This window comes from Pinus tabuliformis, chromosome 5_1 (genome assembly GCF_031772625.1).
Source record: "Pinus tabuliformis cultivar Carrire ecotype Pingquan chromosome 5_1, CPIR1, whole genome shotgun sequence".
NCBI lineage: Eukaryota > Viridiplantae > Streptophyta > Pinopsida > Pinales > Pinaceae > Pinus > Pinus tabuliformis.
In genome coordinates, this window is record NC_142305.1 from 959,594,445 (window position 1) to 959,666,533 (window position 72,089).

At 37.9% G+C, this 72,089-nt stretch overlaps 1 pseudogene; it reads left to right on the forward strand.

Annotated features, from left to right (window-relative positions):
• Window positions 1-32,831: 32,831 nt before the first annotated feature.
• On the forward strand, window positions 32,832-33,358 carry LOC149167948 (uncharacterized; annotated as a pseudogene).
• Window positions 33,359-72,089: the final 38,731 nt, after the last annotated feature.

The following is a 72,089-nucleotide window of genomic DNA, read 5'->3' on the forward strand; positions in this document are numbered from 1 at the left end:
ACAATGAACTCAAAACGTATGACACATCTATCATCCAACATACTATTCCAATGATAAACAATGAAAAACCTATCCAACAAAAGTTGAGAAAGATCCATCCCAATCTAGAAAACCAGATCAAATCTGAACTCAATAAGTTATTGAAAGCCAAAATAATTTTTCCCGTTCGACATTCCAAATGGGTTTCCAATATGGTCCTTGTTAGAAAGAAAAAAGGAGACATTAGAATATGCATTGACTTTCGAAATCTTAACAAAGCCTGCCAAAAGGACAATTTTCCTTCGCCTCCCATGGAACAAATACTGCAGGTGATCGCGGGCTCAGAATTGATGTTCTTGTTGGATGGATTCTCAGGATACAATCAAGTGTTGGTACATCCCGATGATCAATTAAAAACCACATTCAGAACTAAATGGGCACATACACATATCAAAAGATGCCATTTGGTCAGATTAATGCTGGTGCCACATTTCAGAGAGCCATGGACATCGCATTCAAAGGGTTAGTTAATAAATCAATGGTAATCTATTTGGATGATATAACTGTATATTCCAAGAAATGAAACAATCATCTTAGAGATTTAAAACAAATATTCCAATGTTGTCAAAGGTATGGAATTTCACTTAACCCGAAAAAATCTTTTTTCGCATTAAGTGAAGGAAAACTTCTTGGATTCATAGTGTCAAAATCTGGAATTCATATTGATCCTGACAGAATCAAGGAGATTTCTGCAGTAACCCTACCTAACAAAAAGAAATCCATGCAATCTTTTCTTGGCCAGATTAATTTTGTAAAGAGATTTGTTCCAGTTTTTTCAAGAATTGTGTCTCCTTTACAAGCAATGATTAAAAGGAACTCAAACTTTAAATGGGGCCAAGATGAACATGAGGCATTCAATCTGATCAAACAAGTAATCATTAATGCTCCATCTTTAGCAACTCCAAATTTTTCTGATCCTTTTATTTTATATACATTTGCCTCTGATAGATCATAAGCTGCGATACTCACTCAAATAAATCAAGAAAAGGCAGAAGCCCCAATTGATATTTTCAGTTCCAATTTACAAGGGGCTGAGTTGAATTATTCAGATGTGGAGAAACAAGCTTATGCTATTTTCAAAGCAATTAAATATTTCAGACCTTTTCTACTCAAAACACATACAAAAATCATAGTACCGTTTCCAGCGATAATAAATCTTCTAGTACAGAAGGATGTGTGAGAGAAAAGAGCCAATTGGGTTACTGCCTTACAGGAATATGATGTAGAAATCAAACCAGAAAGTATTGTAAAAGGTCAAGGCTTTTGTAAAATGCTGGCCAGAGCATCGCTGATGTTCAAAAGTCCATCTGCAAAGATACAAATGTATGAGGTAAGCCTAAACGATGTTGAGTCATTATACGCTGATATCATTTATTATCTAAAGAATGGATACGCTCCTTCAAACCTCGATCATACCAAGAAAAGAGCTTTAAGGTTGAAAGCAAACAATATCAGCTCGTGAATGATGTTTGTCATGCAGAAAGAGTCAATTTTGTAGACAAAACCGACCTCCCTAGAAGCTAAGGCTTTCTAGTGACAAACAAGACAATCAAGCACTATCTTTCCCTAAATATGCATTTAAAATACAAGCAACCAGGTGTTTAAAGCATACCTTTAGTCCAACGCTATTTGTAGCAGCCAAGCCTCTCCGATCCAGATGAGCTCCTCCTTCTCCTTGAAGCCTGCATTCACTAACAAGCAAACGATTACATAGCACCTGAATAACTCATATAATAAAACATATTCATCATAAATACCAAGGAGTATATGAAACAAATTATATATAACAACTTGTTGAGAAAAATGAACTTAATTGTATTAATTAGAAACAAAGAAACCTTACAACCAATGCCTTGGTGTTGTGCAGGTCCCTCCCAGGGTCCAGCAAGAGTTCTCCTCTACTTTGATCAGCTCACCCACTTCCAAATGAAGCTAAGAAAGGATGGGAATCTCTCCTCTCAAGTTCTATAAGGGAGTCCTAATTTCAGCAACATCTACCCTTAGGAATGTTCAGCTTTCAACTTCTCCTCCCTCTGGCCCAATGCCTGTATTTATAATGCTTTGGAGGAAGTTAATCAGGCCCACCATCAATGGGATAAGCCCCTCTTTCAATGGGATAGCTCCCCTCTTGATGGGATAAGTTCCTCTTTCTTTGGGATGCATGAACCATCTGGAGGCGCTCAATCCACGTCAAACCATCTTCTAGAATGCTCTAGATTCGACCACACGTAACTTTTTTGAAGTAAAACTTGCGCCTACAGGAGTACGCACCCCCCCCTTTACAGATAGAGCGTACAAGTACGCAGGTATTATATAATTGAGGTGCGTACATGCAGGTAAGGGTAAGAGAAACTGCGTAACCAGAGTTATATTGATTTTTGAGGACTTTCTCTCTTTCTTGGAGTTTGACATGAGGAGCAGAGGTATAAGACTTGCCAATGAGGATAGTATAACAGTTGATGGAGCCATACCGACTACGAATAGTCATGGTGACAGATTTTAGTGTAACAGATTGCCCCCTAAAGTGTGAAGCCTGTAGTAGATTAGGGTTTCATATCATCTAGGAAGGGTGAAGCACTTTATCATTTCAAGGATTATCTTGTGGAGAGCCTAGTTGGAACCTACAAATATTAAACACAAAATACATATATGAGATCATATCATCACTGAGGTAGGCATTCCCATACTCAGATCAAAAACTTTAACTAACAAACTAACTACTGCTCTGATATAGGAATGATTTCGCAATACATCATAATCATAGACTCATGTAGACACAGTATGGACGTAGCCATCTGTTTATGATTAGTCTACTATATAATGAATACAAAACTCCTCGCAGCCTGGATGGAGGAAACTAGATCCAGGGTCTTCATTTCTACTTCCCGATATAGTACGATTCTATCCATGCGAATAAATGAGTTGATGTCGAACATAGTAGAAACCACTTGATTACCAGTCGATGATGTAAAATGTTAACAAGTGTGAGAGAGACCACCAGTGATTTCAATGGTTCTCAAAGTACCCAGTACAATCCATGAGATGTGAATGAATGTGTCGATGTCGAACATATCACGGAATCCTTTGATCGAAAGTCAATGATGTAAACTGTCGTCGAAGGCGAGAAACCTGCCATTGATGCATGCAGATTTCAAGGTACTGACGATTTCTATGTCATCTTTCTAGATAATGTGCTGATGTCGATAGAAAGCGACCCGTTGCAGGCAAGCCCACAACACGAAATCATAGATCAAGTTGAAGAAATGTAGCTGTAAGGACTGACTCAGGGATGGTCAAGATGGATGACAGATATTTTGTAGATGAATGGTTTATTTGCAGTGACCTCTTGAACACATAACGACACAACAGATGGCTTGGTGACAATTGACCCAAAGTTAATACCCAGAAACCGGCCGAAGACTTTCAATGTGGTTTGATCAACTGTTAGGCAAAGGATTTCCCAACCCAGGTGAATGAAAAGTGTCGTGTTCAAGAGTGGTGATAAGGTTTTTCCGAGACAAAGGATAACAAATAGGCTCATTTTTCTCTCTTTTCCCCCACCATTTATGGCAAGTACCTCTTTATTTTTTACAAGCTTGAGGAGGATAACATTTGCTTGATTATAAGCTCATCCTTCGGATGAGTCCAACTTAGTTTAGATTCGAACCCTAAGAAGGAGTGGTCCGTTCCTGTTTGTAATCGAACAGGTCCTTTACTGTGAAATTTTAACGAGTCCAGTATAGGAGAAACTCGGCGTTTTTCAATTTTAGAGAGTCTGAAAAACTTAAGAAGACTCGAGGGTTGACCTTTTTCGTAAATTTGTGTCTCCCAAGCCCGAAAAAGTATAAAATAATACTTGAGAGAACCGCTTGATCTTTTACGACCAAGGAGTACTTTTCGTTATTAGTGTCACTGATCCAAAAAAGTAAAAAAGCGATCAACGACACGTCGTTTTATAACCAATATCGAATTTGAAACGACAAAAATCCGGCAATCTTTTCGTATTTTTACGGTTGGAAAAGAGCTGTAAGTAGACCGTCTTTTAATTCCGTTTTAACGAGTGTAAAAGAAACGCTCGACAATCTTTTCATATTTTAGGAGTCAGAAAAGGGCTTAAAGATGACTCTAAGGTTTCACTTTTTCGTAAGTTTTAACGAGTTCGAAAAAATGATAAAAATGTACTCATGGTTTTCAATTTTTCGTAAGTTTTAATGAGTTCGAAAAAAATGATAAAAATGTACTCATGTGGCCGACTTTCAATTTAATTTACGAGCAGGAAAAGATGGAAAGAACTCGGCATTTTCATTTGTTTTACGAGAATGAAAGATAGCAAAATAATCTCGGGATTTTCATAAGTTTAACGAGTCTTGAAAATAGCTGAAATTGACTCGAGATAGGTTTCATTTTTACAAAAGCTTGAAACAGAGAAAAACTATGATTCGAAGTAGTTTCATTTTTACACAAGCTTGAAACAGAGAGAAAACTGTGCTTGATGCCCCCTAAGTGTAACTGCTAGAGCGCATGCCCCCCAGCTTCATTTCATTCAACTAAGTACAAGCTGGATGGAATGAAGGTTCATGTACGAGATCATTTGAAAGACTCGACCTAAAACTGTAAGACAATTATGCAAAACATTGAAATAACTAACCTAAATATACAACTTAACATTTATGAGATCTAGTTAAACTCTCGACTCAATTAGGGGAGGATTTGTTTCATTTTTTAACGAGCTTGACACAGGAAAAGAACTATGCTCGGATTCGGTTTCATTTTTACACAAGCTTGAAACGAAAAACCATGCTTGTTATAAGTTCACATGCCCCCAGCATAATGACGCAAAACGAGGTACATGCCCCCCAAGCTTCATTGCATTCAATGAGGTGGATGGAATGAAGCTTTACTTTCAAGATCTTGGAAAGACTTGTGGGAGTTGTTTCATTTTTTAGTGAGGTTGACACAGGAAAAGAACTATCCTCAAAACCCTTGTTTCATTTTTTAAACGAGCTTGACATAAGATAAGGAACTATGCTCATAACTACTCTCTACAATCTACCTAACAAGGAACTATACTCTAAAAACCTTGATTCATTTTTTAACAAGCTTGACACAAGACAAGGAACTATGCTCTAAAATCCTTGATTCATTTTTTAACGAGCTTGACACAAGACAAGGAACTATGCTCATGACTACTCTCTACAATCTACCTACTTAACCTACCCTTGTTTCATTTTTTAACGAGCTTGAGACAGGAAAAGAACTATCCTCATACTCACTGATTCATTTTTTAACGAGGTAAACACAGTAAAAGGAACTTTCCTCGTTACATCTAGTTTCATTTTTTAATGAGGTTGAGACGGGAACAAACTATCCTCACACACACTGATTCATTTTTTAACGAGGTTGACACAGTAAAAGGAACTTTCCTCACACAGTAAAAGGAACTTTCCCCAGTGGAGTCGCCATTTTGTCATGCGGAAAGAGTCAATTTTGCGGACAAAACCTACCTCCCTAGAAGCTAAGGCTTTCTAGTGACAAACAAGACAATCAAGCACTATCTTTCCCTAAATATGCATTTAAAATACAAGCAACCAGGTGTTTAAAGCATACCTTTAGTCCAACGCTGTTTGTAGCAGCCAAGCCTCTCCGATCCAAATGAGCTCCTCCTTCTCCTTGAAGCCTGCATTCACTAACAAGCAAATGATTACATAGCACCTGAATAACTCATATAATAAAACATATTCATCATAAAGACCAAGGAGTATATGAAACAAATTATATATAACAACTTGTTGAGAAAAATGAACTTAATTGTATTAATTGGAAACAAAGAAACTGTTATGAAACCAGCTCAAGAAAAGATAGAAAAGATAGATCCACGCCTTATAATTCAGCCTCTTCGAGGGGGCAACCTCCTTTACATTACATAAATGAACAATTCTTGGATGATACAAATGACAAAACCTCCTTTCTATATATAGGAGTCTAAGGAGTCACAATATAATCCAGCCAACCTAACAATAATAATATAAATCCACAAAAATAACAATAGAGGGATTCTATGGGGCATAGTAATAACAATATGGGGGCAATAGGGGCACAACAATATTAATAAGGGGTATAACTACAATAGTAATGGGGTAATCACTAGTATTATAGGGACCCAACATGCCCCTCTCCTTCAAAAAAGCGTTGTCCTCAACGTTTGAGTAGTTCTGGATACTTCTGCATAAAATTCTCATCCTCCCATGTGGAATCTTCAGCGGATAAGTTCTTCCACTTGATAAGATACTCTGAAATTGATCGATTTTGTAGCTGTCGAGTTCTTGTTTCTGTGACTGCTTCCGGTTCCAATATAATTTTTCCTTCCTCGTCAAGTTCTGGCAATATTGTTTGAACTGGGAGCTTGTCGCATATAACCTTCTTTAAACATGAAACATGGAAAACTGGGTGCAATTGAGAAGCTGCAGGAAGCTCCAATTTGTATGCCATAGTACCAATCTTTTGCAACACCTTGTATGGACCATAATACTTTGGTGATAATTTATTATCCTTCTTAGCTTGCTTGAGGGGCATTTTCTTATATGGTTGTAGCCGTAGGAATACCCAATCACCTACATCAAAACTTCTTTCACTGCGATGTTGATCTGCCTGTTGTTTCATTCTATTATGTGCCAACACGAGGTTATCCTTTAAGAGTTGGAGGACTTGTTGTTGATTTTCGATGTGATGTTCCACTGCCTGAACCTTAGAATTTTCTCTTAAATATGATGTGATGGATGGTGGTTGATACCCATAAAGTGCCATAAATGGGGTCATTTTTGTTGCTGTATGGAAGGAAGTGTTATACCACCATTCAGCCAAAGGCAACCATTTGACCCATTGTGTCTGTTTATCAGATACAAAGCAACGAAGATATCCTTCCAAACATTTGTTTACTATCTCAGTTTGCCCATCAGATTGAGGATGATAAGATGAGCTATGAGCTAACTGAGTACCAAGACGAGAAAATAATTCTGTCCAAAAATTTCCAGTGAAAATGGGATCTCTGTCACTTACAATAATCTTTGGGTTTCCATGTAGCTTTTGAATTGTTTCCATAAATGCAGTAGAAACTGTACTGGCTTTAAATGGATGTGATAATGCACAAAAGTGTGCATACTTGGTAAGTCTGTCAACTACCACCATGATGACACTCTTTCCCTCAGACTTTGGTAAACCTGTGATAAAATCCATTGAAACCTCCTCCCAACGTTGGCTTGGAATGGATAAAGGTTGTAATAGACTTGGTGCCTTAATTGTTTCAACTTTATTTTGTTGGCAAACCAAACATTCCGCCACAAACTTTTGAATATCTGATTTAAGGCCATCCCAAAAAAATTCCTTCTTAACCCTGTGGTAAGTTTTTAAAAATCCTGAGTGCCCTCCTAAGGGAGAAGTGTGCAATTCTATAAGAATCTTTTGTTTTAGCTGGGAATTCTTACAGAGGTATAAGCGATCTTTGTACCATAACGAATCATTTTTCCAGCTAAATGTATCAGAAGTACTGGAATCTTGTTGTAACTTTCGAATAAGTGCCCATACTTCTTTGTCATTCTTCCATTCCTCCCTTGCTTCATTTATCCAATCTGGTTGGATAATAGAAATGGCACACAACAATGCTTCCACATCCTCATCCTTTCTTGAGAGTGCATCTACCACCACATTTTGCTTCCCTTTTTTGTAGATGATTTCAAAGTCATAACCCAACATCTTTGTGACCCACTTTTGTTGCTCTTCAGAAGATAATCTTTGTTCTAAAAAGTATTTAAGGCTATCATGATCCGTTTTTACCTTGAAGTGTCTTCCCATTAGGTAGGGTCGCCATTTCTTAAGTGCATGGAGTATTGCCAACATTTCCTTCTCATAAATAGCTTTGTGTAAAAACTTTCCCTTGATTGGACAACTTTCAAAAGCAATGGGTCTTTCATCTTGCATTAAAACAACACCAATTCCATTTCCTGAAGCATCACATTCCACAATAAAGGTTTTTTTGAAGTCTGATGTAGCTAAGACCGGTGCTTGGCACATTGCCTCTTTAATATGTTCGAATGCCTTTGTTGCTTCTAGGGTCCATGAAAATGCATCTTTCTTCAATAATGTTGTTAGAGGTGCTGCTATTCTCCCATAATTCTTAACAAACTTGCGATAATACCCTGTCAACCCGAGAAATCCTCGCAGATGCTTTATGGATATGGGAATTTTCCATTCCTTAATGGCTTTAATTTTGCTAGGGTCTACCTTAACTCCTTCATGAGATACAATATGACCCAAATATTCCACCTCTTGTACTCCAAAGAAACATTTGGATCTTTTTGCATATAACTATTTCTCCTCCAATAGTTGTAACACCCTGTCAACATGTTCAACATGATCCTTCCAAGACTTGCTGTAGATTAGTATATCATCAAAAAATACTAACACAAATTTTCGAAGGAATGGTTTGAAAATTGAATTGATCAAACCTTGAAATGTTGAAGGTGCATTGGTAAGGCCAAAAGGCATGACCAAAAATTCAAAATGACCCTCATGAGTTCTAAATGATGTTTTCGGAATGTCTTCAATCTTCATTCTGATTTGATGATATCCCGAACGAAGATCCAACTTGGTGAAGTAAATAGATCCATGCAATTCATCCAGTAATTCATCAATGACAGGAATGGGAAACTTATCTTTAATAGTGAGCTTGTTGAGCTCCCTATAATCCGGACACATGCGCCATGATCCATCCTTCTTGTGCACCAATATGACTGGAGCAGAGAAAGAACTTTGACTTGGTTGAATTATACCAGCCTCTAGCATTTCTGCCACCATACGTTCAATTTCACTCTTTTGGGCATAGGGATATCTGTACGGCCTGATGTTTGGAGGAACACTTCCTGGAATAAGATGAATAGCATGATCATGATCACGAATAGGTGGGAGGCATTTGGGATTCTCAAATACCTTGGAATGATTGTCCAAGACTTTTTGGAGTTCTGGAGAAATAGATGATTCCACTGTGGACACATCTAGCGAACGTAATTGTGCAATTACACCTCTTTGTTCCTTTTTTAGAAGCTTTGTCATACCGTTAGAGCTGATTATCTTTCCCTGTTTCCCTGCAATACCCCTTAATTCAACTTCCTTTCCTTCCACAGAAAATTTCTTGAAAAGTTCTTGAAAATTAAAAGATATTGTACCCAAGTATTGTAGCCATTGGACTCCTAGTACAACATCATCACCTCCCATTGGAATGGAAAGCATTGGGCTAGTCAATACATATTCTCCCATGGATAGCTTGATATTATGGCACTTTCCCGAGCAATTTATTATTCCTCCATTTGCAACCATCACTTGACACTCTGGTGCTGGATATAAGAAGCAATTCAATTCTCTTGCTACCTTACAATGAATAAAATTGTGGGTACTTCCTGAATCAATCAACACTATTACCTTTTTCTTCTTGATTTGTCCTTCTATCTTGATGGTTTGAGGAGTGGTGATTCCCGCCAATGCATTACAAGATATGGTCGGATTCAGTTCTTCTTTATCTAGGCTTTGTTCCTGGAGTATATCCTCTTCTTTTGACCTTTCTTGCTCCTTTTCTTCTTCCTCTTCACAATCTATGTAGAATAATTTCTTCTCAGCACACTTATGACCTTTAGTGTATTTGCTATCACAACTGTAACAAAGCCCTTTTGCTCTTTTTTCTTCCAATTGTTGTGGTTTCAACCTTATAGGTTGTGGAAGACTAGCGGAAACAACACTTCCGTCTTTATAGTTGTGAGTGGTATGCTTCCTGGTTGCCATAATTTTGCTTTCCATTTTTCTTGCTAACCTGAATGCCTTCTCTAATGAATCAGGTTCCCAAAGGCGAACATCATGTTGGATATTATCCTTTAAAGACCCTATGAACACATCAATCCTATGCTCCTCTGGAATATCTTTTACCCTTATGTTCAATTTTTGGAACTCCTCAATGTGCTCCATTATTGAACCCTTTTGTTTGAGACTTATCAATTGGCTAAAAAAAGTGTTGCTTTTTGTATCCTCATAATGTGCTATCAATTCTTCCGTAAAAATTGCCCAAGTGATAAATTGTTTACGAGAGCAAAGCCATTGATACCATACAAACTGATTTGGTTCCAAATATAAAGTTGCCATACGTACCTTTTGTGTGTTTTTCACATTATTGAGATCGAAGAATTGCTCCATCTGTAATATCCATGTGGCGGGATCCCTGCCATCAAACTTCCTCATATCGATTTTTGGAATATGGTGAGTCTTTGATCCAACATTAGAGTCTATGGAATCATGATTAACATTTCTTTTGTTCTCATCATGAATTTCCTTTAGTACCCTTTCACCCTTAGGGACTATTTCTTGTAGCAACTTATTCATATTTATCTTCAATTCGTCCATGTCTGTCTTCAAATCTATCTTCAAATCATCCATCTTAGCTTCCACGTCAATCATCTTAGCTTCTATGCCTTTCTTTAAACAGCCCATCTTAGCTTCTACACCTTTATTTAAACCATCCATCTTAGCTTCTACATCTTTCTTTAAACCATCCATCTTAGATTCTGTTCCTTTTTGTGCAAGGGACAGTTGTTGCACTTGGTCTTGTAATTTTGATATATCATGTTGCATTTCTTCCTCTTCTTCATGAGTCATGCTAGAGCTTTCAGGTTCCTTACTAGGTGTTTGCATTTTCTTTCCTCGGGGCATTAGTTACCGATAATAATTCTCTACTATGCCCTTTGAATTCCTTCAAAATAAATTTTCAAACCAAGCTTAAGCAAAAATTTAAGAAAATCTACACACCTTTTTTCACTTTGTAGGAGCTCGATATTGCCTCTGATGTATTTCTGTACTTTCCAATCATCTAATTCTGAATTTGTGAGCTGTAGTAGCTCTCTGTGTCCTCTTTCCAATGCCACAAGTCTGACCCAAATTGGATTCTCCAAGGAAGAGTTATGTGAAATCTCCCACAGTGACTTGCTTATAGACTAGTTCAGTAGAGCGAACTTGTACGTCGTGCCACGAGTCACTGTTTCGACCTTTGGATCTAAAACACACATACAAGAAACTACGGTCCATCCTCTTTCTGTACCTTTTTACGAAATTTCAATCCGATCCTCAGAGAGAAAGTTATGACGATTTTCCCCAGGTCACCTGTTTTGAATGTAATTCAAGAGTCTGCAAAAAGACAAACTTCCTCAGATCATATCTCCGAAAATATCGCGCGAAAAGATCTGAAATTCGGACCCAAGGTTCAGCGCCAATTCTTCTCAAATGGGTTTTTTTGCGACTTCTGAAACATCACAGAAAAAAATTCATAGCGAAAATGCCACGATGACCTGTTTGGAGCAGCGAAACCCTAGAATCCAAAGCTCTGATACCAAATGTTATGAAACCAGCTCAAGAAAAGATAGAAAAGATAGATCCACGCCTTATAATTCAGCCTCTTCGAGGGGGAAACCTCCTTTACATTACATAAATGAACAATTCTTGGATGATACAAATGACAAAACCTCCTTTCTATATATAGGAGTCTAAGGAGTCACAATATAATCCAGCCGACCTAACAATAATAATATAAAGCCACAAAAATAACAATAGAGGGATTCTATGGGGCATAGTAATAACAATATGGGGGAAATAGGGGCACAACAATATTAATAAGGGGTATAACTACAATAGTAATGGGGTAATCACTAGTATTATAGGGACCCAACAGAAACCTTACAACCAATGCCTTGGTGTTGTGCAGGTCCCTCCTAGGGTCCAGCAAGAGTTCTCCTCTACTTTGATCAGCTCACCAACTTCCAAATGAAGCTAAGAAAGGATGGGAATCTCTCCTCTCAAGCTCTATAAGGGAGTCCTAATTTCAGCAGCATCTACCCTTAGGAATGTTTAGCTTTCAACTTCTCCTCCCTCTGGCCCAATGCCTGTATTTATAATGCTTTGGAGGAAGTTAATCAGATCCACGATCAATGGGATAAGCCCCTCTTCCAATGGGATAGCTCCCCTCTTGATGGGATAAGTTCCTCTTTCTTTGGGATGCATGAACCATCTGGAGGCGCTCAATCCACATCAAACCATATTCTAGAATGCTCTAGATTCGACCACAAGTAACTTTTTTGAAGTAAAACTTGCACCTTTTGACCTTTACAGGAGTACGCACCCCCCCCCCCCTTTACAGACAGAGCGTACAAGTATGCAAGTATTATATACTTGAGGTGCGTACAGGCAGGTAAGGGTAAGAGAAACTGCGTAACCAGAGTTATATTGATTTTTAAGGACTTTCTCTCTTTCTTGGAGTTTGACATGAGGAGCAGAGGTATAAGACTTGCCAAGGAGGACAGTATGACAATTGATGGAGCCATACCGACTACGAATAGTCATGGTGACAAATTTTAGTGTAACAATGTTCTTTTTATAATAAATTATGATTTTGTTCTCCTTAGATGTCTTGAGAAATCTGAAGCTAAAAAAGTCTTGCAGGAACTCCACGATGGGCGAGCGGGCGGACACTACGCTAGAGATGCTACTGCTCATAAAATCTTACGCGCAGGTTATTGCTGGCCCACATTATTCAAAGACTCACATAACTATGTGAGGAAATGTTAAGTCTGTCAAACCGCTGTTGGGAGACAAAAGGAACCATCCTTGCCACTGCAACCAGCTCACATTGAACAACCTTTCGATCAGTGGGGATTGGACATAATAGGTGAGATCGTTCCTCACTCTTCTAAGCAGCATAGATATATCCTTATAGAAACAGATTACTTTACTAAATGGCTAATGCTGAAAATATCATCGAGTTCATAGATCAGTTCATAATCACCAGGTTTGGGTTGCCTTCTACTTTAATGTTTGATAATGCATCATATTTTTCTGGTAATGCAATGACCGAATTTGCACTCAAAAGAGGTTTCAAACTCAAATACTCTGCCAATTATTACCCACAAGGGAATGGGTTAGCTGAATCTACAAATAAGAATTTAATCAGAATCATTAAGCGAACCATTTACCAAAATCATAAAAACTGGCATAAGTCTTTAATATACGCTTTATGGGCAGATCGAATAATGCAGAAAGCCTCCATTGGTACTTCTCCCTTTAATTTAGTTTATGGGAAAGAAGTGGTTCTTCCAACTCATTTGGCAATTCCCTCTTTAGCCTTGGTTCAATATATTTATGAAGCACCAACTTCTTCCTTACAACTAAGGCAACAAGAAATAATCAAGTTAGAAGAACAATGAGAACAGGCCAAGATAACTCACGCTCATCATCAAGCCTTAGTAAAAGCCTCTTTTGATTCTAACATGATATCCAAAAAAGATTTTCAGATGGGAGATCTAGTTTTAAAATGGGACAAGGCTCATGAAGAAAAAGGGAAACATACAAAATTTCAACGAATGTGGCTTGGCCCTTTTCAAATCATAGAAGTCATAGGTCTGTCTACATTTATGTTACAGGATTTAACAGGAAAAAGAGATTCTTTACATGTTAACAGTCAGATTCTAAAAAAAATATTTTCCACAGGAGATCATTCTTCTATTTTGTAGAATAATTGTTTTAGTTTCATAATAAAACCAATTGTAAATGGTTACATTTGAGATCCATGAAAAAGACACAAGTTCTCTTTTAGACTTTGTTTTTTTTCACTTGTATAAATAGAATTCTTTTTAGAAAATTGATCATTACTATTGAAAGATATAGTTAAAAGCTCTAGGCCTAGAAATGATACTAGTTTCGACTTTATAAATTTTGATAAAAAACGACTTTTAGTGGGAAATTGTTTTGCATCAATCCAATGAAAGGTATTAATAATAAAATGAATATTCTCTGTAGAAAAGCTCTTTCCAAAAAACTATATTATTGTCATCCAGATCCATCTTATGGAAAAAATGACTTCCTCCCCACTTAGGAAACTTCAATGTTCAGGGAATGATCCAATGATACACTTAAAGAGTAAGAGGTCTCATCACGAGCCGACTTATCATAATCATAGATATTATAGCTTGCTAACTTTGCCAATACTGCATACCACAACAGGGCAATGACTCAAGATTATTGCAATCAAAAGACAAGGGGTCTCATCATAAGCCAGCTTGTTCAACAAAGCTATAAATCAGTGAATGACTGTGTCATAAATTGGCTACCAAACCAAGACATTGTTCTTTAAGTGTAAAAAAGAAAATGAAAGCAATAAGTGTGGATATGGATTTCTCTTTGAAATTTGTAAATTTCTCTAAGTAGGATACAAGATCATTGCTGGGTAACAGGTAACCCTGTCGAGGCTATAAACGCCTGCTGGTAGCAGAGGCTCTACCTATGACAAATGATCATATTCAAAACTGATTTACAGAGAAGGCTTTGTTTTTGTCTTTATAAACTAAGTAATAACTGATGTAGATACAAGGACTAGCTTGAGGAAGTAAATAATCAAAATTGAAAAAAGAAGAAACAAAATATCATTAATAGGTGAAAGCATAATGTACTTTGTCTTTCTATAATAAAGTTTAATTTCCTGGAAAATTTTCTGTTTTGGAAGTTTAGAAAATTCAAAAGAAAAACAGAGATAACTGGTTCTTCCAAGTGAATCGCAAATTATTGTGGCTAGCAACAACCCCCCTTCTTATTTAGTGCTATTACTAATACTAAATAAGTGGGGACCCTTAGTCAAAATTTAAAAAAATCAATTAGTGCTTGTATTTCCTTTTTTAATAAAACTTACCGTCAAAAAACTTAGGAGAAAACCCTTAAAAAATCAAAAAGCCTAAGTTTTATGATAAAATAAGATTATTCCTTAGGAAATATCGCATTGCAAAAAGATCATGGACACCCCCTTTGCAAGCCAAATTCTAAGATTACGAGATTGCTATAAGGGACTACGGACATATATTGCATCACATGTGTCAAAACACCGCTTATGTTGAAAGACTTTAAACTGCCGATATGCGACGGTGCATATCGCAAATTGCAGGAAACAGATTAACGAAAATTGTCATATGCCACCCTCCCGCGATATTGCGATATTGTAATATTGCGGTAGAGCAATTATGCGATATTGCGATAAAAGCAGCAAAGCGATAGAACGATTATGCGATAATGCGATATGATGGATTTGCGATATAGCAAGCAAACGATATGGTGATTCTACGATGTTGCAATCGCAAAATCGCTTCATCGCAAATCTTGCGGGCTCGCGGTTCGAAAAAGTAGTTTCCATAAACCACGACCTGGTTATGCGCTTTAATGCCAATTAATGAGTTAGTTGCCAGTAATTAATGGAATAACGTTTCGTGCTTATCAAAAAATCATTTCACGTAAGGTGGTGTATTTTATATGTCTTCGGCATTTAAAGCTTTCCCGTCACCTTTCCTTATCATTATTCTCACTTCACTTGTAAATTGCAGGAACGAAGAACAGAGAACGATACAAAGCAGTACGCAGGATACTATGGGAAAGAAAGGCAAAGCCCCGAGCTCTGAAGAGAAGGAAATGGCGCCCTTGTATACAGACACCGCTTGCAACCGAGACGCTGGTATTGCTACCCGGGAAGGCATGTACAATCTACTTGAGGAAGAGAATTCGAGAGTAATGGAGGCCGAGGCTATTGCGGGCTCACATAGTTCCTCCGAGGCATCCCTTACAGAGCTAGCTTGTTCGTTCTTACACCGAATAGCAGCGAGGCCCAAAATTCTTCCATACACAGACATGGTTAAATGGATACTTGACAATGCTGATATCAGAAATAGACAGTTTAAGACTCAAGGTCAAGAACTAACGGAATCATTATTTTTACAAATTTTTAGCTTTATATCCGCTAAAAGAAAAAGTGCAAAAGGTGAAAAACGCACCAAGGAAGCTCGGATCAAGAAACAAAGGCAGTTTCCTAGCGCTAATCGTGCATTGCTGAGCAAAACTTCTTGAAAAGGAAAGCTCATAATTGCTTAGTTACCTGTAAGCCCAAAAATTTGTAAGAAAGCAAAGATAGAGGTAAGAAGTAAAACTTGAATCCTAAACCAGTGATATTTGTCAGAAATATCTTCAAAATAGTATCTACCAAAGACACAGCAACTACAGGCAGACTAGAAACAGAAGGCTCAAGAAAAGGCAGAATCAATCCAAAGGTTAACCAAGTTGAATTGGGATTGTTACTGGATGTACTTGGTAAAGCCACACAGCCAGTGGATGACCCTCAAGTGTATCATCAATTCTGCTGAGAAGATGGTGCTAGCTCTTGCCGATTCTGTTTTATCAGCATAGCTAAAATCGGAATTCGGTCAGCCAACTTTTCTCAAACAGATGCTGAACGCATGCAATTTCAAGGATCGGATACACAGTTAGTTAGTAATTTTAATTTTTTAGTTTTAATTTTGTTTTATTTTCGCCTAAGATGAGGACGGTCATTTAAACCGCATCATACATTTTTGTAATAAGTTATTTTTAGATTTAGTTAGTAGTATTTAAACCCTTCTCATGCATTTAGAGAAGGGTCTTGAAATTTGTCAAAAACTTATCCCCAGAACATGCACTTTTGTACCCTCTGAGGAGGTTTTTGATGAATGAATGGAACATGATTTATTGATATCTGCATTTAATATCTACTACTGATGTTGCACTTTTATACTCTTAGTGGATGTTGGATTAAGAAGAGATAAATCATTATCGCTTGAAGCTCATGAGTAGGACTAGTTATAAATGGTACTTCTATCTCTTAACTATTTCTGCCTTTGTGTTAAAAGTGATATTCAAGTTCAGTTGTTTATATATTGATGTGTGAATGCTTGAGTTATCATTTGGCACTTTTGTACGGTGATAGCTATTTATTTATGCTTAATGTATGAATAGCTTATCATGCAATATGCCTTTCGCAACTGTTTCATCTAACATTTTATACGAAGTGGTTCATCTTTATTGGATTCTTTTCTCATAGCAATTGAATGATCTTTATTACCAATTGTTATTTGAAATCATTTTAGATCACATAACAGAAAGATTACACCCCGGGTTAGTGTAGAATTAGATGTTTCTGTTTATTAGAATAAAATTTGCATGTTATTAGATTAGAATTAGAGCATCTCACTTAGGAACTTTTAGAAGGGAAATATCAATTCTTCACACACATACACATAAATTGGGAAATTGGTCCCATATCCCCAGTTAGACCCACTATACCAAACAGAAAAGGAGCTGCTAACCAAGGTCCGGACTGGGTGGGTATCCCCCTTGTTGTAGACCCGATTTTCGGGGCTTCAACAAGAACCCAGCCAATCCATTAGCAAAACAATATTGTGCCAAACCCAAAGTCTCCCTTTCTCTGAAATTTCTTTGTCCACGCCTTATCACAACCATAGTATTGCCTCCTGCAAGTCCTATTGTAAACTTCTCCTAAAACACTTCATCCTTGGGATACTTGGAATCACTGACACTCCTTGGCGCACACTCTTATTTGTTCATTTCCAAGCATTTTGACCTAGTTCTCCCTTGTGTTCCTCTGACTCTCCCTAACACTCCTCACCATCCATTGACACTGTCTACCATGTGTTAGCACACATTTTAATTCCTTGGCATGCCCTGACAATCCTTACCTATCATGCCCTCACAATTACCCTTACTTTTTTTGGACTTGGTCGGAACCCAACCAAGTCCTGCCCCAACTATAACAACTTAACCAAGTTATAGTTAATATAACTAGACAATGTTGTGTTTACCTAAGAAATACATATAACACATCTTAGGCTACTAATGTCCAATCTCAACTCATCCCACTTAACAAGTTACCAATCCAAGGCGCACATCCAACCATGGCCACAAAACAACAAAGAAACATAATTTACATCTTGACATGCCATAGCACATGGCACGTCTAACAATCCCTTAGCCCTATGTGGCATGTGTTAGCATCCCCTACATTTCTTGGCATGCTTTGCACTCCCTAGCACACCCTAGCACTCTCTAACATGCCCTGGCACTCTAGCATGCCTTGGCACTACCTAGCATATAACCTCATCACTCCCTCCTTAGAACACTTGGAAATCGTTGACACTCCCTATCACACACTCTTATCTCTTCATTTCCATTCATTTTGAACTAGTTTTCCCTTGTGTTTTTGTGGAACTCCCTAACATTCACTGGCACGCATTGACAAACCCTGGCACATGGCACATCTTGGTATGTTGCCTTGGCACTCTAGCATTCCTTGGCACTACTTAACATATCTTGTCGCTTCCTCCTTACCACACTTAGAACTCACTAACACTCCCTGCCACACACTCTTATTCATTCATTTCCATGTATTTGAAACTAGAGATCCCTTTTGTTTCCTTGGCACTCCATAACAATCCCTGGCATGCATTAGCACACCCTACCACCTGGCACATCTTGGCATGTTTCCCTGACCTTTAGCATGCCTTACCACTGCCTACCATACCTTGTTACTCCCTCAGCACACCTGTATCTCACTGACCCTTCCTGTCACAAACTCTTATTTATTCATTTTCATACACTAATTTGACCTAGTTCTCCCTTGTGTTTCCCTCGCACTCCCTAACATGTCCTAGCACATGTTGACACAACCTGACACCTGACACATCTTGGATGCATGTTTCCCTAGTAGTATAACATGACTTAGCACAACCTAGCATACCATGTCACTCTCTCCTTAGCCCACTTGGAACTCGCTGACACTCCCTATCACACACTCTTATTCATTCATTTCCATGCATTTTGACCTAGTGCTCCCGTATGTTTCTCTAGCACTCCCTAACACTCCTTAGCACACATTGGCACACCTTGGTGCTTGACACATCTTGTTATGCTTCCCTAGCACTCTAGCATGCCTTGGTAGCAATGCACAACATACCTTACCACTCCCTCCTTAGCACACCTAGAACTCATTGACTGTAATGTTCCGAACTAGGAAAAATAATGCTATGCAAAGCAGACAATAAGAATAACACCAAAAAAATTAAATCAAACCATCAGACCACAAAACTGTCTGGCATGTGTTAGCACGCCTTTTCATTCCTTAGCACGCCTTGGCACTCCTTAGCTATCATGCCCTCACAACTACCCTTACATATTTTTTCAACATGGGAACCCAACAAAATCCTACCTCAACTATAACAACAACTTAACTATAACAACCACTTGACCAAGTTACAATTACTACAACTAGAATATGCCTTGTTCACCTAAGAACTTCCTATAACTCATCTTGGGCTACTCATGTATAATTTCAACTTATCCAACTTAACAAGTTATGAAGACAAGGCTCACAGCCAACCGTGGTCGTAAAATTAAACAACTAAGCAACAAATTTTACATCTTGACATTCCATAACATCTGGCACACCTAATAATCCCTTGGCACTATGTAGCATGTGTTAGCATCCCTTGAATTTCTTGGCATGCTTTGGAACTCCCTAGCACTCCCTCACACTTAGCACACCTTGTACTCACTAGCTAACACTCTCTGTCACACTCTTATTCATTCATTTCCATGCATTTGAAACTACTGCTCCCTTGTGTTTCCCTGGAACTTGACCCTAACACTCCCTAGCATGTGTTTGTGCCACATCCTGGCACCTAGAACTTCTTGTCATGCCTTAGCACTTGGAATGTATTGGCATGCCTAAAATTCTTTGGAACTATCTAGCAAGTGTTAGTACTTGCTGGCATTCCCTGGAACACCTTGGCACTCCCAAAACAATGTTGTGCCCAACCCAAATTATCCCTTTGTCTGAAACTACTTTGTACACGCCTTATCACAACCATAGGCTTTCTTCCTACAATTCCTTTTCTCAACTTATCGTAACACACTCCGTCCTTGGTGCACCTGGAATTTGTTGACATTCCTTGGCACACTGCACTCTTATTTATTCATTTCCAAGAATTTTGACCTAGTTCTCCCTTGTGAGGCCTTGGCATTGGCTAGTATACCTTTTCACTCCCTCCATCGCACACCTGGAACTCACTAACAATTCATCTCCATGCATTTGAAATGAGTTCTCGCTTGTGTTTCCCTAACACTTGGCCCTCACACTCCTTAGCATGCATTGATAAAATATTTACAAAATTTTCCCATATCCTACTATCTAGGGTTTGGTTTTTGACTAACTAAAAATGTCATAACTAAAGATCTAATCATGGGATATGATATAAAAATCCTCAAACACTATTATCCAAATATATTTCAGGTCAACCATGCCAAGTTGGAGGTCCACCAAGTCGAATTTCAAAAAGTTCTAGAACCCTGTCAGCAATTTTGGCCTAGCGAAATTGTGAAAAATGGATCTCAAAGTGCCACTTGTAACTCCAAGACAATAAATTTTGTGTAAAAAATGAGAGAGTCTGTTTTTTTATTTTATTTTATGAACAAAAACCTCCTCCCATTTTCAAAAATACTTTCCCATTTGTTCAGAATCCAACCTTGAAGTTGGTCACACAAAACGCACCAAATCCTGGCAGAAGCATAGCAAATAGTTGACTTGAAATTTTGATGACTTGAATGAGGTTTTGAGTGTTTATGAGGACCTGTGAAGAAACTTGGAGAAGTCCACTACACCCTGGAGCCTTTAAACCATGAAAAAACATCATTTTAGCCTCTTCAAACTTGATTCCAAAATTGACTGTCCAGAAGCACAGCGAAAAGAGAAGCAAGGAAGACAAACTCATATCTCTTTAAAAATAACACCTATGAAAAAATGAAGGATGTTATTGTGATTGGTTCCATTTTTAACAAAAACCTCTGGTTTTCCAAAATTCATCTCCATTTGGTCATAAATATCTTTTGAAAACGATGATAAAAACAAAGTCAAAAGTGTAGCAACTCTCCTATAGCAATTGTATTTTGGGCATATCTCCCAAACGATAAATCCAAATGGGCTGAAATGTTTACTGAAAGTTAATATAATCATAATTCATCTCCACAAAAAAAATTCAGTCCAATTAGAGTCACAAATATTGAGAAAATCCCAAAATGGTTGTAGATGATGATGACTCATTTCTCGAAAACCGTGCATCATTTTGAGCTAAAATTGAGTGGGTGTTTTCATTTCATCCCCATTCATCTCCTGTAACAATTTCATGGAAAATGGGTGTGAGGTTTAAGAGATATGATGAGAACATGGTGACTAGGTAAAAGTGCAACGCAAAAGAGCAGCAACTTAGGGGAAGGGAATGAGAGGGAAGGGAGGTAGGAAAAATTATGGGAAAAATATGGGGGATAGGTATGGGTGTTAGGAAAATACTAGAAGTGGAATTTATCAAAAATAGTGAGAAAAAGGGGGGGGGGGGGGAGGTCAAAACACAGACCTAGGGTAAAAGCGCAACAAATTTCTAGGGTTTTTGGTAAAATAAGGAAATGAAAGGATTTTGATGAGGGGAATGATGGAGAATGGCCAATGAAGGATGATGAAGGAGGTATAAGATTAAAACAAAGGCCTTTGATACCTTAATGAAGCTATGAACCATGGAAAAGGGAAAGCGCAACAAAAACCCTATTAGCATAATTTTGACTCAATCTATGAGGAAAGAAGGTGCAAGTATGATTGATAGGGTTTGACTGACCATGATTAATCAAAAGAATCATGAAATATGGAGATGAACTACCATGATGAAATCATATCTTCATTTTTGGAGTGGGAGTAGAAATGACACCTATATAGTGACTCATACTCTTTGCTTTATAACTTGGCAAATTTTGCTAGTATAGACCAAAATTTGGCTTTTGACCTTGATTGACTTGAAAGATTAACAAATCCTGATTACTATAGAACATAGGATCCTTGCAGAGACCATATCAGTTGTTTATCAATATCACCAAGTTTTATGCACAACCGTCATGCTTATATACATCGAGTACCCATATGGAAGAGTCATTATTTCATCTAGTATTTAACCAAGACATACCATGCACATGATTTCAAATATATTTTTGCATCTAACTCTTCCTACCATATCTCTGAATACATGAATTCTACCTTTTAAAGAAGAGATCTTATCTAAATATGTGCATACCTCTTTCATTCATTTTTTCATCTAGTCAACTTCTTTCACGATCTGCCTCTTTCTTTGAAGAAAATGTCTATCATGAGGCCCCTTTCTCAAGATGATAAAATACTTCAATTATGCCTTCATGCTATAACTAAACTAGCAAAATTCTTTGATGCTTGCTTCCATAATATGCCAGACTACATCCACAAACTTCTAGTGGAATATACTCTTTCCAATATTCTTCCATATATTGAAGAACCTTCTCATCAAGGATCCTTGTGATCCTTTCCTACTAGAGGACTATTTATATAACATGCCATGCCTGCAAGAGGACATCTCTGAGGTAAGAAAATCTTTTTCAATGTATCATCAGTGAGAAATTCGTCTTGTTTCAAACAAGGCAACGTCCTTCTTACTGCTACAGTGATATGAAACATAAATAAGGATCCTTTAAAAGGGAAAAATGGTGGTTGTTACCATCTCCCATGGATATGCAGGAATTTGCTTGTCAAGGAACTTCGATCATTGCTTTATAACTTGGCATCAATGGGACTATTTACTCCTGGCTCCTTAAGCTTCAAAAATAAAAAGCATTCCGAGTCAAGACTTAAGAGTTAGGACCTCAGAATGCTGATCATTCATCACATGTTCTAGGCATATCTCTTTTCTAGTTGCTGGTGTAAAAGGAAGTGGCATGGCAGCACCATACCAGCATGTCTTCAGTGAATAGGTTTGGAGTATTTTCCAAACTAGTCACAACCCAAGTATGAATTAATTTACAGAAAGCCTTTAGGCTGAAATAGAAGTTGTTAAAGCAGCTAAAAACCTCTTTCCAAATCTGTAATTTTATTACCATTCTGAAAAATCCTTTACTGAAAAGTAAGGGAACGAGTCCTTGCAACTTTCCTTGTCATAATACTAAGAACCTTCAATCTCATTGGAATGACTTGGAAGTCAATGATCCATGTGTGGGGTGCATTCTAAGACTAATATGGTCTCTTTTCCATTATCAAAACTTTCATTAATTATTTTAAACACCATATTAGCTACTTATGCATCCACAATTAACTTTCTTTTATTTACCTTAGTGTGGGTTGTAACATACATATAAAATATAGCTACTGCTTCTATAAAGCATTTTCTCGATTTCGGTTTTGGATATAATTTATTTTAATTTAGTTGTAGGATGAATTCCATGATTCTGATAAACATGCAACACTGGCTGCCTTAGAATACATAAAATTAAGCCATTGTACTAGGATATAATTAGCTATAAGAGAATAATTATTGAGAGATTATCCAAAATGTGAAACATGCCTATTGTAGATAATTCTATAAGAAGGTTTGTTTACTAGCTTCAGTAATATTTTTTCTTCCTACATCTTGTATTGGCGTGGAGAATATTTATTTCATTTTCCATGTAAAATCTACAAGGTATAATGAACAATTATGGAGGTCAAGCTACTTTTTGGCTATTGTTTGTATATCCAACATACAAACAATAGAAAAACAATAGCTTGACCTCCAAAATTGTTCATTGTTCATATATCATTGTGTTCCTATGTTGCTCAAGGGTTTCCTCCAACAATATTTTGGAAGGATCTCTTGCTACCTCATCTTTCTTTTCTTCTGCTATGGGAGCTCGTCAGGGATTGCGAGGTTGGTCATGCAAAGGTTCAACTAGTTCGAGCCCTAACTTGTTATACCCTCACTTCATTGGGGACATGCAAAGAGAAAAAACAGAGAAAGAACAAACTACTTTGATACCACTAATCTAGACTTATACAAGAATGCAAAAAAATACAGATAAAAACATAAACACAAAGATGCAGTTGAAATAAAGCTTCACTTCATTAATATCAAAGAATTGAAATATGCATATAGATAGAATAGAAATAAAGTAGCTTGGGCGATGGTATCTTATATCTGAGAAGAGATGTGTTGGATACATGCCTCTGAACTGTGTTACAATGAGGCTCAAGGGCCTTTTTATTATTGAACAACAAGAGAAAGCCCTAGACAACCAAAACCCTAACCCCAGGAGATGGAACACCAAGATTTTGTGGGCCTCATTGGGGTTAGTTGGGCAGCCAACTTCCCAGGGTCATTATAATTTGGTCATATTATCTCTGTTTGGTGCGTACGATACCTCGTTAGAAATATCTCTCAGAGTACTAAAGGATTTAGACGAGCTTGTTGTAGACCTCAAAAAAAATCCGTTTAGGGGGGTCAAAATTTCTCAGGACGTTTAGGACCCAAAACTGCTAAAAATAGTAAATGTTGCTAGAAACAATGAAACTGGTGAAACTAACTGGAGGTCTAGGTGGAATAGGCAAGTGACCACCAATATTCACCTGGATCAGGCCACCATCATCAAGTAAGTCAAGTTTTGTCTTGTTCAGGATAGACTGGTTGTCAAAGGACTAACACCAAGCCCTAGTTGTATTCCTTGTATTAATGTGATTGTAAAGGGACATGATCCCCGGTATGGGAGCTCTAGCCTATTGTATTATAGTTTCTAATATAATGAAGAAGGGTTTGAAAATTTTAAAAATTTTCATTTGCATTAGTTGATTCCCTGATGTGTGTATATTTCATCGTGCATTAAAGTAGATGTGTTGGGGCACTCAAGTATGTTTGCATCAAAGATTCTAAGACCAAACCCAAATTATCATCTGTCGTAGAAATTCAACACATGCCTTGTTCACCTAAGAACTACATGTAACTCATATAAGGCTACTCATGTCCAATATCAACTCATTCCACTTAACAAGTTACCAAGACAAGGCTCACATCCAACCATGGCAGTAAAACAACTAAGCAACATAATTTACATCTTGACATGCCATATCACCTAACACGTCTTAGAATGTCTTGGCGCGTGTTAGAATCCCCTGCATTCCTTGGCATGATTTGGCACTCCCTAGCACACACTACCACTCCTTGACATGCATTGGCACTCTAGCATGCCTTAGCACTACCTAGCATATAACCTTGTCACTCCCTCCTTAGCACACCTGAAAGTCACTGAAACTCCCTATCACACACTCTTTTTCATTCATTTCCATGCATTTTGAACTAGTTCTCCCTTGTGTTTCCACGACACTCCCTAAAACTCCTTGGCACACATTGACACACCTTAGCAGTTGGCACATATTGGCATGCCACCCTGGCACTCTATCATTCCTTATCACTCCCTCATTAGCACACCTTGAACTCAATGACACTCCTTGTTACACACTCTTATTCATTCATTTCCATGCATTTGAAACTAGTTCTCCCTCGTGTTTCCCTGGCAATCCCAAACATTCCCTAGCATGCTTTGTCACACCTTCGCACCTAACACCAAATCATATCTTGTCACTCCCTCCTTAGCACACCTAGAACTTAGTGACACTTCTTGTCACAAATTGTTATTCATTCATTTCCATGCATTAATTTGACCTAGATCTCCCTTTTGTTTCCCTGACACTCCCTAACACTTCCTAGCACGCGTTGGCACACCCTGGCACTTAACTATTGGATGTATGTCTTACACTAACATGAAAACTTAATTTTTTGCCTTACCCCTTCAATTAGACTCCAATAGTAACCAAAGGATCATGTCATATGAGTCTTCAATGCCTAAAAAAATGCTCGACACAATACTCAAGAATTTGTTGTTATTCACTAAAGAATGAGGCTAGTTGTGTTTGTGTCTCTTCCTTTAACAAATATGTCCACTAACCATGTGACATGACCTATTATCACCACATTAAGAATAGTTTGACTAGGTGGCGAAATGGCCAAGGGGATCCTTACTCATGTTGCAAGGGGCAACACACTATAATTCTAGCAGTTGCTAAAAATACAACCCTTTTATCTAAATCCTTTTCACTTGCATTATAATCTGCAAGCGTAGTATCATACAAATTAGTGTGCTATCATACCACGAGAAAGTTTATGAAGGCTCTTTATCATAAAATAAAATTTCATTGCATTTCCTTCACAAAAAAAAAAAAACACTTCAACATGAACAACAATCAAAGAAGAATGAAACTCTGTGGCCTCAAGAAGATGTTTTCCTAACAAGATTTCATTCCATCTAATATTAGCAAGGGTCACTAGCAACCCAAAGACTTTGCCAAAGCCCATGTAGATTTGGCCAAGGGACAAAACTAGAACACATGTTTTAGGGTTTTAATTCATCTACAATGGGAGCACCATGAGTTCTAAACTCTCAAGTATATTAATATTATATTTACAAGTATGCCCCCCATCATTAGTGATTATACAAAAATGACTCTCTATGGCCTTACCATCGATTTTCATAGGGTTCACCACAAGGAGACCTAGGTTTTTCTTTTGACAAAATAATTTGTTCATATAACGATCAAGGATAAGGTTAAAATAAAGCCACATGCAATACATATTAGGCTCATGTTTCATGAACATTAAAGAACAACCCCATTTTCAATCTCACCACCAATATTTAGGTGATTGAATTATTAACATAAAAATGAGACCAATTGAATCAATTTTTAAACTTGTTCCAAAATAATATTATTAGGGTTAGCTAACATGTATGTAAGCTTGAACCACCACTATGAAAACTAAACCATTAGATGCTAGTTTAGGTACATACTCCAAACTGGAGAGATCCGCATTCTGCGCGCTCTATAACTTGCGCGCACGTCCGCTGAAGGTTTTGCTGCTGGCCACGGTTAGCTCTGGCTGGGTTTGCTAGCTCGTCATGGAGGTATTGACTCCCCCTCAGGGGCCTCCCTCTCCTCCTCCACCTTCTCCCGCTGAGGTTTTCAATCCTTGCTGGGCTCTCTGCCCAAGAAGAAAAGCACGGAAGCTGCAAAGTTTGTGAAAAAACTAGAAGACATCCTTGAGATCATCCTTCTTCCAGAAGGGCCAATCCAAGTAGCCCTGTCTCTAGCAGATTGTGCCTTGGTTGGCTAGTTCACAAGACTCTGGCCTTCCCCGAAATCCATAGAGAACTGGGTTGCCAGGAACTGGGCACCTTTGATAAAAGACAAGGTAACCTCATACTTCCTCGGGAGAGGCTACTTTTTGTTTGAGTTCTCTGAAAAAGAGGAAAAAGATCTCATTTTCCAAGATGGTCCTTACTTCATGGGCCCTCAAGGTCTGTATTTGAATAAATGGACACCAGACTTCGATCCAGCAGTGGATGTGCCTACAGTGGTCCCGGTGTGGGTGAGACTCGCCAACCTTCCAGTGCACTGTTGGAACTGGGACTCACTAAAGCACATAGGAAATACCCTTGGAAAATTTATAGACAAGGCTAACAGCAAAGATTAGTATGACTGCGCCAGAATCTACGTGGAGGTAGATATACAGATCGGACTACCGGAAGCCTTCAAAATATTCATAGGCCCTTGGACTCATGTACAAAAACTGGATTATGAGCAGCTATCGTTCAAATGCCGAAAGTGCCACGTCTATGGACATTTTTCCAGAGACTGTCCATCCAAAGGTGTGGAAGAAAATGGGAAGGAAGAGGGATGGAACTAGGCAAAGCACTCCAAACTTCTCACAAGAAGAATGCAAATGTAGCTCCACACATGGGTCCTGCTCAGAAACCATCCACAGAAAGTCAAGGGAATAAATTCGAGATCCTTGGATCTGAAATCATGATCACCCAGGAGGTAGAAATTCCAAAGGAGGTCCCTCCATCTAAAGCCTCCCCCTCCACCAAAAGTGCAACAGAGAGATCCAGAGGGAAGATTTCAGAAGAGGAGGAGGAAACCAAAGAATCCGAGGAATCTGAGGAAGAAGGAGAAATAGGTGAATCTCAATCTTCTCCCAGAAGAACCAAAAGAGGACACAAGTCTGCAAAGGAAAAAAGAGAACAAGAAACTTATAAGGGCAAGCTTTAGGGCAGCCAGCCAACGCTAGAGAAGATACTGGAAAAAACCCCGAAGATGACGAGGAATCAATCCCAGGGCTCCAAGGGAGCTCACCACAACAAAAATAAATGATGAAGATAGTCTCCTGGAATTGTAGGGGAATGGGCACCACAGTTAAGGAAGAAGCAATCAACAGTTTAATAAGATTGGAAGCCCCGTATATCCTCCTCATCCAGGAGATTAAATTGGAGGACACAGCTTCCTCCAAGCAAGTAAAAAATTTTGGAATAAAAGCGGAGCGCATGAAATCTCTGCCCGTGGAGCTTCGAGAGGGCTTGGATCGCTCTGGAACCCTGAGTCCCTGAATACCCATTGGATTTTTTTAAAAATGCAGAATTTAGAATCTAAGGAGATTATTTGTCTATTCAATGTGTATGCTCCTAACAATGCAGGTGAGAAAAAAACTGCTTGGACTCCATAAAAAGCTTGGAAGATCTAGAGAACCTGGAAAATATAATCATAGCTGGATATCTCAAACTCACCCTCCTCTCATTAGAAAAAATAGGAGGTAGCATCGTTAGAGATTCGACAAGAGAATGGGCAAAAGCCCTCATGCAAGACTGGGACTTGCTAGATATCAAGCCGGTTACTGGTAAGTTTACTTGGTCAAATAAGAGAGTTGGTCCGGGACACTTAGTAGCAAGACTTGATAGATTTTTTGTTCAAAGTTCCTTCCTGCTTCTTGGGTTAGAGGCTAGAATGTGTATTCTTCATAGCAGTGTATTAGATCACAAGCCCATTAGCCTAGAGCTGCTGACTCCCAAGGACCTGGGGCCTATCCCTTTCAGATTCAGTTCACTATAGACTAAAGAGGTAGACTTCATGCAAAAGGTCAGAGATTGCTGGAAAGATCCAGTCAAGGGTTCCCCTTTTTTTGTTGGGAGGAAAAACTTAGAAGAGTAAAAGCTATGCTTAAAAACTGGGTTAAGACCTTGCCCAATCCTGCTGTTGAAAGAAAAAAAATCCCAAGCGCTCTAGAGAAGTAGGAGGCTCAAGTCCAGGAGTTTATGGCTCAAAGCAGGCAATAGAAACTCCTATTTTTTCCATAAGCAAGCTCAAGCTAGGAAATGCCATATTTCTATCTCGGAAATCAAAGGAGATAACTACACCTTAAAGGATTTTGCTAGCATAAAAAAGGCAGCTTCAGAACATTTTGAGAAGATATATAGTGAATACATGGAGGCTGGCCAAAACGCTAATCTGCTAGACGCTATTCCCAGGCTTATCACTTATAGAATGAATCAGGTTCTTGAAGGAAAAATCAATAAAAATGAAGTTAGGGACGCCCTCTTTGCAATGGATCCCGACAGAGCCCTGCGACCGGATGGTTTTACACCTAGATTTATTTAGACCTGTTGGCAGATCATTGAGAAGGAGTTCTTTAGAATGATCCAGAAGTCCCAAGAGTGTCAGAAAATTGGATCTTGCAAAAACTCTTCTTTTCTCGCCCTCATCCCTAAAGAAAAAGGTGCGAACTCTTTCAATAGATTTCGCCCAATATCCTTATGTAACATTGGATATAAAGTGATAACCAAGGTAATAGCAAATAGGTTGAGGAAAATTCTCCCCAAAATAATCCCGGAGAATCAAGGTGGGTTTATACATGGCAGACAACTAGTAGATAACTTCGTCCTGGTCCAAGAGGTGATCCATTCCAATCTTCGTCGAAAAGAAAAAGGTATGGTCATTAAACTAGATCTAGCTAATGCATTTGATCGTGTAAGACATAGCTTTTTGTTTGATGTTCTGCACAAGCTAGGTTTTGGTCAAAATTTTATCAAGTGGATCAGAGCTTGTATCTCGGAACCCTAGATTTCACCTTTAGTGAATGGTAGGGCTGTTGAATTCTTCAAAGCTTCTAGAGGGTTGAGGCAGGGGTGTCCCCTCTCACCCCTCCTCTTTGTGTTGCAGGACTCTATCCTTAGCTTTTATTTAGATAAGAAGCAGCAAGACCAAGATATAGGTAGCCTGTGTATAGAAAGAGGGGTAAAGAGCATTAGTCATTCCCTTTTCACGGACGATACCTTGTTGCTGGGGGCTGCATCTCCTCTTTTAGCAACCAAATTTAAAGAAGTGCTGGAAGACTACTGTAAAGTTTCGAGTAGTGAATTAAACAAAGGCAAAGGCCACATATACTGCTGGAATATCTCTTCTTCTTCTGCAAACTCCATTGCCAGATGTCTAGGCTTTGCAGTATCTTCAACTCGGACCTCCTTTAAATACCTTGGGTTGCCCATCTTTCACAAGAGGGCCTTGAGCAAAGACTGGTATCCTAATATAGAAAAATTCAAAGCAAAAATGCAGGCCTGAGGATCCTCCTGGCTCAACATTGCAGGAAAATCAGTGCTCATCAAAGCCGTGCTTAGCAACCTACTGTTATTCCAATTCTCTGTTCTCTTGGCTCCTGTGGGAATCATTAAGAAGATGGAGGAGCTAATAAAAAAAAAATTCTGGAAAGGAGGCAAGCAAAACGAGAAGAGGGTTCCTCTAGTCAACTGGGAAATTGTCTCTAGACCGCTTCAGGAGGGAGGGTTGAATTTCAAAGACCTCTGTGCCCAAAACTTAGCCATGGGAGCCAAATTGCTTTGGAAAATCATAGCTCCAAACCCAGGATGGGTTCATTTAGCAGTGTGGAGAAAATATTTTAGAGGACAGAGACTCCGGTGCCTGGAGTAGTCTAAAAATCATATCAGAACCCCTTTTAGCATGCTCAGCAATAAAACTGGCCCACAGATAAGAAACCATGCCTATTGGATATTAGGAAATGGAAAATCCATCAACTTGTGGGATGATAGTATAATGAACAGGCCCCCGCTGGCAGACTCAGGCTTCATGACCAAGCTGAAGGGATGGATGGATGAAGCAAATATCAAAACACTATGGGACATTTCAAATTGGAGTGGCAACTGTTGGATGGGTTGGAAACAACTCACAATTCCACCCGCATTAAAAATAGAATTTGCTGCGCTGTTAATGATGTTGCATGGGCTGGCTCCATCACAAGCATGAAGGAAAGATGCGAGAGGCTGGGGGCTAAAACAGGTTGGCTACATGGTGGCTCAGGGCTACACCAAGTGCATGGAGCGGCCTCACGTGCTTCCCAATCTTGCCCCCAAGGTTGGCATTTGGAATTTCCCTTCTATTCCAAAAATATATCACTTCTGCTGGCTGCTTTTCCATCTAAAAATTCTAACAGACGACAAGTTATAGAAAAGGGGCATTTTTGGGCCATCAAGATGTATGTTATGCAAGGAAAGTTCGGAATCCACCCTTCATCTCACGCTAGAGTGCAAATCCGCAGGTTTGATATGGCATGAGCTTCTTGGATCATGGAATTTTATGTTCAACTTCCTCGCTCTGTCCCAGACCTATTTGTTGGATGGATGGCCAGATATCTAGGCCCAAATACAAAAAAAAATATCATCAAGGTAGCATGGACTGCTCTGCCTAAACTCATCAGCTGAAAAATCTGGTCGGAGAGGAACATAAGGATTTTCAGAAACAAGGAACAAGACTTCAGACTAGTTGCAAATACAGTGAAATTTCAGTTAAATGAGTGGCTAAGAGACAAAAGTGATGACAAAAACCTAAGCCAGCAGGATATTGAGTTTGGAGCTGCTCCCAATCTCAAATTTCAAAAGTCAAAAATCTCTCCACCATCCCTCAAAGATTGGAAAATCAAGAAAAATGAAGAAGAATTTCAATCTTGGATGTCCAAGCAAACACTTCCTTCTCTCTTCTTTGACGTGGCAGCCAAGGGAAACCCAGGAATTGCTGGCGCAGGAGGGCTCATTATAAACCTAGAAGAAACTTCTATACAGAGATTTGCTTGGGGACTGGGCCACTCCTCAAGCATATAAGCTGAAGCGATGGCCCTTTTTCAAGGGATCAAACTTCTCAAAGAGCTGGGACATAAGGAGGAAAATGTTTTTGGTGATTCCCAGGTCATCATCAAAGCAATGGCGACTAACACAAATCCAGTAGATCTGCAGCTTGTAAGGACAATTACAAGAATTAAAGGCATGACAAAGCTTTTGAATTTGAAATTTTTTCATGTCCTGAGAGCCAACAACAAATAAGTAGATATAGAGGCAAACAAGGCAGTCCATCTAGCTGCCAAAACTATTCTCAGAGACAATGAAACCTCTTGGGACCCAATTCCCTAAATATCCATGTTTTTCTGCATTTTATTGAAACGGTTTGTATGCATTCATAAGCTCGGGAAATCAGCAACAAAAGTTCATTTTATAAAATGTAAAAAGAGGCGATTCATAAATGTAAGTGCTATGTCCCTCTCGTTGGAAAGATGCTTAGAAACCAGCTTCATTATTTTTTACTAGAATTGTGGCTTTTTGCCAAACATTTAATGAAATCCCATAATCGTTTCTGTAAAAAAAAAAAAAAAAAACAATTGATATCTCCAAAATTCTAATTGAAATCATAGTATGATCAAAGTTCCAATAAAATTTTGAAGTAAATCGAAAGTATCTCATACTTCGACTAGGATGCACTTTTTCAATTTTTATGGGATAATATTTATTTCAGATTATTATTTTAACCCATTTATATAAGTAGGATAAAAAGCTATTGAAATGCATCTTTCTCGATAAATTTTAATCAAAATTTAATTCAGTTTTACATTATTGGAGTGATGAATTTTGTTTGTGTGTTATAGTAGCGGATTCATTATTCGTGCAACATCATTTCGGGCTAACTAAAGGATGGGTAACTAATACCTTAGGGTCACACCAAAAACCCAAGTGACGAAGGGCAAACAAAAGCTTAAATCTTCATCCTCAATTCGGTCATTAATTTCATCTCTGAGCAAAATTCCGTCAATGGAAAAATGTCGACAGAGGTTCTTGTTCATCACCAGAGCTTGGCATCATCAAGCAGAGACTTATCATCGCCATATTCAATGGATCCCTTGCTTCTCATCCTGAAGCTTCCTTATAGTGCTCTCAGAGTACCCCGCATGCACCTAAACATGCCCTCCTTTTTGCTGCCCTCAATGATGATTGTCTTCTCCCTCATCTTAGCCACCTATTTCTTGGTGGTCTTCAGCTTCATATACGATGTCATCGTTGAGCCACCAAGCATTGGGAGAATGCAGGGTCCTATCACATGAATATAAAATCGACTGTCTTCCTATATGAAAGAGTGAAAGGGAAATATATTATCGAAGGGCTCTCGTCTGGGTTTATGTTCTTGCTTGGTGGGGTGGGGATAATTTTGTTGAACTTGGCCCTGGACAAACACAGAGCGAGGAGAGTCAAGGTCTCTTTTGCGGTGGCCAGGGTTTCTTCTTTGGTGATCGCTTATATCATGAGTAAGTTATTCGTTCGCATCAAAATTCCATCTTATTTATGTTAATCGGGGTTATGAATAGCGAATCTAGACGTTTTAGGTCCATTGCTAGTTTAGTAGAACATCTGTACTGTTTTTTTGATTTTATGTTTAGTGTAACAATTTTGGCCTTTTTGAGTAATTAGCTGGCGTAATGGAAAGGCTTTGAAGTCTTTAAATTCGTTATTGCTAGGGTTTGAAATTCATTAATGATATGGTTTGAAATTCGTTAAATGCCAGGATTGACTTAGCAAAAGAGTTGTTACCCTCGTTTATGTGGATGCTAGGGTTTTATAGTTCAATTTATTAGAATAGTTGTATTAAGATTTATGGTGCCTGAATTGCAGATTAAGGAAAACAATCTTTTTTATTTTTTTTCGAAGAAAAATTGCAAGAAAAAGTTACAATACATGCACTATGTGCATTCAGCAAAAAAACCATTTGTCAATGGCCAAAGCCGTTAGTAGTACAACCTCCAAATAATTTGTGTGTGATAAAAACCACCCTGAGATCAAACATCAAAATTGTTGTCCACACAATGTGGGAGCAGAACTGATATATACTGATCTATTCATTATAAGTCTTATCTAGCAATAAATAAAAATCAACAGCTGACCTTTGTAACCGAAATATTTACATCAAAAAATCAAATATCTTACAAATTGTTAAAAAAAGGGTAGAGAAATATAATTTGTAGTTTGATAGAGAGGAGAAACACAGAGCATCACATATCTATAAAAGAGTGGCGCTAGAAAATTTGGACTGTCCCATTCATATGTATCGTGACCTGGTAATCGCTCATAGCCTTTCTAGCACCTTCCTTGGATAGAAAATTTGCTTCATGATTCCTTTCCGTGTAGATATGATAATAGGATATATTATTAAAAGCTTGTTTAATCTGAATAATTTCTTCTAGAATGGGAAGGTGTGTGGTTGTGACATCTTTGAACTTCATCAACCCAATTAATAACATTTAAAGAATCGCTGAAGACGGGAAGAGAGCAACAATCATATTCTAGAGCCTAGCACAGTAGAATCTTTAAAGATAGAAGTTCAAAAAAATTGTTAGATCCTCTGCATAGACCAATTTTTGACTTCATGAAATGATGTTCATTTATGAAAAGAATAAGGCCACCCCCTCAGCTACTGTCCTCACTTTGAAGCACCATCAAAATAATACCAAGGAATGTGTTGATTGGCCTCTTCTTCAATGATATTGTGAGGCACATGAATAAAGTCTTTTGATGGAAGGAGAGCATAAATTGCCCCCACTTCAGCTCAATAAGATTGGGTGTGGATGAGGAGTCCCTAAAAGTGGCTTTGTTCCTGGCAAGCTAGACCCCCCAACAAATGAGGGGAGGGATGTTTCTGAGGGTCTCGTTGTTTGACGAATCCCGCCGCCACTTCTAAGCCTCAATCAAGCTATTGTTTCCTCTCCATTGCAAGTTGCAATTCAATATCTGCCTAGATTTAACTCAAATATGCAGTGAGAAAGGGAAAAAAAGAAACAAGTGTGAGATAGACTCTTCAGCATTTTTACATAAAATACACCAGTTGAGACCTTCTTTATATATTTTTTGTAATTTGTCCCAAGTTATCACTTTGTTTTTTAATAAACACCATAGAAAAAGTCTTGACTTTTGCTATCTGGTGACTATATCCTAATTTTGGGGTATATACCCCAGAAGGAGAGTGAACCCAACACAAAGAGTCCAAACTATCTCTTTTTCTCACATTCGACCTTCTGAGAGAGATAATATAATCCTGCCACATATCAACGTGCTCTCCTTAAAGGCCCAAATGAGCCACATTTTCCCAACCTTGTGACCAGAAAGTAGTCCAATCCTCATCCACAACCTGATTGAGGAAAACTTTGTCGTGCTCATTCAGGAAAGCCACAAGATCTGAAGGAAGTCTAAAATTAGCTTGGCAACCAACCCATGGTTCCAAACTGATTCTAACTTTCTGCCTATTTCCCATCTTCCAAGTGAGGTCACCTCCAATAATATTAAATGAATTTATAACAAATTTACAGATAATTGAAGAGTTTGGCACCATTTTATTCGGTTTTCTAATCCATTCATCAAGTGAGAGGGGGAAATGTATTTCCTAAAAACTAGCGATCTCCACAGTCTCTCTGTGGAGAGAAGTCTCCAACTGAATTTTGATGAAAGGTTTTTTTAAAAGATAGAAAGATCTTTAAGGCCCCATACACCCCATGATTTGGGAAAAGCATGAAGTATCCCTAAGAGGAACACATGCTTAATTTGTTGCGTTTAAATTCCATAAGAGATGCATGACCATTTCTGTTTCTAATATACCTCCCATGAAATTATGTGGAACTAGCAAGGTGATCTCTGTAGGATTGTAGACTCAAGAATTAAAAAACAGGTCAATGAGATCACGTTTCCTCAGTATCTCATAATCTGAATGACAAATGAAAAAGAAATAGATATTTCCCTTTACAACAAGCCACTATTCCATTCTGTCTCCTCTTACTTAAGACTTTATCTCATAGTAATATGATTTGGAAGGCTAAGTCAGAGATGGACAAATGCAAGCATTCTGAGCAAGACAAGTACAAATACATTAAACTCAACAGATTAGCAGTTGTCTGGAAAGTACATAGAACATTTTTTCGATTCTGCATGGACAGGTAGTGATTTCAACCATATTTAAACATACAATAACTGCTATTCTAAACTCGATAGAATCAAATTGAGATAAGTGAGAGCCCGATACGTATTTATGTAAAATAGCGAAACTGTTGGGTCCCTATAATACTAGTGATTACCCCATTACTATTGTAGTTATACCCCTTATTTATATTGTTGTGCCCCTATTACCCCCATATTGTTATTTTTGTGCCCCATAGAATCCCTCTATTGTTATTTTTGTGGCTTTATATTATTATTGTTAGGTCGGCTGGATTATATTGTGACTCCTTAGACTCCTATATATAGAAAGGAGGTTTTGTCATTTGTATCATCCAAGAATTGTTCATTTATGTAATGTAAAGGAGGTTTCCCCCTCAAAGAGGCTGAATTATAAGGCGTGGATCTCTCTTTTCTATCTTTTTGTGAGCTGGTTTCATAACATTTGGTATCAGAGCTTTGGATTCTAGGGTTTCGCTGCTCCAAACAGGTCATCGTGGAATTTTCGCTATAACTTTTTTTCTGTGATGTTTCAGAAGTCACAAAAAAAACCCATTTGAGAAGAAATCGTGCTGAACCTTGGGTCCGAATTTCAGAGCGTTTCACTTGATATTTGCGGAGATATGATCTGAGGAAGTTTGTCTTTTTGCAGACTCGTGAATTACATTAAAAATAGGTGACCTGGGGAAAATCGTCATAACTTTCTCTCTGGGGATCGGATTGAAATTTTGTAAGAAGGTACAGAAAGAGGACGGACTTTAGTTTCTTGTATGTTTGTTCCAGATTCAGAGGTTGAAACAGGGACTCGTGGCACGTCGTACAAGTTCGCTCTACTGAACCAGTCTAAAAGCAAGTCACTGTGGGAGATTTCACATAACTCTTCCTTGGAGAATCCAATTTGGCTCAAACTTGTGGCATTGGAAAGAGGACGCAGAAGGAAACTACAGGTAGCAATTTCAGAATTGGATGATCCGAAATTACAGAGATACATCAGATTCAATATCAGGCTTCTATAAAGTGAAAAAAGGTGTGTAGTTTTTTTTTTAATTTTTGTGTAAGCTTGGTTTAACAGAATTCAAAGGGCATAGTAAAGCGTTATTATCGGTAACTGATGCCCCGAGGAAAGAAAATGCAAACACCTAGTAAGGAACCTGAAAGCTCTAGCATGACTCATGAAGAAGAGGAAGAAATGCTACATGATATATCAAAATTACAAGAACAAGTGCAACAAATGTCACGCTCACAAAAGCTAACAGAAGCTAAGGTAAATGGCGTGGAATCTAAGATAAAGGGCATGGAAGCTAAGATGGAGGATTCGATGGCAAATTTGAAGACAGACATGGAAGAATTGAAGAAGTTGCTACAAGAAAGGGTCACTAATGGTGAAAAGGTAGTAAAGGAAACTCATGATGAGAACAAAAGAAATGTTAATCATGATTCCATAGACTTTAATGTTGGATCGAAGACTCACCATGTTCCAAAAATCGATATGAGGAATTTTGATGGCAAGGATCCCGCCACATGGATATTACAGATGGAGCAATTCTTCAATCTCAATAATGTGCAAAACACACGAAAGGTACGTATGGCAACTTTATATTTGGAACCAAATCAGTTTGTATGGTATCAATGGCTTTGTTCTCGTAAACAATTTATCACTTGGGCAATTTTTACGGAAGAATTGATAGCACATTATGAGGATACAAAAAGCAACACTTTTTTTAGCCAATTGATAAGTCTCAAACAAAAGGGTTCAATAATGGAGCACATTGAGGAGTTCCAAAAATTGAACATAAGGGTAAAAGATATTCCAGAGGAGCATAGGATTGATGTGTTCATAGGGTCTTTAAAGGATAATATCCAACATGATGTGCGCCTTTGGGAACCTGATTCATTAGAGAAGGCATTCAGGTTAGCAAGAAAAATGGAAAGCAAAATTATGGCAAGTAGGAAGCATACCATTCACAACTATAAAGACGGAAGTGTTGTTGCCCATAGTCTTCCACAACCTACAAGGTTGACACCACAACAATTGGAAGAAAAAAGAGCAAAAGGGCTTTGTTACAATTGTGATAGAAAATACACAAAAGGTCATAAGTGTGCTGAGAAGAAATTATTCTACATATATTGTGAAGAGGAAGAAGAAAAGGAGCAAGAAAGGTCAAAAGAAGAGGATATATTCCAGGAACAAAGCCTAGATGAAGAACAAATAAATCCGACCATATCTTGTAATTCATTGGCGGGAATTACCACTCCTCAAACCATCAAGATAGAAGGACAAATCAAGAATAAAAAGGTAATAGTGTTGATTGATTCAGGAAGCACCCACAATTTTATTCATTGTATGGTAGCAAAAGAATTGAATTGCTTCCTATATCCAGCACCAGAGTGTCAAGTGATGATTGCAAATGGAGGAACAATAAATTGTTCTGGAAAGTGCCATAATATCAAGCTATCCATGGGAGAATATGTATTGACTAGCCCAATGCTTTCCATTCCAATGGGAGGTGCTGATGTTGTACTAGGAGTCCAATGGCTACAATCCTTGGGTACAATAGCTTTTAATTTTCAAGAACTTTTCATGAAAATTTCTGTGGAAGGAAAGGAAGTTGAATTAAGGGGTATTGCAGGGAAACCAGGAAAGATAATCAACTCTAATGGCATGACAAAGCTTCTAAAAAAGGAGCAAAGAGGTGTAATTGCACAATTATGTTCGCTAGATGTTTCCACATTGGAATCATCTATTTCTCCAGATCTCCAAAAAGTCCTGGACAATCATTCCAAGGTATTTGAGACTCCCAAAGGTCTCCCACCTATGCGTGATCATGATCATGCTATTCATCTGATTCCAGGAAGTGTTCCTCCAAACATCAGGCCGTACAGATATCCATATGTCCAAAAAAGTGAAATTGAATGTATGGTTGCAGAAATGCTAGAGGCTGGTATAATTCAACCGAGTCAAAGTTCTTTCTCAGCTCCAGTAGTATTGGTGCACAAGAAGGATGGATCATGGCGCATGTGTCCAGATTATAGGGAGCTCAACAAGCTCACTATTAAAGATAAGTTCCCCATTCCTGTTATTGATGAATTACTGGATGAATTGCATGGATCAATTTACTTCACCAAGTTGGATCTTCGTTCAGGATATCATCAAATTAGAATGAAGATTGAAGACATTCCAAAAACGGCATTTAGAACTCATGAGGGTCATTATGAATTTTTGGTCATGCCTTTTGGCCTTACCAATGCACCTTCAACATTTCAAGGTTTGATGAATTCAATTTTCAAACCATTCCTTAGAAAATTTGTGTTAGTATTTTTTGATGATATACTAATCTACAGCAAGTCTTGGAAGGATCATGTTGAACATGTTGACAGGGTGTTACAACTATTGGAGGAGAAACAATTATATGCAAAAAGATCCAAATGTTTCTTTGGAGTCCAGGAGGTGGAATATTTGGGTCATATTGTATCTCATGAAGGAGTTAAGGTAGACCCTAGCAAAATTAAAGCCATTAAGGAATGGAAAATCCCCACATCCATAAAGAATCTGCGAGGATTTCTTGGGTTGACAGGGTATTATCGCAAGTTTGTTAAGAATTATGGGAGAATAGCAGCACCTCTAACAACATTATTGAAGAAAGATTCATTTTCATGGACTTCGGAAGCAACAAAGGCCTTTGAAAATCTTAAAGAGGCAATGTGCCAAGCACCGGTCTTAGCTACGTCGGACTTCACAAAAACCTTTATTGTGGAATGTGATGCTTCAGGAAATGGAATTGGTGTTGTTCTAATGCAAGATGAAAGACCCATTGCTTTTGAAAGTCGTCCAATCAAGGGAAAGTTTTTAAGCAAAGCTATTTATGAGAAGGAAATGTTGGCAATACTCCATGCACTTAAGAAATGGCGACCCTACCTAATGGGAAGACACTTCAAGGTAAAAACGGATCATGATAGCCTTAAATACTTTTTAGAACAAAGATTATCCTCTGAAGAGCAACAAAAGTGGGTCACAAAGATGTTGGGTTATGACTTTGAAATCATCTACAAAAAAGGGAAGCAAAATGTGGTGGCAGATGCACTCTCAAGAAAGGATGAGGATGTGGAAGCATTGTTGTATGCCATTTCTATTATCCAACCAGATTGGATAAACGAAGCAAGGGAGGAATGGAAGAACGACGAAGAAGTGTGGGCACTTATTCAAAAGCTACAACAAGATTCCAGTACTTCTGATACATTTAGCTGGAAAAATGATTCGTTATGGTACAAAGATCGCTTATACCTCTGTAAGAATTCCCAGCTAAAACAAAAGATTCTTATGGAATTGCACACTTCTCCCTTAGGAGGGCACTCAGGATTTTTAAAAACTTACCACAGGGTTAAGAAGGAATTTTTTTGGGATGGCCTTAAATCAGATATTCAAAAGTTTGTGGTGGAATGTTTGGTTTGCCAGCAAAATAAAGTTGAAACAATTAAGACACCAGGTCTATTACAACCTTTATCCATTCCAAGCCAACGTTGGGAGGAGGTTTCAATGGATTTTATCACAGGTTTACCCAAGTCTGAGGGAAAGAGTGTCATCATGGTGGTAGTTGACAGACTTACCAAGTATGCACACTTTTGTGCATTATCACATCCATTTAAAGCCAATACAGTTTCTACTGCATTTATGGAAACAATTCAAAAGCTACATGGAAACCCAAAGATTATTGTAAGTGACAGAGATCCCATTTTCACTGGAAATTTTTGGACAGAATTATTTTCTTGTCTTGGTACTCAGTTAGCTCATAGCTCATCTTATCATCCTCAATCTGATGGGCAAACTGAGATAGTAAACAAATGTTTGGAAGGATATCTTCGTTGCTTTGTATCTGATAAACAGACACAATGGGTCAAATGTTTGCCTCTGGCTGAATGGTGGTATAACACTTCCTTCCATACAGCAACAAAAATGACCCCATTTATGGCACTTTATGGGTATCAACCACCATCCATCACATCATATTTAAGAGAAAATTCTAAGGTTCAGGCAGTGGAACATCACATCGAACATCAACAACAAGTCCTCCAACTCTTAAAGGATAACCTCGTGTTGGCACAAAATAGAATGAAACAACAGGCAGATCAACATCGCAGTGAAAGAAGTTTTGATGTAGGTGATTGGGTATTCCTACGGCTACAACCATATAAGCAAATGTCCCTAAAGCAAGCTAAGAAGGATAATAAATTATCACCAAAGTATTATGGTCCGTACAAGGTGTTGGAAAAGATTGGTACTATGGCATACAAATTGGAGCTTCCTGCAGCTTCTCGATTGCACCCAGTTTTCCATGTTTCATGTTTAAAGAAGGTTATAGGTGACAAGCTCCCAATTCAAACAATATTGCCAGAACTTGACGAGGAAGGAAAAATTATATTGGAACCGGAAGCAATCACAGAAACAAGAACTCAACAGCTACGAAATCGATCAATTTCAGAGTATCTTATCAAGTGGAAGAACTTATCCGCTGAAGATTCCACATGGGAGGATGAGAATTTTATGCAGAAGTATCCAGAACTGCTGAAGCGTTGAGGACAACACTTTTTTTGAAGGAGAGGGGCATGTTGGGTCCCTATAATACTAGTGATTACCCCATTACTATTGTAGTTATACCCCTATTTATATTGTTGTGCCCCTATTACCCCCATATTGTTATTTTTGTGCCCCATAGAATCCCTCTATTGTTATTTTTGTGGCTTTATATTATTATTGTTAGGTCGGCTGGATTATATTGTGACTCCTTAGACTCCTATATATAGAAAGGAGGTTTTGTCATTTGTATCATCCAAGAATTGTTCATTTATGTAATGTAAAGGAGGTTGCCCCCTCGAAGAGATTGAATTCTAAGGCGTGGATCTCTCTTTTCTATCTTTTTGTGAGCTGGTTTCATAACAGAAACCAAACAACTAATCAAGATAGAAGCTTGGGGTTTTGTTGTATGCTGTCTAAGTTGGCTATGTATTACATGCCCAAGAAATGATGAATGGAAAGCAACAATTTGAAATAATGCCCATTGAGACAATGTTTGGTCAATCATGCACTCTCTTCGGCTGCTTTCCTTTCCGACCGGAAATAGAAAGTTGTTCTCCGTAACAGTATTGGTTGGTCACGAAATGATGACGAAATGAACCTACCGCACTAACGAACTGATCCTTGGATCCACCCGCCGGCAAAGATGTGAGTAATGATGCTCGGACGATGGAGATAGGGATGACGATGAATAGGCATAACAAAGATGTGATGCTCCGTGTACAGCTCCTCCTGCTGCCGGCTACGCTAATTATTCTTCTTCTTTTTCCACTCCTACCAACGAGAATAGAAGTTTGAAGATAGTAGATAGATAGGCTGCTTTCCTGATAGAGATATATGCATGCGAGAGAGATCCCAATTCCATGTATTCGGTTAAGTAAGCCTTGCCAGCTATGTCCCACCCATGAAAGAAAGTACTGATCCGAGTTATGAATAATGACTGCATGTGTTATATATAGAGATAGAGGGCCTTCGTCTTTTAATTGCTCATCCTCGATGTAGATGCATGGAACCTATGAATTTGCTTTCCACATCAAGGTCAGCCTATGATGAATTTTAAATATATTCCTCTTGTATGGGCTTAATATCAAACAACAGGAACAAATGAAAGTGGAATTGGTCCAATAGATATACCAAGCTAGAACAAACCATTTTAATTCCCCAAAATAAAATTGGACAAATTACTTATCACTGCTTCTGTCCTGAATCTACAGACAAGTATTGAAAGCTCCTCAGTGAATCCTTAGGCGTGCCCTTCATTGATGCATTCCGAATACCAAATATATTTTACACAGAAATGAAAACATCATCACCAAACTTAGTAACCCTTTCATAGGAATCATTGTCTCCAACAACACATAATGAAGCCTGGTCGAAAGAAAATAATGATCGATGTTAAACATATTCTCTTGCTAGAAGAGCCATGTGTTAAATCTACTCAACACAGTCTTGACTCTCTTCTAATGTAAAGTAGACAAAATACATTTTTAATATTATATTTATGGTAAAACCAAATTAACAACTGCCCAAAACAAGGTTACAACTAGTCTATAGCTAGTGGTTTCTTGCCCATGGTATTATGCTAGTTATATTTGGATGGAAAGAAGCCTATAAATAGGCTTATTAGTCTCCATTGTAGTGTGCCAAGGGTTGATCAAATGTGGGCTCCCTAGTCGTGAGTTGTAAAGGGCCAAGGGTTTACCAGCTTGGCCAGGGTTTCATGGAATTCTGTTTGCTGGGTTTTACCCTAGAGTTCGAGTTTTCCTAGGGTATTTCTTGGGGTTGTTAGTGTGTGTGATTTCTTCTATATTGTGTTCTTGTTAGTGTGTGTTATTACTTCTATATTGTGTTGATGATTATGTTTATTTACCTTGCCTTTTATACATGACATCAATTAAGTTGAATCTGACATAAGCATCCATTAACCCCCATACAATAGAACCTCAAGCATTCCCAATCCATCAACACATTCAAACATATAGCATCAAATTTATCATTTGAAAACAATATCAACTACCACAACCATTGCATAGAAAGCTATGAACAATAGTTTTTCACCCAAAAACTCCACAAAACACAACACTCACAACTCCTACCCCAACCCCCACCCAAACTAAATTTAAAAAAGAAAACAAAAATAGGAAAGGCAAATATGTAAGCATAGAGTAGAGTTCACCATATTTTTTATTTCAAAGAATTCTCATTAAGTATCCATTTGTATGGATTACTTTAACTTTCCTTCTAGTGTTACAATTCCATTTAGGCTTTGACAAAATAGACAGTCATGCAGGTTTGGGCTGCCTAGTCTTTAGGGCACACAGAGAGTCGAATTTTTTCCTTTCACTCCCTTCCTTTTTAGTAATTTTGTGGAATTATTTTGGGTAGTGCCAAACATGGTCCATTAGACTAGACTCATAGATAATCCTAAAAATTAACTATAACACTTAATAATTCGCATAAAACCATAGTGTCAAATTGCACCCAATAACCAAAATAAAAATGAAAAGGAGATAAAGGATCTAGTTCCATTTTGAAAAAGCAAAACACCTTGTATGAAGTTAGGTTCTACTATAATTTCTAAAACTTATGTGGCAAAACTCATCAAAGTTAAAATAACAATAATCCAGTAATTAAATTTAAAAATGAAGAAACCTCTTCATATTTTGGTTGCAAATACGATGGCATGCAACCTTGGCTCTCATCCGTCATTACTGAAGAGTCCGACTCTGATGTTTGCTACACCCCCTCGAATCTCTTAGATAGTTGAACCGCCAATACCTTGGTCAAGATTGAAATGGTTCAGTCTATTATTAATATTCAGGTTGTCATCTATTATGTTGTCCTCCAGGTCTGTGATTTTTCCATCTATGAATTTTGCATCATTATCCTTTATGAGCTTCAGTAGAATTTTCCATTTGAACTCAATGTTCTTAAAAAACTTAGCTTCATTATGCCAATCCTCTTTGTTCAACTCCATTCATTGTCAATCCCCTACATTCTCTAGTTGTTTTCTCCACCTTTTATAACCTTAGGCCACCTCACATGATACAGTCTCTTCCTGGCAGTTGTATCATGGATGTGATGCCACCATGGCTTTGTGAGCTAAAAAGTTTGAAGGAATTGTATATTTAACATGACTAGAGGTGTCAGTATCCCCATATATCCACATGTGTCGCACATTGCCTTATTTTCTTTCAACATGGAGTGGTATGAATTCTCACTTAAATTTGCTTTAGTCCCAAATGATCTCAGTAGTTACATATTTGGTTCCTCATTTTATTGTACCATCTTTTTACATAGGAAAACCTTATAAAAATCATCTTTGCAACAAGACACCTAATTTCCTTTGAGAGATCTTGAATACTCCAATCTCTAATACCCCATTTATCTAAAACCCAACTACTGGAGGGTAAAGTCTCTTTTAATATTGAGTGTATCATTTCCTTATTCGTACTTATGTTAGTCCCTGAATTGGAGCCTCAAATTCAACTTTTGTTTAATATGCCAATGGAGAAAGCAAAAATGATACTATCATTGTGATGCATTATTAGCTCATTATTCTGAGATCTTCCTGCTTGGACCCTAATTGCCCCATCAAGATTTAGCATGAACCAAATCTCAGGAGGTACCTCTCTAGGTAAGGGGTTTAGTTTGGTGGAAAATTGTATCAAGTTGTGGATGCATGTCTATATGTGCTCTTGTTTTGACTATTTTTAATTTTATTTTCTTTCTTGACAAACTTTGTTGTTTTTTCTGTACTTTTTTTTTAGTTTATTTCTACTATGTCTGATTTTCACAAAATTGGGAAGATCTGTGACACTACAAAATATGATTGAATGGTAAGATAATCTACTTCACATATGGATTATTACTTATCTTTTTGTATGCATATTCTAACATTTGGTGAGAATTTTTTTCTTGTCCCTTTGAAGAGGCAAAGTTCTGATCTACATATGCTAAGTCTCTAAACTTATGGAATTGATAATCTATGTAATTGAAGAGGAAAATAAAAAGTGTAGAAAGTGAATAAAAATTGTAGCCATTATGTGTGTACTTATATCATTGTTTCATAGTTCCATGCATTATGCAAAATCTACAAATAGATGGTTGCTCTTCAGACAAGCAATCTCGTGATTTTGCCTTCTTGAGTAGCCCATCACAAACAACTTTGTAAAATAATGCTACATTGCATGACAGGTTTCATTTACAGTTTAACTCTTAGTTGCATTATGAGTAGACATTGTTGGGCCCCTATCCAAGTTTTCCAGTCACTATCTTTGACAGTATCTTCTAAAAATGTATAAAAATTGTTTAGAGACTACATCAGAATCTAGAGCATATTATATTAGTTGCCTATAGAATATTCATAATTGTGCTTCTATTGGTATCAAATAGAGTTCTATGTTCTTCATTCATTTCGAATATTCGGCAGATAGCTAAAGCATAGTAAAATTTATTAACACTTAATGGTTTTCGGAGCAAATTTCATTTGAATATTTTTTTGTGCATCAACAGTTTGCATGCAAATTTTTTTGATAAAAATGTGATTATTGAAGCACTGAATTTTCAAGATATGTAGATCCCTTGTAATTCTAGCACCTATTTCAAGATATAGTTGTTGCATGAATTTGATAACTTTTCAACTATATTAACTTGGATTGGATTGTGTCCTAAATGAGTTACACTGTTTTTTGCGTACTATTTTTTCTCTTAAATAAATGAATATCCTTCTATATAATTTTGGTGATTACAGGCTCCGCTCTGGTATGTTGTTGAGAAAATATATTTTATTTTCATTTTGGCGTGGTTGATGATTGTTTGTAATCACGACTGCTGGAAGCTGAGACCATTCTGTGGATCTATGTCAGTTTCTAGTGGAAATTAGATAAGCAGTGTTTGGATTGGACTGAAGGAAAGTAACATGAAGTAAGGAGTTATGAGCAAAGTTGACATGAAAATAAATAAATTTTTATTTTATATTTTAAGGATTTCTTCCAGCAATGATTCTAGAAAATTGGGAACGACTCAGAATCCATCTTTAAAATGCTAAAGTTTGTAGTCTTACCCATTACAAAGGTATTTGTGATGTGTTTCCTTTGGTTCGTCATGGCTACAAAGTATGTCAACATTTTAACTCCCAGCAATTGCAAGCTTCTCAATGGGTAATCTTCCTCTTTATCTTTTTCTACTCATTACATGTTGTAGCATGTTCATTTTTAGGTGGGGGGGGGGGGGGGGGACAAAAAAAATACATCACAATTACACATAATTACATTTGTGCCTAGCAGAGGGTTCTACCAAGACCTTTATTCCATATTATCACTCGTTTACCTATCAAAGACCACTACCTAAAAGATTCTAACCATTTGAACACAAACCATTAATTCCTTGAGGGTGTAGATGGATTAGCAAAGTCTAGTTAGACACATGGGCTATGCCACAAGGTCAAAACCTAAGGGAGTAGGGTGGGTGCATCCCCATAAGGTGGCTTTGTCTTGCTAGCAAGGGCCATGATAAAAAAAATTGCATTTATCCTTTACTAGCCATGCCAAGATCTGATCCTTAGGTGCCTTTGCTTCAAGCATTCCTAGATGAAATGTATAGATTCCTTTCAAATGGCCCTTTCTTCAACTACCATCACCTTGACCAATGTGTTAGCACCAAATTTATATTCAAAACTTCATCTTATTTAATTTCTTGGGGTATCGTTGACGGACATGTAGAACTACAAGCCCCTTTGTGTCTAGCAAGAGTCTCAAAAACTCCTGAAAGTGGTTTCCTCTACGTACTATGTTTCAAACTAGATCAATGACTGCACTATACATATTTTAGATGTCTTTTGTTGTTATTTTCAAAATAGGCTAGGAAAATAGAGGTAGGCAACAATATTTTTCCTCCACCCAAAACAATGATAATTGTGCTTCCTATGCAATTTATTATGGTTGGTGGAGGAAAGTAGGCCTCTTGCCTTAAATAAGAGAGCCCTGATTTAACATGACTAGAGGTGCAAGTATTCCCATACATCCACATGTGTCACACATTCTCTTATTTTCTTCCAACATGGAGTGGTATGAATTCTCACTTAAATTTTCTTTAGTCCGAAATGATCTCCTTAGTTACACTATCTAGTTCCTCATCTTATTGAACCATCTTCTTACGTAGGAAAACCTTATTACAGGAATCTTTGCAACAAAACACCTAATTCTCTTGACAAAACAAAAAAAACCAAAATTAGTACTTGAAAGATAGAACTTGATAATGGAAAGTTATCTGATTTGGATCTAGAGACATAATAGACCGTGGAAAAAAAATGATGGTATTGATGAGTCTTCCAGGTAAATAAACTCTAACTGTTAGACCACTACCCAAATTTCAGTTATCTGCAATGGAAATAGTGACTCTAGCTTTATTTGTATGAATAGCGACTTTGTCCATTGTCCTATTCGTTTCTTATGAATGATTTTTATTTTCAAACTCCAACTAGTTTGTTGTTAAATTAATTAAAGCTTTGATGAAAAACTTATAGTTTTCAAATCTCTTTTCTAAATCTATTTTCTTGAGAAAATTTGTCTTTTTTACTTTAGGTACTGTAGATTGCTGCTGTGCGACATATGCTATGATATAATTGCCTGGATAAAGAAACAAAAGTGTTGTACAACATAGTCTTTTTGAAATCTAAAGAAACAATATTTCCAAATACAAAGTTTATTAATTAAGAGCATCTTTTAGACTTCTTTGCTAAGCTATGATTATATTTCGGTAGGGGATTTTTTGTACGACGATATTGTGTTGTCCCTTTGGTTTCTGTCAGGTAAAAATGGTTAATAAGGAATGTGTTCTTGAGTAGCAGACACACATCTTATTCTACTATCAACATGAAACTCATGGGTTTTAGGCATGGCAACAAAAACATAGATGTCAGTGGGATATCCAAAGTCCGTGTTGGACGAATTTAATACTAGTAATGATTTTGATTCCTTGTCAGATAAACAATGTCACGAGTCAAATTAAAATAAACAGAAGCAGCTCAAGAATGAAGGTGAAGCTATTGCTTTCTATCCAAGTCAATTTCTTTTATTTGTTGGTTTTTATCATGTTTTGAGTGCGGACTTGTGAAATTCCAAATTTCATGTTGGTTTATGTAAAGGGTATATATATATATATATATATATATATATATATATATACATATGTCGTTCATGGTTTCCCGAGATCTATGTTACATTTGTATAGAAGTTTATATATCATTCAGATATCTAAACACCAAACAACAACAACATTGAGGTTTTTCTTTCACTCAACGTATAACATATTGCATCTGTCTTCATCAATGTTCTTCTTCCATATGCTATCCACTTATGACATTTCCTTTGCAATATTTGGTGCATTTGCTAGTTATAGGTCATTTATAGATTATAAATGTGTTCAGAGTTTCACTTATAATTGAGTATTCAACTGAACATATTGATTCTCTTATACATAACTATTTTTCCCTCCACCCACTTTTCATACATTCCATAACCATTAGGTAGGGACCTGCAACTTCGATGTTTCTTTGCTTGTTTAGTAAAATATTGCCGAGACTTTAATTTATTGAAAGTTGTAGAATTTACAATTTATGAAGTTTCAAGGTCTAATTTTTAAAAGTCTAATTCTTTAAAGGGTGTTATCTCAATGGAAGAGAACTTGCTTTACAAGCAGGAGGCTGATGGGTTGATTCCATCATGCCCTAACATCAATATGGAATGATGACAATCAATTTTTTGTGATAGAGGCTCTTTGACCATCACTAATGAGCTTTGGTGACATTTCTCGACCCTCACCAAAATATGAAATGGCGACGGTCAACAAAAACCACCATATATACGCATCAATAGTGACGACCCTCAAAGGTCCCTAACCATAAATCGTTTTTGTTGATATGAAATGGTGATGGTCATTGTCCGTCATTATCTTCATTATTCACGACGGACCTTGAATGTCACCACAACACCTATACTTCTGGAAATGCGCTTTTTGGTGACAGTCAACGAATGTCACCATATATGTGCACCAATAGTGACGGCCATGAAAGATCTATCACAATAAATCATTGTTGTTCATATGAAATGGTGGCAATCACTATCCGTCATTATAATCAATATTTGTGATGGACCTTGAATGTCACCATAACACTTATACTTTTGGCGACGCCACCTTTGGTGACGTTTAGTTTTTGGTGATAGAGGCTATGGTCTTTCACCATTGCTCATATGAAACGATGACGGTCACTATTGTCATTATAAATCATTATTGGTGATGGAATTTGAATGTCACTAAAACACCTATACTTTTAGCGACGCCACCTTTGGTGACAGAGGTTATGGTCCGTCACCATTGCTCATATGAAATGGTGACGATCTCTATCCATAATTATAAATCATTATTGGTGATAGAATTTGAATGTCACTACAACACCTATACTTTTGGCAATGACACCTTTGGTGATGTTCAATTTTTGGTGACGAAGGCTATTTTGACCATCACCAATGAGACTACGGTGACATTTTTTGCCCCTCATCAATGTCATTTTTTCTTGTAGTGAGGTCTTTTTGAAACACTTGCTTCTTATCTATATTTGTGAACCCTACGATGAGGATTCCATAAGAGACTTTTGAGGATCTTGTATATCCACAACTGGCAGATGTTTCCTTTTTGACTTGATGTATGATGAGCCTTGTCCTAGATTACTTCTTCCTTTCCTTCAATGTCCACTAAGGTTCCCAAGAGCTATATCCTTCATGTTTTATCTGTCATGGAATTTTTGTCCTTCATGATTCCCATGGTGATGTCACAAGCTCTTTTTTCTAATGCTTCCATGATTCTACGATGCATCTTATCATCATTGTTATATCTTATAGAAGCTTATGATAGGACCCTTTTGTGTGGGATATTATCCCAATCATAGAGATCTATTACTCCCTCTTTCCTTGGCCCTTTTCTTTAGCTTCCTCCATCTATATGGTGATATGAGCTTCCATAGTTTTAGCTATACTTATTCTGCCTTGTTTGAGGACCAAACTTCCCTTTTCATTTTTCACATGATTTAGTCCTTTACCCTTCAACACATTTTCCATCCACTTGTATTTCTCTATTTAGCATAGAGACCATAAGTTTTCGAATGAGGTAACCTTCTTATCCCATGGATATTTGTTACCTTGATTATCTGTTAGTGCATTATGGTTATCTTCCTTTCTAGGTATTGTAGATGGAAGATATCCTACATCCTTTGGTACCCTTTACTTTCAGGTAGATCAAATTTCATGTGACCTTCTTCATTACATCTTTAGAGAATGAGTTTACCATCTACATCACTTTGATCTTTAGAGAACGAGGGGATATTTCATAAGCATCCCTTTCCATAAATTCAGAGGAGACTCGCTGATATGTTTAATGACTTCAGCTTCTTAGAGGACTATGACTATCCTCCTCCTTCATGTAAGGAATCTTGATAACCCATCCAATTCATAGATGTACTTGCAATCATGAAGTCATTTTAACCAAACTTTAATATAGAATGAAAAGATACTTACTTGTCATGTGAAGATGGAATCTTCACCTCGATGATTTCTTGAATGATCACCTTCAATGAGATTCTTGCTTGAGTTGCCTGGTACAATTGAGTTCCAATACTTTTCTTGAGACTTCCTTGCCTTGTTTAGCACCAAGCACCACTGCTTTTATAAAATGTTGAGATTACTTGATTCCTTGTGACAGTATGAAATCGAATCAAGAATTTTAGAGTATTGTCATTGTGTTCTCTTACTGAAGTGATATTGTTGTAATGTATGATGTGATTTTATGTCCTTGTAACCTTTTTGTAGTGCTCCTTGCTGGAGTAGAACCTTTCTTGTGTTGACTAGCATGAGAAAATATTTCTGAGGCCTTCGAGCATTATTCAATACCAAGCATCGAAACTGCTTCAGACTTAAGTTATTGATATCTCTGTGGTATGACATAGATTGTAATGACACCCAATTTGGGGCTAGCACTGAAACTGTGAGAGGTACTTATTTTGACTGTGATCCGAATTTTGAGAAATGGTATTTGGACTTCACTTTATCTAAGATTACTTGATCTTGAATTGTCTTGTTGTTGTATACTTCTTGTTAAATACTAATCTTTCAATTCCTTTAACTTGTTTTAATTCCTTCCTTGAATCTGATCCTTAAGTGTCTCTTTTTATTTCCCTTTCCTTGACTTTAGCACCTTAGCTCTGATACCATGTTGAAGAATCTAGGGAACTTATAGTTAATGTGATTTTTCTTAGCTTGATAACTATTTGTGAGGAGTTTTAACTTTTATTCTTAGCATAGTCTTCACTTGTTATTATTAGAGTGTGTCTTCTTAGTTAATCAAATAGCTACCATAAAAAAGAGACAATAACACGCGATGTTGGCTTTTTTCCAGGGCCAAAACATCTCCCTCTTGGAGAGGAAAACCCACACAAAATTCTACTTATAGAGATTCCTATTATCACTCCAGGAAGCTCTCCTAGGTTGTAGCTCGGAGATGCCTGGTAACATATAAATCTTCAATATTGTTCTCTGAACTATTGGAATGGATGATGGTTTGGATCAAGTCAGATGACTATTTCAACTCTGTTTTCACTCAAGACATGCATGAACACCCTTAGCTTTACAAGGCTTTAGACCACTAATGCTCAATAGTTTATAGATTCAATGGATAGATGGAGAACACTGACTGTACCAACAGATGCATACATAAACACATATGAATGGCTAGCTACAGGAAGTAAATGAAGCTTGCAAATCTAATTTATCAACGCAGAGATAAGATGACAGTTATTTGGCATTAGACACAGAAGAAAACATGAATAACCTATTCAAGTTCAAGCTTAGAACATAAGAGAAAATGGGAATTGAACATGTAACAGCAAAAGAAGCTTATATTGCTGGAATAAAGATGAGAAGCTAGAGGAGTAGAGTATCCACAGTCTCCAAAAGTTGAACCTCTCATACTTCTAACTTTCATCCATTTATAGGCTTTTTACAATGCTCCTGAGCTCTCAAAGGCTCGAAGTGTCTTAATATATCCTCTCTATCTTTTCAATGACTTGATGCCATGACTAGACACGCATGAGCTTGGAGGTTTCTTTTCTAACAACCGAGTAACCAAATTCTGGTAATTTGCTGCGCTGTTAGGGAGCTCGCTCATGCCAGTGATGCTCCATGATCACTTCTGTTGGTTTTGGCTGCATCGTGTTGTGGATTTTTATCCCTCCGGCCTCTATCTAGATGAGTGCATTGGGCCTTTGAAATCCTTTAAATGGCTCCTTTTTGTTAACACGGAGAAATGTTGCAACACTATGAAATTCCGCCAACACATAGTTCATTTCAGACTTCAAAAGCCCTCAAATATTGTCTATTCCTCTATCGGTTCTTCCCTCAATCGCTATTACAAGTCGCTTCGGCTTTGTTTCCAAGGTTTCCTTTCATATTTTGAAATACGTTAAAAAACACTAAAAATCCTAAAAAAATGGCTTTGGCGGATCTGAAATATTATATATTTTCATTCCCGAACCCCTTCGGGTCTGGGTTTTATTGCATCAGCGTTGTCCCTTTATATTTTGTTAAATAACAAAATATGAAAAAATACAGTAACAAATGCCTTTAAGCGGATCTAAAAATCTATGCAATAATGCCTATATAGCCATCGGGTTCAGCTAATCGCATCGCAGATATACATGTATAAAGGCCCCGCTCCATAATGTTTCCCCAATTGCGATCCATCGATGTGATTGATCGCAATCACATATCGCTCATGCCCCAGGCCCATGGTGAGCGCTCTGTTGTGTTCTCCGATAGCGATCCTGCGATGCAACATGGGCCGTTGATCTGCGCGCTTGATCGACGGTCCTAGTTGACTCCGTTAGTCGCCATCGCAAGTTTCATATGGTCCACCCTCAATCCGTCGATTGCCACCACCAATTGCGACGTGCCGATCAGATCTGGACTGTTGATCGGCCAAATTTGACGGCTGCTGTGCATTGCACTATTCAGACCTCCTATACTCAGTTTTTTCATTGTTTCCTTAGGCTTTTGCCTCCTGATAGTGTTTTTCCGCCATTCTAAGGGTTCTTCTCCTGTGATGGTTTTGATCTTTGGCATTATTTTATTAGCTTTTGAAGACTTAGACAACATATTTGGATCCATTTGGATCAAGACTCGATGCAATTATAGATGCGAGAGTAATATTTTGAAGTCTAGCTTATGGCCAAAGTGGAGCAGAGGAGATGTGGCCATCAGAGCTGAAACAGGGGACATTTCCGCTAAAAATAACAGCACTGCACCTCAAGGGCTAACACTGGCTCCTTCAAGGGATGAAAGCCTCCCTGTGAGGTTTCAAAAACCACAAACCAAAGCCTATCCTGTAGAACCAAAATCAAATCTATCTCCTACTATTCCATTAGGCATGGATTTTATTTTGCATAGAAAATAAAAACTGAAAAACATATTTACAATATCAAGGCTTTAAAGCCTTAAATGAAATAAAATTTCAAGAACCGCCCATTTACTGGGCCACCAAAAACATCTTCTCCTTCCAGACTGTGTAGAATAAAGGTATTGTTCTGCTGAGTTTGAGCGATGACAAACGAACATGTCCATAAGCAGTCAAACTTACCATGATTACCTTTCTTTTCCTTCAATGCATCCCATTTGAGAACCTAGTCACCAACTTGGAAATTGTCCACTTTTGCCTTCCTGTCAAAGGTTTCTTTGATTTTCTTCTGATGAACTTTTGACTTCTCAACCAGCTACTCTCTGATCTGCTCTAATTCAACCAGGTTATTCATTCTCCTTACCATGTCATTCGTTTCATCCTGTTCTTCTTGAAAGAATTTGTCCACAGTGAGAATCAACTGGATAGGAAAAACAACATGAGCACCATAAACCATCTTAAATGGAGAATTTCCTATGGACTTCTTGTTGGTAACTCTGTCAGCACACAGTTAAAACTTTAACTTGGAATCCCAGCTCTTTTTGTTATCCTCCAACAGTTTTTTGATTATCCTTACAAGACTCTTGTTAGATGATTCTGATAGGCCATTTCCTTGAGGATAATATGAGGTATAATGCACTAATTGAATGCCCATGGATTCACACATGTCCACCAATTCTTCTGCCTTTGAAGCTGCTGCATTATCAGTGACTAGTTTGGTTGGGCAACCAAATCTAGTGAAAATATTCTAATTCAAGAACTTTATGATAACCTGATGATTAGCATTTTTAGTAGGTACAACCTCAATCCATTTGGTGAAATATCAGTGGCTACCAAGATCCATTTGTGCTGGCCACTGACATGTGGATTAATCTCACCTATGAAGTCCAAGGCCCACTGCTAAAAGGGACCATTGACTTGTACTAGCTTCAAGGGTAGAGATTTCAGCTGATGTCTTGCTGCAAACCTCTAACATTTGTCACAAGATTTCAAAAAAGAAAACACATGAGTAGGCCAATAATACCCAGCTCTCAAGATTTTGTGGGTTGTGGTTTTCCAATAATGATGCCTTCCACAGATGCTAGAATGGAACTGGTGCATGACTTCCACAGATTGTCCTTTATCCAGACATCTCAAGAGGATTCCTTATGGGTCTTTCCAATAAAGCAGGTTTTTATTAATGCAGAATTTGGTTGATCTGAGCTTAATGGCCCGAGCTTAACTTGAGCTAAGCCCTGGAGGGACTTCTAGCTTCTGCAAAAAATGAACTATACTGGAATTCCATTCACAGGTTGCTAGATTTTCAGCCAAAGGTTGATTCTGCTCTTGCTCTTCTGCTGCTTCCTCTGTCTTCTCATCACTTGAATTTGAACCCATGCAATTGATGTCTAACAAACTGTAATTTTCCTTAGCCATAAGTTTAGCCAAGCCCTGGCCTTTGACAAGCTTAGTGGGCTTCACCTCTATGTTAAACTCTATGAATTTTGAAATCCATTTAACTCTCTTTCCACCAATATCTGGTTGAGTTAAGACATCTTTTACTTTGGCTGAAGGTACATATGCAACCACTTTGGAACGCAAAATATAAATTATGAATGCCTTTAAAGCTTTTATGAGAGAATAAGCTTGTATTTCAATAAGGTCATACGTTAGTTCAACATCCCTCAAAGTTTTGCTAGAAAAGGCCACGGGGTGCTCTACACCTTCATCTTTTTTATGCAACAGAACTACTGCAAGTGTATCATAAGAGGAAAAAGAGAATATATAAAACTCCTTGGTGTAGTCTAGGCTGATTAGAGTGGGAGCTTCCATGATAGCTTCTATTAGGCCAGGTAGTAAATCCACAAAATTCAATTCATTGATTTCATTTAGGTTGGTGTTTATTATATACATGAGGGAGAAGCTGTTCATTTATTCATATTCTCCATTGTTTATTTACATCAATTTCAGTTATTCACCCAATCCTGATGATTAAGTGTCAACATTCCCCCCCTTAATATGAAGGGATGTTTGTGAGTCCAAGCATCGTTCTAAATCTTTCAAGTTTTTCTCTTCCAAGCGCTTTGGTGAAGATGTTTGCAATTTGCTCGTTCGTGGAACAATGGCGGAGATGGATTGTTTTGACCTCAACATGATGTCGAATCAGATGATATTTAGTATTGATGTGCTTCATTCGATCATGGAACTTTGGGTTCTTGGCCAACTTTATTGCAAAGGTATTGTCAATCATGAGTGGAGTTGATTGTACTTGTTTTACCTGCAAATATTCAAGAATTTTCCTGAGCCACACAATTTCTTTTGTTGCTTTAGCTGCTGCCACGTATGAAGATTATGTTGTGGAATCTACTGGAACTGATTGTTTGCATGATCTCCAAGAGACAACTCCTGATCCAAGACTCATAACATATCCTGAAGTAGATACCCCAATTTCTTTGTCTCCATCGAAGTCTAAATCAGAGTATCCAATCAAGCTGAAATCGTCCACCTGTGTATACTTGATTCCAAAGTCTTGAGTTCCCTTAAAGTACCTTAGAACTCTTTTTGCAACAGACCAATGTCCCTCACAAGGCTTTTGCATAAACCTGGAGAGTATTCCAACAACAAACAAAATGTCTGGTCTAGTAGTAGTTAGGTAGTTGAGACTTCCTACAAGCTGTCTATACTTTGTTGCATCCTCAAATTCTTTTCCTTCAATAGATGTGAGCTTTAAGTTTTGTTCCATTGGAGTAGTAAGAGGATTGCATTCTGTCATGCTAAACTTGTTCAACAGATCTCCAATGTATTTCTTTTGAGAAAGAAATATGGACTTCGGATGTTGGGTTACTTCAATAACAAGATAGTAATGAACATAGCCCAAATCAGTCATTTCAAAACTTTTCCCCAATTCCTTCTTTATGGATACAATGTAGCTTTCATTGTTCCCTGTCATAAAAAGGTCATCTACATATACCACAATATATACAACTGTTTTGCCAACTTTCTTGACAAACAAAGTTGCATCATTAAGATCATAATGTTTGAAATTGAGTTTCAGAAGATGCTCAGTTAGTTTTTCATACCAGGCTCGCAGTGCTTGTTTGAGGCCATACAAGGATTTCACAAGTTTGCATACTTTATGTTCATGTCCTTTCACAGCAAATCCTTCAGGCTAGGACATAAAAACATTCTCTTTTAGATCTCCATTCAAGAAAGCAATTTTTACATCCATTTGATGGACTTTCCAACCGTTCTGAGCTACTAGGGAAAAGAGTGTTTGGATGGTAGCCCATTTTGCTGTGGGGACAAAAGTATCCTCATAATCGACCCCTTCTTTATGTGCAAAAAATTTTCTCACAAGCTTAGCTTTGTGCTTGTCAAGTGAGTCATCAGCTTTATACTTATTCTTGTAGACCCACTTGCAACCAATTGGTTTGGTTCCTAATGGAGGATCAACCAGCTTCCAAGTGCCATTCTTTATGAGGGCATCATACTCCTTTTGCATCGCTTCTTTCCATTCATCATGAGAAGCAACTTCTTTGAAGGAAGTTGGTTCTAAATATGTAGACAAGTTCAATTCACAATCATAAGAAACATCCATATCAACAGGTGAATTAGAGTTATATACATCACCTCCATTTTGTTGGTTTGAATTTCTAGTTCTTGTCTTTCCAACCTCATCAGGATGAACACTTTCAAGTGTCTTTGTTAGCCACTTTGGGGGACCTTTCTTAGATGGTCCAGGCTGCTCCGCTAATTGAGTTGGTACTAAATCAAGGTTGAGTCTCCCAATTATATCAATCACATCACTTAAAGCATCATCCATTGTTGGAGTTTCATGTAAGGGAGAGTGTTCTTCAGAAGAATATTCCACATGTTGATCTAGTATAGGAATCCCCCCTTCAAGATGTTGAATCTGATTATCAAATTCTTGAAATTATTTTGCTTTTGCGAATCTATCCAAGCGTTCAAGTTGTCGCTCAACAACATTGTCAGTTTTGGATGATTCAAGAATAATTACATATCTAGATACAACGAATTTTTTATTTACTTCATCATAGAGACGATATGCTTTGGAGGTGTTTGAATACCCCAGGAAGATACACTTACGACTTCTAGCGCCAAATTTGTTTCTATGTACCTTTGGTATCAAGGCATAATAGGTGGAACCAAAGACCCTGAGATGCTTTACCGAAGGAACATGTCCATACCACATTTCATATGGAGTCTTGTTTCTAATAGCATTAGATGGAAATCTATTCTTTATATATGCAGCACATAGAACAACATCAACCCAAAACATTATCTTTACATTTTTGAAGAAGAGCATGGATCGTACCATATTTAAGATTGTCCTATTCATTCTTTCAGCTACACCATTCTGTTGGGGATTATAAGGCACAATTGTTTTATGTTTGATCCCATGTTGATGAAGATAGTTTTCAAATTCATTTGATGTGTATTCTTTTCCATTATCAGTGCGAATAGACCCAATATGAAATTGTGCATCATTTTCAATCCATTTATGAAAATTCTTGAATGTTTGAAAAGCATCAGATTTGTTCTTCAATAAATAAACCCAACACATTCTGGTGTAGTCATCAATAAATGTCATCATATATTCATTTCCATTTGTAGAAGGAACAGGCATTGGACCACATAAATCTGAATGAATGAGTTCAATTTTGCTATGTGCTCTTGAATGTGAATCATGAAAACACTGTTTGCTATGCTTTCCTAGAATGCAAGCATCACATTGCTTAAATTTCCTAGGAATTGTAGGCAAACTAGCAACACCATTTTTCTTCAACAAGCGGAGGCTGTCATAGTTCAAATGTCCAAATCTAGCATGCCATAATAAACTTGATGGAAGTGTACCTTCTTCATAATGAGAATTGTATGAGAAATATTGTGCACGAGCAGAGGTTCCTTGCAGCCTGAGAATCCTTTCTTCTTCTTTTCCCCTCATGACAAGTGAGTGGTTAGATGCTTTTCTTACCTCAAGCTTGCCATCAAACATATGAATGGAGTGACCTTGCTGGCGGATGTGGACCAAGGACCGCAAGTTTCTCTTGAGCTGTGGGAGATATAAAACATGATGCAGAAGAAAGTCTGGAAGACAAGGCAGTTTAAGCCTGATTGTGCCAAGCCTTGATGGCTTGATTTTTGATTGGACTGCAAAGTATACTGCTCCATCAACATTGTCAGTAAATTCTTAAAAAAATTATTTTCTATGGGTCATGTGGCAGGTTGCTCCTGAATCAAGCAACCAATCATTTTTCCAAGAAACAAGTGAAGCATTAAATAAATCTTCATTTACTCCAATATTACATTGTGCCACAACATAGTGAGCAGATTCAGGTGCTTTACCTTTGTCTGTATCATCAATTTTACCTTTGTGTTGGTTTCTTTGCTACTCAATTTTCTCCCATGGTAGCTTGCATGTAGAGGCATCATGTGAACCATTTCTTTTGCAACACATGCAGTGTAAATCTGCCTTTTCTCCTTGAGAGTGTCTGCCCCCCCTGCCTTTGAAATATATTCCTCTTCCTCTTCGACCACCTCTTCCTTGGAAGAATCTTTAGCAAGATTCTTTTCTTTATGAGCAAGGCACACAACCTCTTCAGAAGATTCAGGGGCTATTTTCTTTCCAAAAGCTTTCTCTCTTTCAACAAACTTTTTCACAATAGAGTCAAAGGTGATATCTTTGAGATTTCCATTTGCTTGCAATGACTCAAGATAATTGGAGTAAGTAGGATAAAGTGCCTTGAGAAAAGAGATAAGAGGAATATCCAATTCAACCTTAGTGGATTTGATATCATGCATTATAGACTTTACTTCAGATGCAAGAGCAAGAGGATCATTATTTTGCAGTTCAAGAGTGAAGAGTTTAATCATGAGTTGAACAACTTCAAGTGCAGAATGTGAGTCATAGAGTTCTTTCAGCTTTTGTAAGGCTTCAAAAGCAGTTGAAAATGGTGAAATATGGCAACTCACCTCTTCATTTACAGATGTTGTGATTAATGCATAAGCTTTGTTGTTCTTGTTTTCCCAAATGACGAGCTCTTTGTCTGATGTAGGTTGTTCTAGTTCTTTGTCTCCGTCTCCAACACACACTCCTTTCCACAACTCATTGAAAATGAGCGTGTGTTTTATCATCCGAGACCACTCAGGATAGTTCTCTTTGCCAGTGAGAACTATTCCCACAATGTATATGATTGAATGCATACTGTAACAAAAAAAAAAATCTGCTGCAAAATTTTACTCTTAATGGGAAAAAAATATAATGTCAATACGCAAGACTCTGTAAATACACAAAACTGTACAGTGCATTCAATTGGACAGCACTCTGATTTGGATAGCGTAAATACACAAAAATTTATAGCGCATTCAACAACACTCCAACAGAGGTACGTTTTTTTATTTGTCAAAAATCTCTTACAATTGCAAACCCATCCCTTGCAATGTGTCTTAGTGAAAAAACTTACATAACTCGATGCAAATGATAGTTTTGCATCTCTTCTCCTTGCTGCCGGTGCGACCTCTTTTACCATATCGGTTAGCTCTCAGAGTGTAGCATCAATGCAGCACTTTACCAATACTCCATCATAGGAAGACTCGTACCCCACAGCCAGCACCATTAACCACTTTGCATCAGAGGTTCATTCGATGGAGGAAGACGCAATTCATGTGACGAAGACAGAATTAACTTCCCGGTCAACTAAAAGAGAGCATTTAATCTTGTTCCTGTTTTAACATTTGTAATTGCCACACTTCAAAGACAGGAGAAAGTGAATCTCAGAAGTTTAAGAGGACAAGCAAAAGTTGTGGGTACAATTATAAGCGTTACTGGTGCAATGGTCATGACCTTATACAACGGACCCGAACTTCATTTTTTTTTTATCGCCTGGTGCAAACAACCATCAAATCACTTACAAATCTAAGCCTAATATTGTACTAGGCTCCATCTTGGTTTTTGTGGCCGTTGTGGTTTGGTCTGCCTATATTGCTTTTCAGGAATCTGTGCTCAAGAGGTACCCTGATCAGCTATCATTAACAACACTCCTGAATGTTGTTAGTGTAGTAGAATCAGCTCTACTTGCTATTATTTTTGCGGGTAAGAAGTTGAATGTATGGTTAGTATGGCCAAGTGGTCTAAGGCGCCAGAATTAAGATAGTAAAAAAATACCACTAAATTTCCAGCAATTCTAGCTAGACCACCAAGAAGAACTGTTAGAGGGCGGATTGGTCTATGCTCAGAAGATGGTAGAAAATGATAATGGAAGAAGCCATGCAGATAATGCAGCATTTAGACAGTGGTAGTGACTGTGGAGTGGAAAGAGAGTGCAACAATGGACAGACTACAAGAAACTAGCAGAAGGAAGTTACAATACTATGCCAAAAATGGAGTTGGCTCTGATACCATGTCAGGCTAGGTAGTAACTCCACGAAATTCAATTCATTAATTTCATTTAGGTTGGTGTTTATTATATGCATGAGGGAGAAGTTGTTCATTTCATCTCCCGGTGACTATTCATATTCTCCATTATTTATTTACATCAATTTCAGTTATTCACCCAATCCTGATGATTAGGTGTCAACAGCTTCAAAAGAGCTACTTGCAGCATCTGTCCATTTTATTTCTGATCCTTTCTTCAGAATGGAAGTGATGTTGCTTCACTAGCTCTACAAAGTTTGGAATGAACCTCCTTACAAAGTTAATCTTACCTAGGAAGGATTGAATGTCCCTTTTTGACCTTGGGATGGACAATGCCTGAATTGCTTGAACTCTTGCTGGATCAATCTTCACACCTTCAACAGAAACAATATGTCCCAGAAGTTTTCCTTCTTCTAGAGCACACTGTGACTTCTTTGGGTTCACATAAATTTCAAACTGTCTGCACTTTAGAAACACCTTCTTCAAATGTTGCAAATGGTCCTTGTGAGTGCTGGAAAAGACTATTATGTCATCAAGGTAAATAAGGAAAAACTTTTCCTTCTCTCCCACAAAGGCTATGTCCATGGCCCTCTAAAAAGTAGCCCCAACATTCATTAGTCCAAAAGTCATCTTAGAGTACATGAAAGTGCCCCAAGGAGTAGTGAAGGCGGTCTTTTCCTGATCTTCTGGATGTACAACAATCTGATTGTAACCTGAAAATCCATCTAAGAAAGACATGACTTTAGCCCCCGAAACTTTTTGCAGCAAGTGTGTTATGGAACCAACTCAAGAAAAGATAGAAAAGATAGATCAACGCCTTAGGATTCAGCCTCTTCGAGGGGGCAACCTCCTTTACATTACATAAATGAACAATTCTTCGATGATACAATTGACAAAACCTCCTTTCTATATATAGGAGTCTAAGGAGTCACAATATAATCCAGCCGACCTAACAATAATAATATAAAGCCACAAAAATAACAATAGAGGGATTCTATGGGCACATTAATAACAATATGGGGGCAATGGGGGCACAACAATATAAATAAGGGGTATAACTACAATAGTAATGGGGTAATCACTAGTATTATAGGGACCCAACATGCCCCTCTCCTTCAAAAAAGTGTTGTCCTCAACGCTTGAGTAGTTCTGGATACTTCTGCATAAAATTCTCATCCTCCCATGTGGAATCTTCAGCGGATAAGTTCTTCCACTTGATAAGGTACTCTAAAATTGATCGATTTCGTAGCTGTCGAGTTCTTGTTTCTATAACTGCTTCCGGTTCCAATATAATTTTTCCTTCCTCGTCAAGTTCTGGCAATATTGTTTGAACTAGGAGCTTGTCGCCTATAACCTTCTTTAAGTATGAAACATGGAAAACTGGGTGCAATCGAGAAGCTGCAGGAAGCTCCAATTTGTATGCCATAGTACCAATCTTTTGCAACACCTTGTACGGACCATAATACTTTGGTGATAATTTATTATCCTTCTTAGCTTGCTTGAGGGACATTTGCTTATATGGTTGTAGCCGTAGGAATACCCAATCACTTACATCAAAACTTCTTTCACTGCGATGTTGATTTGCCTGTTGTTTCATTCTATTCTGTGCCAACACGAGGTTATCCTTTAAGAGTTGGAGGACTTGTTGTTGATGTTCGATGTGATGTTCCACTGCCTGAACCTTAGAATTTTCTCTTAAATATGATGTGATGGATGGTGGTTGATACCCATAAAGTGCCATAAATGGGGTCATTTTTGTTGCTGTATGAAAGGAAGTGTTATACCACCATTCAGCCAGAGGCAACCATTTGACCCATTGTGTCTGTTTATCAGATACAAAGCAACGAAGATATCCTTCCAAACATTTGTTTACTATCTCAGTTTACCCATCAGATTGAGGATGATAAGATGAGCTATGAGCTAACTGAGTACCAAGACAAGAAAATAATTATGTCCAAAAATTTCCAGTGAAAATGGGATCTCTGTCACTTACAATAATCTTTGGGTTTCCATGTAGCTTTTGAATTGTTTCCATAAATGCAGTAGAAATTGTATTGGCTCTAATTGGATGTGATAATGAAAAAAAGTGTGCATACTTGGTAAGTCTGTCAACTACCACCATGATGACACTCTTTCCCTCAGACTTGGGTAAACCTGTGATAAAATCCATTGATACCTCCTCCCAACGTTGGCTTGGAATGGATAAAGGTTGTAATAGACCCAGTGTCTTAATTGTTTCAACTTTATTTTGTTGGCAAACCAAACATTCTGCCACAAACTTTTGAATATCTGATTTAAGGCCATCCCAAAAAATTCCTTCTTAACCCTGTGGTAAGTTTTTAAAAATCCTGAGTGCCCTCCTAAGGGAGAAGTGTGCAATTCCATAAGAATCTTTTGTTTTAGCTGGGAATTCTTACAGAGGTATAAGCGATCTTTGTACCATAACGAATCATTTTTCCAGCTAAATGTATCAGACGTACTGGAATCTTGTTGTAGCTTTCGAATAAGTGCCCACACTTCTTCGTCATTCTTCCATTCCTCCCTTGCTTCATTTATCCAATCTGGTTGGATGATAGAAATAGCGCACAACAATGCTTCCACATCCTCATCCTTCCTTGAGAGTGCATCTGCCACCACATTTTGCTTCCCTTTTTTGTAGATGATTTCAAAGTCATAACCCAACATCTTTGTGACCCACTTTTGTTGCTCTTCAGAGGATAATCTTTGTTCTAAAAAGTATTTAAGGCTATCATGATCCGTTTTTACCTTGAAGTGTCTTCCCATTAGGTAGGGTTGCCATTTCTTAAGTGCATGGAGTATTGCCAACATTTCCTTCTCATAAATAGCTTTGCTTAGAAACTTTCCCTTGATTGGACGACTTTCAAAAGCAATGGGTCTTTCATCTTGCATTAGAACAGCACCAATTCCATTTCCTGAAGCATCACATTCCACAATAAAGGTTTTTGTGAAGTCTGGTGTAGCTAAGACCGGTGCTTGGCACATTGCCTCTTTAAGATGTTCAAAGGCCTTTGTTGCTTCCGGAGTCCATGAAAATGCATCTTTCTTCAATAATGTTGTTAGAGGTGCTGCTATTCTCCCATAATTCTTAACAAACTTGCGATAATACCCTGTCAACCCAAGAAATCCGCGCAAATGCTTTATGGATGTGGGGATTTTCCATTCCTTAATGGCTTTAATTTTGGTAGGGTCTACCTTAACTCCTTCATGAGATACAATATGACCCAAATATTCCACCTCCTGGACTCCAAAGAAACATTTGGATCTTTTGGCATATAATTGTTTCTCCTCCAATAGTTGTAGCACCCTGTCAACATGTTCAACATGATCCTTCCAAGACTTGCTGTAGATTAGTATATCATCAAAAAATACTAACACAAATTTTCTAAGGAATGGTTTGAAAATTGAATTCATCAAACCTTGAAATGTTGAAGGTGCATTGGTAAGGCCAAAAGGCATGACCAAAAATTCATAATGACCCTCATGAGTTCTAAATGTCATTTTCGGAATGTCTTCAATCTTCATTCTGATTTGATGATATCCTGAACGAAGATCCAACTTGGTGAAGTAAATTGATCCATGCAATTCATCCAGTAATTCATCAATGACAGGAATGGGGAACTTATCTTAATAGTGAGTTTGTTGAGCTCCCTATAATCCAGACACATGCGCCATGATCCATCCTTCTTGTGCACCAATACTACTGGAGCAGAGAAAGAACTTTGACTCGGTTGAATTATACCAGCCTCTAGCATTTCTGCAACCATACGTTCAATTTCACTTTTTTGGACATAGGGATATCTGTACGGCCTGATGTTTGGAGGAACACTTCCTGGAATCAGATGAATAGCATGATCATGATCACGCATAGGTGGGAGACCTTTGGGAGTCTCAAATACCTTGGAATGATTGTCCAGGACTTTTTGGAGATCTGGAGAAATAGATGATTCTAATGTGGAAACATCTAGCGAACATAATTGTGCAATTACACCCTTTGCTCCTTTTTTAGAAGCTTTGTCATACCATTAGAGCTGATTATCTTTCCTGGTTTCCCTGCAATACCCCTTAATTCAACTTCCTTTCCTTCCGTAGAAAATTTGATGAAAAGTTCTTGAAAATTAAAAGCTATTGTACCCAAGGATTGTAGCCATTGGACTCCTAGTACAACATCAACACCTCCCATTGGAATGGAAAGCATTGGGCTAGTCAATACATATTCTCCCATGGATAGCTTGATATTATGGCACTTTCCAGAGCAATTTATTGTTCCTCCATTTGCAATCATCACTTGACACTCTGGTGCTGGATATAGGAAGCAATTCAATTCTTTTGCTACCCTACAATGAATAAAATTGTGGGTGCTTCCTGAATCAATCAACACTATTACCTTTTTCTTCTTGATTTGTCCTTCTATCTTGATGGTTTGAGGAGTGGTAATTCCTGCCAATGCATTACAAGATATGGTCGGATTTATTTGTTCTTCATCTAGGCTTTGTTCCTAGAGCATATCCTCTTCTTTTGACCTTTCTTGCTCCTTTTCTTCTTCCTCTTCACAATCTATGTAGAATAATTTCTTCTCAGCACACTTATGACCTTTAGTGTATTTGCTATCACAACTATAACAAAGCCCTTTTGCTCTTTTTTCTTCCAATTTTTGTGGTGTCAACCTTATAGGTTGTGGAAGACTAGGGGCAACTGCACTTCCGTCTTTATAGTTGTGAGTGGTATGCTTCCTGGTTGCCATAATTTTGCTTTCCATTTTTCTTGCTAACCTGAATGCCTTCTCTAATGAATCAGGTTCCCAAAGTCGAACATCATGTTGGATATTATCTTTTAAAGACCCTATGAACACATCAATCCTATGCTCCTCTGGAATATCTTTTACCCTTATGTTCAATTTTTGGAACTCCTCAATGTGCTCCATTATTGAACCCTTTTGTTTGAGACTTATCAATTGGCTAAAAAAAGTGTTGCTTTTTGTATCCTCATAATGTGCTATCAATTCTTCCGTAAAAATTGCCCAAGTGATAAATTTTTTACGAGAGCAAAGCCATTGATACCATACAAACTGATTTGGTTCCAAATATAAAGTTGCCATACGTACCTTTTGTGTGTTTTGCACATTATTGAGATCGAAGAACTGCTCCATCTGTAATATCCATGTGGCGGGATCCTTGCCATCAAACTTCCTCATATCGATTTTTGGAATATGGGGGGTCTTCGATCCAACATTAGAGTCTATGGAATCATGATTAACATTTCTTTTGTTCACATCATGAGTTTCCTTTACAACCTTTTCACCATTAGTAAGTATTTCTTGTAGAAAATTTGTCAAATCTGTCTTCAAATCTATCTTCAAATCTGACATGTCTGTCTTCAAATCTGTCCTCAAATCTGTCTTCAGATCATCCATCTTAGCTTCCATGCCCTTTATCTTAGATTCCACGCCATTTATCTTAGCATCTGTTAGCTTTTGTGAGCATGACATTTGTTGCACTTGTTCTTGTAATTTTGATATATCATGTAGCATTTCTTCCTCTTCTTCATGAGTCATGCTAGAGCTTTCAGGTTCCTTACTAGGTGTTTGCATTTTCTTTCCTCGGGGCATCAGTTACCGATAATAATGCTTTACTATGCCCTTTGAATTCCTTCAAACCAAGCTTATGCAAAAATTTAAAAAAAAAAACTACACACCTTTTTTTTACTTTGCAGAAGCCTGATATTGAATCTGATGTATCTCTGTAATTTCGAATCATCCAGTTCTAAAATTGTGACCTGAAGTAGCCTTCTATGTCCTCTTTCCAATGCCACTAGTCTGATCCAAATTGGATTCTCCAAGAAATAGTTATGCACAATCTCCCGCAGTGACCTGATTATAGACTAGTTCAGTAGAGCGAACGGGTATGAAGTGCCACGTGTCATTGTTTCAACCTTTGACTCTGAAAATTATATAAAAGAAAACTACAGTCTGTCCTCTTTCTGTACCTTCTTACGAAATTTCAATCCAATGCTCAGAAAGAAAGTTATGACAATTTTCCCCAGGTCACCTGTTTTTAGTGTAATTGAGGAGTCTGCAAAAAGACCAACTTCCTCATATCATATCTCCGAAAATATCATGCAAAAAGCTCTGAAATTCGGACCCAAGGTTCAGCGTGATTTCTTCTCAAATGGGTTTTTTTTTGACTTCTGAAACGTTACAGAAAAAAAGTTATAGCGAACATTCCACGATGACCTGTTTGGAGCAGCGAAACCCTAGAATCCAAAGCTCTGATACCAAATGTTATGAAACCAACTCAAGAAAAGATAGAAAAGATAGATCAACGCCTTAGGATTCAGCCTCTTCGAGGGGGAAACCTCCTTTACATTACATAAATGAACAATTCTTCGATGATACAATTGACAAAACCTCCTTTCTATATATAGGAGTCTAAGGAGTCACAATATAATCCAGCCGACCTAACAATAATAATATAAAGCCACAAAAATAACAATAGAGGGATTCTATGGGCACATTAATAACAATATGGGGGCAATGGGGGCACAACAATATAAATAAGGGGTATAACTACAATAGTAATGGGGTAATCAGTAGTATTATAGGGACCCAACAAAGTGCTCCATCTTAGGCAGGGGGTAGTTGTCTTTTTTAGAGCATTTGTTCAGATTCCTGAAGTCAACACAAAGCCTGATTTCTCCATTCTTCTTTCTTACTACCAAAAGGTTAGCTATCCACTTTGAATACCTTAGGGAAACTATGATCTTGGCATCCAACAACTTCTTGATTTCTTTCTCAATCAAAGGCAATAAGAGAGGGCTGATAGGTCTTAATTTCTGCTTAAAAGGGATGGTGTTCTTTTCCAGTGGAATCTTATGCTGAATGATTTTTGCGTCATAGGTTTTAAGATCACTATATTCCCAAGTAAAAATATCAGTGAATTGCTTCATCAGGGTGCAATACTCAGAACTCTGGGTAGAAGACAAGTGAGTGGATAGATTTATATGCTTTGGATGACCTGGACTCCCGACGTTATGTCTATGAACAATAGACTCACTTTCTTTTTTGACAGGCTTATAAGGTACATCATTATGATCAAATAAATTCTCTGGGGGCACCAATCCTTTGGGTATATGGTTACTAGGTAGCTGAACAATGCTGTCCTAACCAATCTCGTCCTTTAGCTTGGACTGGTTGCATTCTTCAATGGTTTCGTTTTCTTGGTCGATGTGCATTTCAGAAAATTCATCAACATCTTGTAAAATCCTATTAATTTCATCATCATCTTCAAAAACTTTCTAGTATTTGACATTGTTAGGTAGAGATGGTCTATATTTCACCCGAACTTCATAAGTCAACTGAGGAGGCAAAGGAGGAATAAACGTGCTAGCAGAAAAAGCAAGGGAATCAGCAAGCTAGTTCTTCATTCTCGTGATGTAAGAAATGCTGAAAATATTAAAATATTCCTTGAGCTTCCATACCTCATCTCTGTATGCTTTCAGCCTTGGGTTCTTTGCTTGGAAAGTTTTGTTGATCTGCTGAATGATAAGGTCTGTGTCTCCAAACACTTTCAAACCTTTGATGCCTATTTCTTTAACACGTTTAAGCCCAATATCAAGGCTTCGTACTTTGCTATGTTATTTGTGACCTGAAAAGTTAATTTGAAAGATAAATGAATGCATTCATGTGTGGAGGACATAAGGACTACACCTGCCCCTGCAGCTTCCTTAGAGCAAGCTCCATCAAAGAACATGTCCCAAATTTGTGGGCCTCCTTCCTCTGTGATCTGGAAAACTAGTTTCTTAAGCTACGTGGAGGCCAACTAGGATTCTTCAATATAAAGAATACACGCTCCAAAATCAGTGTCGAAGCATAGATGGGATGATTAGTGGGATTCCTTTCATCACTGATGATATAAGACAACTAAGCTTCTCTGTATAATCCCCTGCTCTCACCTCTAAAAACTAGGATAGTAGTGTAGGACAAATCATTTTGTAATGTTCCACCTAATCTCTTGATCCAACCTCTGGAAAGCAACATGCCAAACTTGGGGGGTACATCTGCTACCACAATATCCATCATCATGCTCTTCATGGGCAGCCGAGACAAAGTGATGGCTATGTCCTTGATTAATCCCAGACATTTCACTTTTCTAGAGTCAAAAGAAAACAGGATGATAAGTCTTGGTAATGTCAAGACCCAACTCATCCATGACAACCTTGGGCATTAGATTATGGTTGGCTCCAGTGTCCAGAAGGCAGCTGTGAAGAATTTTGTCATGAATAGTTAGAGATACATAAAATGATGGGGAGTTTTTATCATAATTTTCAATCATTGGGCTGAGAACAAAAATTGGTTTGTCATATTTTAGATTTACATAGTTGGTGGAGGCTTGGATGTCATTAGGCTCAAGCGCCTCGAGGATAGATCTCTTGAAAGACTCATTCTTCACTAGTTCAATCAGAGGCATAGGTATTCTTATCTTCTGAACTTCTTATTGAAAACTGAAAGGAGAAGGAGACTTGTCAAGGCCTCTTACCTCGTGAGCTGGAGCTTTGAGGATGAAGGGATCAACTGTTGGTCGCTTCTGCTTATTAGCTTGTTGTACTGTAGGGACAACAACACTTTGAACAAGAGTTTCCTTGGCATTATTCATCTTCGACCTCAAATCATATCTGTGTCGATCTTTAGTTTGCAGAACAACTTCACCATCCCATTCTTGGCTAATCTGGTCATTCAATAATGCCTTTTCATAGGCAGCTGAGGTCAAAAAGGAGGCACTGCCTTTTTCTTCCAAACAATGGATCTCATCATCTTCTTCAAACTGCTCTTCTTCCATGACTATATTCTGGAAAGGGGTCTTCACCCTTTGGTCTTCATTGGCATCTTTTCTTCTTTGCAAAATCTGAAACTACTCATTAGCTCTTCTTTATGGATTTGGATTTCTAGGAGTAAAGGTATTAGGAACTCTTCCTTTCCCAGGGTGCTGCTCAACCTTTAATTTGGAGATTTCAGAGGCTAATGACTCTATCATCTTGGTCATTTTATCTATCTTGGGATCTGAAGATGATGAATATTCGCCCCTATATCTCCTTCCAAGGTTGCATCCTGCATATCAGCCAAGGTAGCACACCGTCTCTCCCTCAATAGTAGACAGAAGTCAGAATCAAAAGCACTGGCATAGGTGAGTTTAGCAGAGGTAGTGGTGGGTTTTACTTTAGCTGGTGTCTTGTTGTACATGCGATTAAACCTCTTATTAAAATCAGACAACAACTCACCATTTTCCCTCTTTAAGTTCCCAAACTCGGTGTGGTAATAGAGTAGATCCTTCTTATCCCCCTAATGCTTTAGGAATACATCATATAGAGCCTCAATATTTTCTATAGACCTTGGGGTCAGTTCTGTGAACCATTTTCTATCCTCTCCATCTAGACTTTGGACAAAGACTCTCATCCATACATCATCTTCACTAATGTCTAGGTTATCATCATAGCTATAGAATGATTCAAGATGATCATCAGTTGTAACACCTTCAGTCTCAGTGAACTTAGGCATATACTTCTGATATTCTCCAGTAGGCATGGCATTCAAAGGAGTGGGCAATACTAGAGGTCCATACAAAGTAGCTATGATTCTTTCCATTTTGGTAGGTGCTTGTGGTCCTGCCATAACTGTGGTGGCTATAAGGGTATTGGAAGTCTGAATGACAGAGGGTTGAGGAGTGACTGATAGGACTAAAGGAGTATGATGGATAGGAGGTGAGATTTTCTTTGGGCTTACAACAAAAGGAGAACCTAAAGAATGAGGAGCTTTATGAATTTCTGAGATTTTTTCTTCACTGCTAGTATTAGATGCTATACTCTCAACATGTATTTGTTCTATTACAGGATTTTCTTGAAGAGGTATAGAATATTGTTTAGAGCTACCTGACCCTGAAGCTCCTTTCTGCAATGCCTTTCTTTCTTTGATGGTTTTTTTAGGGTTGGATACTGGGTCAGCTTGTGGCTTTTGAGGATTTCTCTAAATATGCCTCCCAAACTGAGCCAGAACTATGAAGTGGAGTCACCAAGAGGTTCGTCCTCCAATAGAGTCGCCAGATAGATGATTACAATCGAAAAAGTGCCCAGACTTTGTCTATCATCAAAGCTAGATCTGTGTCGTCTCTTAGGGAAGCTGAGCTTCAGTCCCCTCTCCCCAGAAACGACGTGTTAGAAAATTATATATTACGGAGCAATGGAACACACAAAATATTATAGAAATATAAACACATAAAACAAGAGAGACACAAATATACGTGGTTCACCCAGTTTGGGCTACATCCACCCCGAACAGCCAGTCCTTCCTTTCTATTATCCAGCAAAATGAAGAGACACAACCTACAGCAAATCCGCTGTAATATCCTCTGTTTTCTCTCACAGTCTCACCTCTATTTCTCACTCAGAGAATACACATCTATATCACAGCCTCAAATACAATGCCCTCATACATAGAGAGGGGTTGCCTTCTAGGGCAAAAAACCCTAAACTAAACATAAGTTCTACCGTCAGATCATCCGCCTAATGAACGACCCAGATTGACTAGAAATTACTATACTTTTACAAGGCAAT